This window comes from Dendropsophus ebraccatus, chromosome 11 (assembly GCF_027789765.1).
Source record: "Dendropsophus ebraccatus isolate aDenEbr1 chromosome 11, aDenEbr1.pat, whole genome shotgun sequence".
NCBI classification, from domain to species: Eukaryota; Metazoa; Chordata; class Amphibia; order Anura; family Hylidae; genus Dendropsophus; species Dendropsophus ebraccatus.
The window spans coordinates 16,818,047-16,890,135 of record NC_091464.1 but is presented as its reverse complement, the minus strand read 5'-3'; the positions used below and the strand labels follow the sequence as shown (position 1 = coordinate 16,890,135).

Here is a 72,089-nt window from a genome sequence, read left to right as displayed (position 1 = left end):
ACCGCACTAAAGGGGGGGGGGGGGGGTATTTATCAAGACGAGCGTTCTCGTACTCTGATCTGAAATTAGGCCAAGCCCTCTTTTCCCGGCTGAATTTACTAAAAGGCACACGCGTCTTAGTGAATCCGGCCAGCCAGACGCCTGAACCTGCGCCCAGCATACCAAATCTACAAATGCTTCTAGATTCCTCCCCGCCTTGCCGCGCCCACCCCATCGTTCGAGCGGGGAATACAGCAGCCATACGCCAAGGAGAAGGGGCGAACCTGCGCCTTCCCCCTGGCAAACACCCCTGCCGGACCCTTCATAAATGTCACCCAATGTATTTATTTGGTCATTTGATGGTAATTTTTTTTAGATGGCCCTCATATCGTGCCCAGATATTTGCCATTTGAAATAATGGACGTTATTTGGGGCGTTAAATGACATCTGTCCAAAAAAATGGCCGTCAAACAACCAAATAAATGTATTGTATGTATTTGTTATCGCTCCCTGCCATTTCCCTCACTTCCCATTTGGATCTTTCTTTCAGCCCTCTGCTCAGCTTCGTTGTGGTCCATGTCCTCACATTGAAACATTCAAGTTTGCCCGAAGAAGAACATCTAGTCCTGGGCTCCAGAACTCCTTCATTCCTTTCAGTCGGTGGTCATCAGGGACCTTCTTAGAGGCTAGCGACCTAGGAATTTCGCGCAGTGACGCCCATCTTGCCTCGCGGCGGGCTCTGGTGAAAACCTGGGGCTCCTTAGACTCCACTCCATGAAGAAGGTACATCAGCACTCCTTAGTGATCAAGGGGATCCACCTTCTCATGCCTGGACCATCAATTAGGGCCCGTTCACACTATGGAATCGGCTCTGAAATTCTGCTTGGAATCCCCGCCCGTGAACTCTGCGCCGCATTCCGCCTGCTATCTCTTTACATGGGGGGCCTTGCGCGCCTCCACTCTCCACTCAAAGAATTGACATGTCAATTCTTTGAGCGGAGAGGCGTTGAGAGCAGAGGCACGCGAGGCATCCAATTGAGAGAGTATGTACGGAAATCATGCAGATAACTTGCCACGGACTCTGTCGCTCGCCCCTCGCACACCCGCTTTTCTCTCCCCCCGTCCCATAGACTCCATTCTATGGTCAGGCAGATTCCGTTGCCCACCCAAAGAATTAACAGGTCCGCGGGCAAAGGGTTCCGAGCCGAATTTCCACACTGATTCCATATTGTGAACAGGCCATTACAGTTGTATCGTCATGGCTTAAAAGTGAGATAATAAATAAAATATGTTATTTAAAAATAATAATTTTTTTTAACATATCAGATTTCCTAAAAGTCTAATAAGTGAGTACAGCAGGTAGATTGAGTAGTTGGTGGTCACCACTTGATCTCCATTTCCAGTGCCAAGGTGGCGGCCCACGTGTGGGGTAATTTCCTGTCGGAATGAATGAGGATTATGGAAACTTTTAAACCTAAGTGAACAAGGTTTTGCTGTTTGTGATACGGTTTCCACCTTGGTCTGGATGACTGTATCCACTGGTATTGTTGACAATTATTTCATATTCCTGACCGCTTGCAGCTGTGGTTTAGCTTTTTGAGCAGTGATTTCTTGCCAGCTAAACACTCAGGAGATTAGGCTACAGACTGCACCTGTCAATGGACTTTGAAAGCAGAATTCTGTCCTTAGGGGGGTAAAGCAAATCAGATCTTGGTGAACTCAAAATCCTGTTTGATAACATTAACTCTAGTGAATAGAATGAGAACGGACTAATTCCTTTTTCTACTTACAGTTCAATTAACTGTCTTAAAGGGGAAGTCTGGCGAAATTTTTTATTAAAGTATTGTAATGCCCCCCCCACCCCATAAGTTATACAAATCATCAATATACACTTATTACGGGAAATGCTTATAAAGTGCTTTTTTCCCTGCACTTACTACTGCATCAAGGCTTCACTTCCTGGGTAACATGGTGATGTCACTTCCTGGATAACATGGTAATGTCACTTTCTAGATAACATGGTGATGTCACTTCCTGGATAACATGGTGATGTCACTTCCTAAATAATATGGTGATGTCACTTCCTGGATAACATGGTAAGGTCACTTCCTGGATAACATGGTGATGTCACTTCCTGGATAACATGGTGCTGTGGCTGCTGGAGAGGATGATGGCAGGGGGACACTGAGGGACACAGGGCACTGGAGGGACACTGAGCATCCCCCTGCCATCATCCTCTTCAGCAGCCACAGCCCGCACAGCTCTGGGAGTCGGGTCGTGACATCACCATATTATTCAGGAAGTGAAGCCTTGATGCAGTAGTAAGTGCACTTTATAAGCATTTCCCATAATAAGTGTATATTGGTATAACTTTTGGGGGGCAATACAATACTTTAATAAAATATTTTGCCGGACTTCTCCTTTAAAAAGATGTTCTCAATCCGAAAACTTATTAACCATCCACTGGGCCAAGAGGAAGCGTGCACGTCTGCACGTGAAACAGGCTACTGCCTGTCCACTCACTCGACTGCGTCCTGTGTTCCTGTGATGTTGATTCAATAAAGTGAATAAGCGTTATGGATGGGTGAGTGCCTCATCTTTACCTCCTATATGAAGATGTTCCAGTTTTGCTTTTTCTGTCGATGAATGAGCACCACCACAACCTATGGACTAGCCGCAGTTCACACTCTAGCATGTAATTGTGATCAGTAATGCCGAGGAGAGATTTCTTGCTGGAGATTTTTTATCCACAGGATAAAGTTGGGTTCAAACTACATATTTCCAATCAGTTATTTTCATCCATTCTTCAAAAATGGATGAAAAAACAGATGCAAAGACGGATGCATTTGTGTGAATACCTTTTGATATGTTTTTCCATTGATTTCCTTTATAAAAAAAAAAGCATCCAGTTTTTAACGTACACAAAAACATAGACAACCAAAATTTTGTGTACGTAAAAAAAAACTGATTTTTTTTATATAATGGAAGTAAATTGGAAAACGGATCAAAATGGAAATGTATCCGTTTTACCATCTGTTTTTTGTAAAAAAAACATGTAAAAAATTACGGATTGCAAAAACATAGTTTAAACCCCCAGGAATAAAAGGTACAGATGAGTGAGAACGCTCTATCGAGTATAGTATTCGTGTCAGTATTGGGCTACTAGAAAGTACTCGAGAGTACTGAGTGCTACTAAAAAAAAGCTTCTATCTGTCTGCTGATTGGCTGAGCAAACTCTGTTCAGCCAATCAGCAGTGGTGTCTCACCTTAACCACTGATTGGCTGAGTGGCAGTAGTGAAGACAGGTAGAAGATCGGAGAGGTAAGTATAATTCATCTGCTGAGCGGGGACACCTGTTAAATCCTCGAGTCTCCCATTGTTGTCAGTGGGGATTGTTACTTAAGTTGAGCAGTCGAGCACTGGAGAATACTTGACTTGAGTAATGAGTACTAAAGTATTTTGGTGCTTGCTCATCTGTAATACAAGCTGATGGGCCGGGGTCTGACTACTGGGACCCTCAGCAATCATAAGAACAGAGGGAAACTGCATCCCCAATGAATGGAGCACACCATGTGTGCACAGTGAGCAATTTTCAAAATGATTAGTGGTGGTCCCAGTGGTCTGAGCTCTAACAATCAGTTATCTCTACCTGGGGATAATCCATAAACCAGTATATTACTTTTAGATGCATATACAGGTGCAGTTGGGCTATTTGCAGCCCATTACAACTAGAATCCATAAGGATAAGTTGTGTGATGTCAGAGACTACTCAGTTGTAATAGCCATGCCCACACGGATTTCAACACCAGCCTCTGTCCATGGGAGTATGAAAGAGGTTGACAGTAATTTTGTGCACGTATTATTTATGGTCTGAACACTGCTCTATTCCTTTCCTTCCAGTGTTAATTGGATTCTACCATAGGTGTAATTGACAAATCCCTTCATCAGTCTCACTCCTTCCTACTAATTTATGATCTGTGTGGTCTGGATGTCAGAGGACTCGTCCAATCACACCCTGGGCCGGGATTGTGACATCACATAGGAATAACCCTTCATTCTCTGACTCTTCATTTTCCTGCTGACCTGCTTCTGTATTTGCTATCTTCGGTTTTGACCTATATCCGCCGCCTAACTATTCCTTATTGTGTTTGCTTGCCTTGTCTTGTCCCTGTGTGCACTGTTGTGTAAGGAGGGGCTGTCGATCCGTTGTCGCTGACCGTCTAGGGTAAGGCCGAGGAGTAAGCAAGGATCTGATCTCTTTAGTTGTACGCTCCTGACCAGTAAAACAGCTAGGTATATCAAAAGAAAATCCAATATTTTTGTCTTCTGATTCCCAGTTTATTAGTACATTAAACTGCCCATGATTGACATTACAATAGTCCATTATACAACAAAAACATATAACAAAAATGACAGTAATGAAGTGTTATGTTGTCCTCCTATTTGTCCTTGACAGTGATGCGGTTTCTCTCTCATAGCATTAACAGGCATTTGTCTTTCCATTACACCACGGTCAAGGTCAGGGCCGTCTTAACAAAATGATGGGCCCCTGGGCATAGCTGTGAACTGGGCCCCCCGACCCAAGATCAAGTCCCCGCATCCCCCCTACCCCCAACCTTGTGCTGTGCAGCCCCATGTGGGTGTATATTGTACTGTATAGTTCTGTATGGGTGTATATTGTACTGTATTGTTCTGTTTGGGTGTATATTGTACTGTATGGTTCTGTATGGGTGTGTATTCTACTGTATGGTTCTGTATGGGTGTATACTGTTCTGTATGGCTCTGTATGGGTGTACTGTATGGTTCTGTATGGGTGTGTATTGTACTGTATGGTTCTGTATGGGTGTGTATTGTACTGTATGGTTCTGTATGGGTGTACTGTATATTGTACTGTATGGCTCTGTATGGGTGTACTGTATATTGTACTGTATGGTTCTGTATGGGTGTGTATTGTACTGTATGGTTCTGTATGGGTGTATACTGTATATTGTACTGTATGGTTCTGTATGGGTGTACTGTATATTGTACTGTATGGCTCTGTATGGGTGTACTGTATATTGTACTGTATGGTTCTGTATGGGTGTGTATTGTACTGTATGGTTCTGTATGGGTGTACTGTATATTGTACTGTATGGTTCTGTATGGGTGTACTGTATATTGTACTGTATGGTTCTTTGTGGGTGTGTATTGTACTGTATGATTCTGTATGGGTGTATATTGTACTGTATGGTTCTGTATATTGTACTGTATGGTTCTGTATGGGTGTATATTGTACTGTATGGATGCATATTGTACTGTATGGGTGTATATTGTACTGTATGGCTCTGTATGGGTTTATATTGTACTGTATGGTTCTGTATGGGTGTACTGTATATTGTACTGTATGGTTCTGTATGGGTGTATATTGTACTGTATGGTTCTGTATGGGTTTATATTGTACTGTATGGTTCTGTATGGGTGTACTGTATATTGTACTGTATGGTTCTGTATGGGTGTATATTGTACTGTATGGTTCTGTATGGGTTTATATTGTACTGTATGGTTCTGTATGGGTGTATATTGTACTGTATGGTTCTGTATGGGTGTATATTGTACTGTATGGTTCTGTATGGGTGTATATTGTACTGTATGGCTCTGTATGGGTGTATATTGTATTGTATGAGTGTATATTGTACTGTATGGTTCTGTATGGGTGTGCATCGTTCTGTATGGATGCATATTGTTCTGTATGTGTGTATCCTTCTGTCTGGAGCAGTTTTGCAGCATCTGTGGGGGGGTGGGGGGGGGGTCATTCCTCTCCTTCAATGCTCAGGCCATACCGGTGCAAACCTGGCAGCTGCTGTGAGGCCCCGCACATAACCATCCCAAGGCCTGCTGGGGGCAGGAAGTCCCAGGCCAGGAGGAACATGGGACCAGTCCACAGGGGGCGGGGCTTAACGGAGGGGGGAGCTTCAGCCGCCCACATCACAGACCGGCCCTGCAGCTTATTTATGTGAGGAGAGGAGAGCGCTGGGGCAGTGCGCAGCGTCAGTGCGGCCCTGTAATGTACTGGGGAGAGGGGGGCACAGGGTGGCTTATCAGCTTCCCTTCCTTTCTGCAGGGTAGGCGGCTGCCACTGGGGCCCCCCATGAGTCATAGGCCCCCGGGCAGCCGCCTACCCTGCCCAATGGGAAAGACGGCCCTGGTCAAGGTCACTTCACAATAGCTGAGTGGCCGATCTGTTGGAAAAAGACATTGATATCCTTTTATTATCTTAAAAATTGTATACTAATAGAATATACAGTGGTAGTTCGGTTTGAGAGTAACAAAATTGTAACTTGGATTAAGAGCATTGCTTTGATTTAGGAACTCCCTGTACTGGGTGGAAGGGCGAGTGTGTGTGTGTGTGTGTGTGTGGGGGGGGGGGGGGGCATGGTCTGCATAGCGGGAACTGCAGCCCTGTAATCGGGAAGTCTCAATCATATTCCAAATTATAGCAGATCTGGGGCTTACATCAGGGGACAGGACTGTGGAGATGATCTCTTCATAGCTGTAACCCCTCTCTCCCCAGACAGAGAAAGCTGCATGTATGTGCCCACATTTGCCCTGCTCATTCCTCCCTGCAGTCTCTGTCAGTCCTTGTGTTTCCCATCCTCTCCATTCCTGCTACAATGTGCCTGCACTTATACTCCGCTATACATACTGCTGCTATAATGTGCCTGCACTTACACTCAGCCATTCACACTGCTGTATAGAAAAAAACTCTGTCACTGTCCTCCTGTACATCTCTGTGATTCTCACTTCCTAATTGGTCCATGCTGAACACACCCCCTTCCCTATTGCAGCCCTGCTTCCCTATTCTAGCCTGTTGTACTACACCACTGCATTATGGGGATCTGCAGTTCCATCCTGTATCTACAAACTGCTGCTGTATTTTCAGTTGTATGTACTTACTATACATTATATACCACATGCTGATACTATACTGTATAGTGACTTATATAACATATTCTGCTGTTTCTGAATGTTTGTTTCATCTGTTTTACAATGTTATTGTACTATGTTATTCAAATAAAAAAAATCATTATTTGGGGGGTTTAGAACCAACTGTCTGCATTTCAATGATTTTTTTATAGGAAAATTTGCTTTGGTATAAGAGTGGATTTGGTTTACAAGCACAGTCCCGGAAAGAATTATGCTTGTAATTTAAAGTGTCACTGTCATGAATTTTTTTTTTTTGCAGAAATCAATAGTCCAGGCGATTTTAAGAAACTTTGTTATTAGGTTTATTAGCTGAAAAATGCATTTTTATCATGAAAAAGCAGTTTGAAGCTCTCCCCCCTGTCTTCATTGTTCTCCTATGGAGAGAGCTAAATAAAAGACCAAAACAGGACAACAAAGAGTTAATCTACAAACACCTCACGTTATCTCTTCTGACCATCACCAGTGACCTGTCTGAGCTCAGATTACAGCTGTCACCCAGCTCTGTGCCTGTAATCCTCTGTTATCTGCTTTCTGCTGTCGGCTAACTCCCTCCTCTTTCTATAGACCAGACTAGGTACGTCTGATGCAAGTCACAATTTCCTGATTTTTTGCAGTGGATGGAAAAGAGGAGGGAGGGGGGGGGGGGGCTGGGAAAAGGCTTTTTAAATGCAGATAATGGCATATTTGGCTAATAAACCCAATTACAAAGTTTCTTAAAATCGCCTGGACTATTGATTTCTGCAAAAAAAATAAAAATAATAAAATTAAAAAAAGAGACAGTGACTCTTTAAGGCACCACTGCATATATCTATCTATCTATCTATCTATCTATCTATCTATCTATCTATCTATCTATATATATATATATATATATATATATAACCAGACGCTTGTGGGTCCCAACAAGAAACCAAAATATGACCTGTCATTTATAGTACTAAGCTCTAGGGAGCCAATTCAGCCCCCCCCCTTCTTCCCCATTGTGACCCCAACTATGATGGTACACTGAGTGCCAATACCCATACTGTATTCTTCCATACATACAGTAGTAAGAACATGTGGCATTAAAGGGGTTTTCAGATTAAAACTTATACAGCATATGGGACAAGTAAGAGATCGTGGGGGGGGGGGGAATTTGACCTCCGTACCGCCTTGCGATCTGCACATGATTTCCCGGCTTCTTTGTTTTTGACCTGCAGCTCCACTGTTCTTGGCTTTCTCTTCGGCAGCTCCATAGAGTATGATGGAGCTTGGCACTGACCTGCGGGGGGCATGGGATAGGAGACAAGTAAGTTTAATGTACATGTAGAGTCAGTTTCCTCTTCTTTTGGAATCTAGTAGAGATGCCTATGGCTCCATCTACCTTCTTCAAATGCCGATCGTTTGAGTTCAAACTTTTGGCAGGTTTACTCATTCCTAGTAAAATGGGTGATAAATGTTTTTCTCTTGAGGTCCCAGCACTGGAAGCCCCCACCAATTACTAAAATTGGGGTTCACAACTCACTCTTTCTTACTGTTTTAAAGAAGCAAGAAGGGTGAGACTGAGTTATTGATGGAAACAAGTACAGTGCACACATCAGCCCCTAGCTCAACTACAGCTTCATTTAAATCCCCCCTTACAGTGGCCGTGCATAGAGGACAGGAGGAATAGAGCGCTCCATTGTAGTTATTGGGGGTCTCAGCATTGGGGTCCCTAGTAGAGATGAGCAAACCTCAACCTGACTGTGCAGCATTTCATTAGCGGTGGCTTCAGAACCTGGACACAGCCTTATAGGGTCCGACCGTTCAGGTTGATAATCATTCCATGTAATAAAACACGTTAAAAGGAAACGATCAGCTGACATGCCTGATGTTGGCTGCTTGTGGTCTTTCAACAAGTTGAAAAATCAGCGATAGTCTGCAGCGTGTCGCGTAATAGGAGCAGCGGCAGCAGACTGCCATTGACTTCAATGAGCTGTTCACACACTGTTGAAATTGCGTTAATGGCCGTCAGCAAATAGTTGCTGTTACTTTAAAGCAACGGCCGTTATTTGCCATTAAATGACGGCCATCCACTCCATTTCAACAGTGTGTGAACATAGCCTTTCTGTGTTTTCAATCCACTCCTGGTTTTGGTTGCAAAATACTGAGCAAAAATACTGTGTGTGAACATAACCTTAGGGTAGCTTCACACGTACCATAGCGTAGCGGATTTGATGGTGCGGATCCGCAGCAGATTTCATCTAAATAACTGCCTCTGATCCTGTATGTGTGAACGCACCCTTAAAGTGCCTTGACTGTCATATTGCCTGTTGTAGTGCACCGCCGGCCTGCATGTGTTCAGACATAAACCATTGCCCATGTATCGTGAATAAAAGAGCACAAACCCCTCTTCTTCCTCTCCTCTTCTCCGCCCACCACTCGCTGCTGTTTTGACTTTGATAAATAACCTTCTAGGATTTTCATTGCCACCAGTAATTCTTCCTGTTGCAGCTGTCCCGCAGATCAGCAGCTGTTGTCTGTCAAAAGTTTAAAGGAAATATTTGTGTTGGGCACATGCCGCTGCTTTGTAGGCCGATAATTTGATTTCATTTAGAATTGGTTTTATTTGACTTTATTTTTTTAAATGAAAGGAAGTTATCTCAGCTTTATATGGTTAATACCCATTTAATCAATCATGGCAGTCACATGTAGAGGTCACATACAGCTGTGCCTGCTGCGTATTTGTTTACAGCAGATACTATAGGAAATGATGTCACACAATGTTTATATAGTAGAAGGGTATCTGTGATACTTAAAGGTACAAAATATGGATTATATGTAGCGCATGAATTATTGATAGTATACTTCAGTCCTAGGCTATGTAGCTTTAAAGGGGTACACTAGTTAAAAAATAAAAAATAAAAAAATAAAAAAAAAATATATATATATAGATAGATAGATAGATAGATAGATAGATATTGGTGCCTTGGGTTACGAGCATAATTCGTTCCGGAACTGTGCTTGTAATCCAAACCCACTCTTATACCAAAGCAAAATTTCCCATAAGAAATCAGTGATATGCAGACAATTGGTTCCACAGAATAATGATTTTTTTATTCTGAATAACATGGAAAACAGATGAAACAATGATAAACAGCAGAATCTGTGATATAATCAGTTACTGTACAGTATAGCAACCAGCATGTGGTATATAATGTATAGTAACTGCATAAACCTGATAACACAGCCACAGTTTGTAGATACAGGATAGAGCTGCAGATCCCCATAATGCAGTAGTGTAGTACAACAGGCTAGAATAGAGAAGCACGACTGCTGCCAGAGGTCTGTGTGGTCACATGACAGAAATGCGGAAGGGGTGTGTGTTCAGCATGGACCAATCAGGAAGTGAGAATCACAGAACTGTGCAGGAGGACAGTGACAGTAACTTCTCTATACAGCAGTGTGAGTGGCTGAGTGTAAGTGCAGGCACATTATAGCAGCAGTGTGTATAGCTGAGTGTTAGAGTGGGCACATTATAGCAGCAGAGTGTATAACTGAGTGTAAGTGCAGGCACATTATAGCAGCAGTGTGTATAGCTGAGTGTGAGTGCAAGCCCATTATAGCAGGAAAGGAGGAGATAGGAAACACAGGGGCGGACAGAGACTGCAGGGAGCATGAAGAAATGAGCAGGACAGATGTGGGCACATACATGCAGCACTCTCTGTCCGGGGAGAGAGGGGTTACAGCTATGGAGAGATTACCCCCACAGTCCTGTCCCCTGATGTAAGCCCCAACCTGAAGTGGATCGGCCATGATTTGGAAGGTGAGGGAGACTTTCTGGGCCAGAGTACAGGGCTGTAGACCCCGCTATACAGACCATGCCCCTCCCCCATTCCCCCTCCCACCCAGTACAGGGAGCTCTTAAACCAAAGCAATGCTCTTAAACCAAGTCACAATTTCGAAAAACTGTGAGCTGTTCTTGTAAAATGCTCTTAATCCAAGTTACTCTTAAACCAAGGTACCACTGTATATATATTCATATCAACTGGTGTCAGAAAGTTATATAGATTTGTAATTCACTTCTATTATAAAATATTGTCTTCCGATACTTATAAGCTGCTGTATGTTCTGCAGGAAGTGGTGTATTCTCTCCAGTCTGACACTGCTTTCTACTGCCACCTCTGTCCATGTCAGGAACTGTCCAAAGCAGTAGCAAATCCCCATAGAAAACCTCTCCTGCTCTGGACAGTTCCTGACATGGACAGAGGTGGCAGCAGAGAGAACTGTGTCAGACTGGAAAGAATACACCACTTCCTGCGGGATATACAGCAGCTGATAAGTACTGTAAGACTTCAGGTTTTTAAATAGAAGTAAATTGCAAATCTATTCTATTCTAACCTCCATTGATTTGTAAGAACTTTTTTTTCCTCTTGAAGACGTTTAAATCTGTCCCATGGTAACCTGGTCCTGAGCTGTTTTTACTTACAGCGTTGTCCAGATTCTAGTACTAGTCTCTGATGGTGACAGAGACATCAAAAGTTTTTATCCGTAGGGTTAGGACAATCTGGGAGAAGCTCTCTGCTGTCTCCATGCTGCTGAACAGGAGATCCAGAGAAAGTCTATGGGCCTGTCTTTCCTTTAGTAAGCACTACAGTGGGGAGACATCACTGAGCTAAGTGCTTCTCCTGGATCATGGTAATACCAGCTAGTACACCGGAGCAAAATACTCTGCTACTTTTTAAAAATATCATACCTTGTGTGGGACATGACATAATAAGTCTCTGGTGTTTCCCTATTCTCTACAGCATCACAAACGTCTAATCTCACATCATCTGCTGAGAAATAATTGAAGCGTTACTGTCATTTTCAGACATGTGTGAAGTTACTGATCACACCTGGTCTCACTCCAGAGACCAGCCACAATCCTGAGATACAGCAGCACGTGTCTCTCCTTGGCTTTCAATTAGATATGATTCGCTTCTTTACAGTCTATGGAGGAAATAAGTCAAATGTTTGCTGGCTGGCGAGTGGAGTGCACTGTCACACACTCCCTCCTGGCTGTATCTCAGGATCACAGTGGGTCTCAGGGGAGAGACCCGGTGTGATCAGAAATGTTTGACATGTCGTATGACAGCAATACTTTAAAAAGATTTTCCCACCTGGGGTGGTTATGCACCATCGTGAGGATGAGACATGAGAGGATTTATATAGACCAGCATTTCACCTACCAGTCTTACATAGTCACGGTTGTTTCAAACAACTTCCCTCCATTTGAAAGCCTAACATTTTTGTATTGTAAATCACTTCATTTACCCTTTACTTCAGAGAAAGGCCCAAAACTCTCGGCCACTAGGTGTCTCACTTCCTAAAACTGTTGTTCACTTTCTGTTGCTAGGGGAATTCTGTCTCTAGCAGCAGAGAAACTAACATAGAACATAGGAAGAGGGATGACTGGTACTTAGCTAAATTGTGCGGGTGCAGTTGAAGCCTGTTTGCCTCCCCCCAGTGTACAAGACCTTCAAAATTGGTTCATTTAAAACACACTCATACTAATATTTGTATCATAATAAACATTAAAATGACTTAATCACATGTAAAAAATGTGCCCAAAAGTCTTTTATACCTAATGGGGGCACATACCATATTTTTCGCTTTATAAGAAGCACCTGACTATAAGAAGCACCACTGGTCTAGACAACTGAAAACAGGAAAAAAAATATTCATGCTAATTAAATTTCCATGGTGGCCCAAGGTAGTGAAGGGGTAAAAGTTTATTGAAATGACAGGGCCACCTTAACACTCTATATGACAGTACATTATATCCACACATACACAGCTCTACTGCATGCACAATACACACCCAGGTCTGCTACATCACAATACACACCCAGCTCTGCTACAGCAAAATACACACTGGGCTCTGCTACAGCAAAATACACACAGAGCTCACCGCATGCACAATGTACACAGCTAGCTCTGCTACATCATACACACCCAGCTCTGCTACATTACAATACACACTCAGCTCTTCTACATCACAATACACACCGAGCTCTGCTACAGCAAAATACACACAAAGCTCAACAGCATGCACAATGTACCCACCTAGCTCTACTACATCATACACACCTAGCTCTGCTACATCACAATACACACCGAGCTCAGCAGCATGCACAATATACCCACCTAGCTCTACTACATCATACACACCTAGCTCTGCTACATCACAATACACACCGAGCTCAGCAGCATGCACAATGTACCCACCTAGCTCTGCTACATCATACACACCTAGCTCTGCTACATCACATTATATTACCCTGAGCTCAGCAGCATGCACAATGTACCCACCTAGCTCTGCTACATCATACACACCTAGCTCTGCTACATGAAAATACATACACACACACAGCTTGGCAACATGCACAATGTACACACAGTTCTGCTACATCTCACACTCAACTTTGCTATATAAACATTCCCACAGTGCTATATCAATCTAAAGACACACAACTTCGCTACATACATACAAACACACACACACACACACACACACACACACACACACACACACAAATTTTAAAGGGTTTGTCCAGAGAAAATCTTTTTCTTTCAAATCAACTATTGTCAGAAAGTTATATAGATTTGTAATTTACTTCTATTAAAAATTCTCAAGTCTTCCCATACTTATTAGTTGCTGTATGTCCTGCAGGAAATCTTTTATTTTCAGTCTGACACAGTGCTCTCTGCTGACATCTCTGGCCGAGACAGGAACTGTCCAGAGCAGGAGAAGTTTTCTATGGGGATTCATAGAAAACAAAGGGGTTTCTACAGTATCTGTAATACACACTTCTCATTATCATGCAAGTCATGAAGTCAATGCACACAAAAGCCGTTGTTCACACAGTGTATTGAACAACACTGTAGTTTTTTTCGAGTGCCAAACAACGTCCTTGTGTGAACATAGCCTTAAAGTGGTTGTGCGTTTTTTTTTTTTTATTAAATCTAGCAGCACATGGCAAAAAAAAAAAGGCAGTGCAGCACTACCCCTTTAAATCTAGTAAAACAAAACATGAGTTACAAAAAAGTAGTGTAAAAATATAAAGAAAAATAAAAAAAAAATATATAAAATAGAAATCGTACCAAATGTATTTATTGTCTCGGTTTGATAACTGAGCATGATACTTTTTTTTTTCTTTTTTTTAAATAATCCTATTCATTCTCTTCTAAGCTCGGATACAGTGTGTGTAGATTACATAATGCTGCACCAAGTTTATTCTAAAAAAATTTAAGTCAAAATCCTTTTGACCATTTGTCCACCTGTGGCTGTCTGTGGGGATCAGAATGCTGCTGCCTGTTGTCACTTTCATTGTGATTGATGGGCACTTGTGCAGGACGTACAAAGGAGACATTGTAGTCCTATGGCAACATGTTGTCATCATTCACAGCTCGGCCTCTTCCAGAGCCTCCAGGCTGTGTCCAAGAGATCAAATACTACTGTACAAGCTACATGAAAAGTATTCTGATATAGAGGGGTTTCTGAAAATGTAAAAAGAATTAAATGTAATAATAATATTAAAAATGAGGATAAACTTCTAGTGCTCACCTCTGGCACCCCCACCACAATTTGCCATTTATAGGTTTTATGCCTAATAACACACACACAATGCCACAATGTTTTTTCTTGTCTGTTTATAATTTTTTTAAATGGCGTCGGTCATTTTGCGGTTTGGCAATGACGGCTGTTGGTACACGATTCTTGTTCAGGTGGACTGATTGCCCTCTGTCTTTTTTTTTTTTTTAAAGTTCATTGAATTTAACAGTAAAAACGGTGAAAGGATGGTGAAAAAAGGAAAAACTTTGTGTAAAAAAGAATGTTTCATTGAAGTTACTGCCGTAATAACGGACGCCTTTTTTTTTTTCCCCCTTAGTGTCAACCTAGCCGTATACACACACACAAACACACACACATACAGACACATACACATACACGGAATCCGGCTATGTTTCTCTAATCCTGGACACCTCCTTTAAGTGTTTACGTTAAACATATTCTTTAGGAATTTTTGGTGCTGCTTTTCCTTATTTTCTTTTTTTCGATTCATGTGATAGAAGACAACAATCAGCCGACATGAACGATGTTGGATGATCGTTGTCTTTCAACATGTTGAAACATCAACGATCTAGATCAGTGCTTCTCAATTCCAGTCCTCAGGCCTCACCAACAGGTCATGTTTTCAGGATTTCCTTAGTATTTAACAGGTGATATCATTATACTCAGTGCATCAGGTATTATCACAGGTATCTTTGTATGGGAAATCCTCAAAACATGACCTGTTGGTGAGGCCCGAGGACTGGAATTGAGAAGCACTGATCTAGATAGCAGTTATTAGCAGCTGCCGCTATCTTCTATGGGCTGCTTGGACAATCTAGCGATCACCCGGGCAGCCCCCCCCCCCCCCTCCCCTGCACTTACCCATTCGCTGTCGGCGCATGTAATAGCGGGGAATGAGGAGCAAGTAAGTACTGACCTGACAGGTCGGTGCTCACTTGCTCTTTCTAATTGCCAGTGTAATAGGGGCTTAAATTGTCGCTGTCATAATTTTTAAAGTCTAAATCAACAGTAGATGTAATATAAAGCAAGTTTGCAATAAACATTCATTATTTTTGTTGTAGTTATCATGCTGTGAAACAAAGCTGAACTTACATGAAATCCAGGTCCAGTCTCCTGGATGCAGCTATATAACAGCTATACTTACTGTATCCAGGTCCAATCTCCTGGATGCAGCTATATAACAGCTATACTTACTTGTATCCAGGTCCAGTCTCCTGAAGGTTGCTATATAACAGCTGTACTTATTGTATCCAGGTCCAGTCTCCTGAAGGCAGCTATATAACAACTATACTTACTGTATCCAGGTCCAGTCTCCTGAAGGCTGCTATATAACAGTTATACTTAGTGTATCCAGGTCCAGTCTCCTGAAGGCTGCTATATAACAGCTATTCTTACTGTATCTAGGTTCAGTCTCCTGAAGGCAGCTATATAACAGCTATACTTACTGTATCCAGGTCCAGTCTCCTGAAGGCAGCTATATAACAGCTATACTTACTGTATCCAGGTCCAGTCTCCTGAAGGCAGCTATATAACAGCTATTCTTACTGTATCCAGTTCCAGTCTCCTGAAGGTAGCTATAAAACAGCTATACTTACTGTATCCAGGTCCAGTCTCCTAAAGGCTGCTATATAACAGCTATACTTACTGTATCCAGGTCCAGTCTCCTAAGGCAGCTATATAACAGCTATAATTACTGTATCCAGGTCCAGTGTCCTGAAGGCAGCTATATAACAGCTATACTTACTGTATCCAGGTCCAGTCTCCTGAAGGCTACTATATAACAGCTATACTTACTGTATCCAGTCTCCTGAAGGCAGCTATATAACAGCTATACTTACTGTATCCAGGTCCAGACTCCTGAAGGCTACTATATAACAGCTATACTTACTGTATCCAGGTCCAGTCTTCTGAAGGCAGCTGTATAACAGCTATACTTACTTGTATCCAGGTCCAGTCTCCTGAAGGCTGCTATATGACAGCTATACTTACTGTATCCAGGTCCAGTCTCCTGAAGGCAGCTATATAACAGCTATACTTACTGTATTCAGGTCCAGTCTCCTGAAGGCAGCTATATAACAGCTATACTTACTGTATCCAGGTCCAGTCTCCTGAAGGCAGCTATATAACAGCTATACTTACTGTATCCAGGTCCAGTCTCCTGTAAGCAGCTATATAACAGCTGTACTTACTGTATCCAGGTCCAGTCTCCTGAATCACGGTTCAGTGTGTCCATCAATCACATGACTGCCTTCTCTCTGTGAGCGCTCAGATGGCCTGGGATACACAAGACTTCCTGTTTTCTGACTGTTTCCTCTTTTTGGAGAAAAAACTGTCAGAAAAAAGGAAGTGCTGTGTTTTCAATGATAACTAAAAAAAAAATAATGAATGTATATAGCAAATTTGTTTCATATCACATCTACTGTTGACTGTTGAATTAGATTTTCAAAGTTATAACGACAGTGACACTTTAAGTCTGCACTTCCTGTTCTGTAGAGATCACATTCTCTTTATCAATACAGGCAGGATTACAGTGAGTGGTGTATGGGGCTGTATTAGGGATATTTTTTTCCTGCGGTGATACGTTATTTTATTGGTAATATTTTGGTTTAGATAAGACTTTTTGATCAGTTTTCATTCATTTTGTTTATGATTTTAATTTGTTTTCCATTTATGCCATTTACTAGAGATGAGCGAACTTACAGTAACAGTTCGAGGTCACGTACAGCCTACGTCTGTATCCATGTTTTCCAGGCAGCTGCCACCTCTGTCCATGTCAGGAACTGTCCAGAGCAGGAGAAAATCCCCATAGAAAACCTCTCCTACTCTCCAGACTGGGAAGAATATTCCACTTCCTGCAGGACATACAGCAGCTGATGAGTACTGGAAGACTGGAGTTTTTTTTTTTTTTATATTCACTCACAAACAGCTGAAAGAACAGCCCAGCTAGCAGTCAGGGGGATTGGTACTTCAGCTCGGATACGACAGATAGGGATTATAGGCTATTCTATCATCAGATGCCAGGAACCAGCATGTGGTGTAACCAGTGAATAAATGACTGGGAGGACTGGGGACGAGCCAGCTGTTGTGGTCTATGTGATTGTAAAAACATAAATGATCCACAGTCCCTGGCACCTGGTTAAGACACATAGGAAATGGTTGGGTATACCTACTCTGCTGACTACTGGCTGCTGCCCATCGCTAGTACATTCAGAGACCGGCTAAGGGTGCGTTTCCTATGTTTAGAATGGAAAAAAATATGTTTGGAGGAGGATGGGATGGAGGAGGATGGGACGGAAGAACAACATCATATTAGCATTCTCATAGAGAAATCAATCAGATATCTTATTTATTCTATGTAAATCACCATACAAAAGACAAGCAGAATGATGCAGCATTTCAGAGGTCACTAAGCCTTGGTTACCAGAGCGGAGATCATAGAACAGTTGTGGTGTCCCACCACGGGTGTTGCTATTGGCTACACCCTTCGCAAAAGCCTGTACTTATAAGTGTAAGTGGTAATGCAGCAGTACCAAAGTTTTACCACTAGATGTCATTTTTACAAGTATTTATGTCCAGATATTGCACAGCTGTAGGAACTAAAGAATTATTGTTTTCTTATGTACCACATGGATCCGTACACCAATGAGAGCTCAGCGGCATGGCGGTCACCACACAATGAAACAACAAAAGTAACCTGGCATATCTGGGTACCTGGACGTCTCCACCAACTGATACATTTGGCAAATTTGGTTGATCCACATCTCAAAGGAAGACTATTATCATATTCATGCTGCCTGAATCATAAGCCATCGGGGTGATCCTTGCCCACTTCTCGCTGCCCCGCCTGCCTTGATTGATAGAACTTATCCTGCCCCCTAACACAGGGAGAAATCTATTCATCAAGGTTATTAGGCAAAGAAGAAGCCACCAGGGACACTGACATGACCAGGGACAGGGCCAGCTTCAGCACACGGCTTACCCAGGCAGGTGCCAAGGCCCACAGGGGCCCATGGAGGGAGAGGGGCCTGGTGTTCTAATGTTCAGCCTGATCATTGTAGTGCAGGTTGAGTGGGATGAACATCAGAAGACACAGGAGACAAAGCAGGACCTTCACAGACAGAGTAAGGGTGAAGGACCTGATCACATGACCCAAAGGTCCTCAACCTTACAGTGTGGAGAGCAGCCTGACAGAGAGGAAGAAAACGGAGCTGTAAGTGCTGTGTGTCAGTCAGTCAGTCAGTGTGTGTCACTCAGTCAGTGCCCGTGTCAATAATGTGTGTTTGTGTATGTTAGTGGTGTCTCAAGTGACAGTGTGGATGATGGGTACATAGTCAATGGATGATGGGCCCGCTGAGGCTCTGTCACTCAGGGACCAGGCACCAGGGACTGCTCTAGTTCTAGGGACTAGGGACCACACTAGGAAAGAGGAAGCCACCAGAGATCGCTCACATGACGGTAGTTTTATAGGGAACCTGTGAGGAAGCATGAAATAGGTACAGTCTCCCTTAAAGGGGCACTGTCATGAAATCCACTGCGCATGTGTACAGCTGCTGAGTAGCAGAGAATCCTGGGGGTGCTCGTATTATATGGTCAGCTCTCCTGTCACACACCTCTATAAGGACACAGTGACATTATACTGACTGAATTGTTACATAACGAGTGTTGTCTCCTGGTAAGCTGCAGAGCTGATAATAGAATTAGTAAAAGGTAATAATATAATAAGTCTAAGGTAATTGCCCTCAGCTGATATACAACATGCATAATGGACAGCTGTCTTTCCTTGTGTGAGCGGTAAAGGACAGGGACTTCCTGTGTTTGGTCTATTTTTTTTTCGGAACAGAGAAAGACCAAGTATGAGAATGGAGGGAGCAAGGACCGCAGTTTGGCCGAATGTATAACACTGATTTAAACATAGAAAAGTAAAAAAAGAAACTAAATAAATAAACTGTGTGATCACAACCCCTGTTGATTTCTTGCGAATTTTTTGCGACAGGTAAACTTTAATATAACCATTTACCAGAGAAAAAATAGTCTTAAAAGTATCTAGAAACTGGACTTTGACTATAGGCAGGTGGCACCATTTTGCTTCATTGATAGGTTTCTTCATATACACAAATAATTTCATGTCTTCATAAAATAATAATCTCATATCTTTTCCTATTCCTGTAATAACACCATGTGGGCCCTGTCAGCCCACGGGAAGGGGGAAAACAAGAAAACAATTCTATGGATTCTGCAACAAAAACACTTTTCGAATAAAGAAACCTTTTGGTTTCTTGTGTTAAATTGTCAGACGTAATTACGGGTAAGTCAAGTATCTGAAGAACATGAGAGTGATGCGTGAAAACAAAACCTGCTGTGCTTGTGAAATAAGAACAGTATACATGCAGTTTCGGAGCATATAATGTGTATACAAAAGAACTACGTACCGTATAGGCAGCCAAGGCAGCTACTATGGGATCCCCGGAAAGAAGCGGCCCATCACAGGTTCATGCAGAATTATAATAGCGGATAATAACCTGCACAGGAATATGGTCTCCAATAGTGGGGAATGTACTATGGGATAATGGGATGGGACTTGAGGACCTGTCGATATAAAATACTAGAAAATGTACCCGGCGCTGCCCGGGTATAAAGTGTCGGTGTGTTAATTAGATTTGCTCCAAGAGTGCTCAGGAGGCCAATCTATACCCTTGTTTTTTTTGTTTAAGGGGAAATCGCCAGGAGCCTTATATACCCCTATATACCTGACAGTTCTGCACTGTTTATGTAAATTGTAGCTTATTGGTTATATACAACATTGGTAGAGTAATACTGAGCCTGGTTATATACAACATTGGTAGAGTTATACTGAGCCTGGTTATATACAACATTGGCAGTGTTATACAGAGCCTGGTTATATACAACATTGGCAGTGTTATACAGAGCTTGGTTATATACAACATTGGCAGTGTTATATACAGCCTGGTTATATACAACATTGGCAGTGTTATATACAGCCTGGTTATATACAACATTGGCAGTTTTATATACAGCCTGGTTATGTACAACATTGGCAGTGTTATTGGCAGGTACATAGACATAAAGATTTTTACCTGATACAACTCTGGAGCAGCAGCATACAATTGTCCATGCGGAAAACATGCAGAATACAGATTTATGCCACCACCTGCAGTGATCAGGCTTGGGCCTTGTTTATTGCCATTGCAAATGATGCTTAACAGGAAACTGCAATCATCTAAAAGGTATTGTTTCATCTGAGTTAATCAGTGGAATTAGTGTATACCTGTAGTGTATAGTTGGGGGGGGGGCTATATACCTGCAGTGTATAGTTGGTGGAGGACCTGTATACCTGAAGTATATAGTTTGTAAAAGTGCTGTATACCTGTAGTTTATAGTTTGAGGGTCGTGGATACCTGTAGTTTACAGTTTGGGGAACTGTATACCTGTAGTGTAGAGTTTTGAGGTCCTGTATACCTGTATTGTATAGTTGTGCGGTCCTGTGTACCTTTAGTGTATAGTTTGGGGGTCCTGTATACCTGTAGTATATAGTATGTAGTATATAGTTGGTAAAGGTGCTGTATACCTGTATACATGTAGTGTATTTTGGGGGGGTCCTGTATATCTGCAGTGTAAAGTTGGGGGGGCTGTAAACCTGTACTGTATAGTTTGAGGTCCTGTATACCTATAGTATATAGTTGGTGGAGGATCTGTATACCTGTAGTGTATAGTTTGAGGGTCCTGTATACCTGTAAAATATAGTTGCTGGAGGTCCTGTATACCTGAAGTGTATAGTTTGGGGGTTCTGTATACCTGTAGAATAGAGTTGGTGGAGGTGCTGTATACCTGTAGTATGTAGTTGGTGGAGGTCCTGTATACCTGTAGTGTATAGTTTTGGAGTACTGTATACCTGTAGTATATAGTTTGGGGGTCCTGTAAACCTGTAGTATAGAGTTGGTGGAGGTCCTGTATACCTGTAGTATATAGTTGGTGGAGGTCCTGTATACCTGTAGTGTATAGTTTGGGGGCCTGTATACCTGTAGTATATAGTTAGTGGAGGTGCTGTATACCTGTAGTGTAGAGTTTTGGGGTCCTGTATACCTGTAGTGTATAGTTTTGGGGCCCTGTATACCTGTAGTATATAGTTGGTGGAGGTCCTCTATACCTGTAGTGTTCTGTATACTCATACCTCCCAAGTGTTCCTCTTTTGGAGGGACAGTCCCTACTTTTGACCCAGGTCCCTCTGTCCCTCTTTGTCCATTACATGTCCCTCGTTTTGACCTAGGAATTAGATTTGCATTAATAAACCTTCAATGTTGCTCTAGTAAGTGTCTGGTTTTATATTGCATATTATTCTATCATATGGTGCAAGCTGGATCCTAAAAATTGTTATACATGAATCATGTGACATTATGGCCGCTGTCACACATGCAGACTCATTGAGTTCTATGGCCCCATACACACATCTGTAGGTGTTTCTGATCCATTTGGGGACATGATTCATGCTACAACAAAACAATGAAGCCATTGTGCGTCTGTGTCACCTATATAACAGGGGGTCCCTGCAAATGCCGACAGTAACTGAAACACATTTGTAATTCTGTAATTACAGACAGTGTTCCTGATGTGTGAATGGGACCTAAGGATGCAGTCACACATACTAGATCTGCTGCAGATTTGCAGATATCGATGTAACCAAATGCATCAATCTGCTGCAGATCCTGTATGTGTAAATGTATCCTTAAATTAACCCTTAGAGGAGCCGGCCAATTTCAATTTTTGGTCCTTTTAAGGCCATAGCACTTGCATTTTTCCCCCTAGAAACCCACATGAGCCCTTATTTTTTTGCGTCACTAATTGTACTTTGCAATGACAGGCTGAATTTTTGCATAAAGTACACTGCAAAACCAGAAACAAATTCAAAGTGTGGTGAAATTGGGGGTTTTTCATTTTTATGCCGTTCACCCTGGGGTAAAAGTGACCTGTTATATATGTTCCTCAAGTCGTTACGATTACAACAATATGTAACATGTATAACTTTTATTGTATCTGATGGCCTGTAAAAAATTCAAACCATTGTTAACAAATATATGTTCCTAAAAACCACTCCGTTCCCAGGCTTATAGCGCTTTTATCCTTTGGTCTATGGGGCTGTGTCAGGTGTACTTTCTATCAGTACCTTGATTGCGCAAATGTGACTTTTTGATCGTCTTTTATTAAAATTTTTCTGGATTTGATGCAACCACAAATGCGCAATTTTTGGGCGCTTACGCCATTTTCCCTGCGAGATCGGGAATGGGATAGATTAATAGTTCGGGGGATTACGCACCCGGCGATACCAAACATGTTGTTTATTTATTTATTTGTTTATTTTTATTTATAACATGGGAAAAGGGTGGTGATTCTGACTTTTATTAGGGGAGGGGGCTTTTTACTAATAAGAACACTTTTATTTGTACTTTTATACTTATACTAGAAGCCCCCCTGGGGTTAGGGTTATTCCCCCTGGGGTTAGGGTTATTCCCCCTGGGGTTAGGGTTATTCCCCCTGGGGGACTTCTAGTATAAGTGCTCTGATCTCTCATTGAGATCTGTGCTGCATCTGTGCAGCCGGAAGCAATCGAGTGCTGAGCCGGAATCAGCGCCATTGAGGCGCTGACCCCGGACGGGGTAAGATGTGTGGATCGCGATCCACCCCACTAGACACCAGGGATCGGCTGCATCAAGTAATTGGATGCATCTGTCAACTTTGACAGCTGCATCTGATTACTCTATTAGCGGGCAAGGCGATAGGACCGTGCCCGCTAATAGCCGCGGTCCCAGGCTACGAGCGGCACCCAGGACCGCGGGGGTTCAGAGCGTGGCCACCGCGCGGCCCCGCTCTGAACGCGTGGAGGCGGCCCTGGTTAAAAAGAAATGCCTGTAAATTTTTCCAAGCATGAACCACAACTGTCCATCTTTGGCCATCTAAAATGTTGGGAGGTATGTATACCTGTAGTGTATAGTTTTGGGCTCCTGTATACCTGTAGTTTCCTGCATTCCTTTACTGTATAGTTGGAGTAGGGGGTCTACCAGTTATTTCTGTAGATGTTGTGAGGCAGCCGCCCTAGTAACCACAGCTCCCTGTGAAAATGAAAGTAGTAATCCTATTGGTTGCTAAGGCCTCCAACTGCCATTTCCTCTAGGAAGCTGCAGCTAATTATATCACCTGTGTGTGCAGTGTGGAGATTTTCCCATTCATTTCTATGGGGCACCGCTCTTCCCCCTCCCCCTCCCCTCCCCTCCCCTCCTGTACATCTGGCGGGGACTGGACCTTCGCTCTAACCTTCCCGGGCACCCAATGTATCTGTGGGCCAAATTTGTGATCAAACAGTTCAGGCTTTAGAAGTCTATGCGGGACAGACAGACAGACTTTCATTTTCATGATATAGATCACCTAGAAGTAGTCTAATTTTATCTTTGTTCTGGAGCACCTATATTCCCTATATACTGCATGCCAGCGGTTGGCCTCCAATGGTGGTTTACTGGTTAGTTGGTTAATGCAAGTCATACTAAGGGTCTTATTACACAGGCCAATGGCGGCCTGATCAATATTGTAAACAAGCGCCCATCTTTTTACTGGGCCTATTACATGGCCTGATAATCCTATAGCAAGGGCTGCACGGTACTCGTTAGTGATGTCCAAGCAGCCCTTGCCCAAACGGTAAATACAGTACTTCACCTGTCGTCAGCCGTTGGCTACGCATCGCTATTGCACGTAGCGATGCCTAGTTGGCAGGCAATGATTTTAGGTCTGGGCCTAAGAAACGATTATCTGATGATTGTTTCATCAGCTGATCATTGTCTCTATTACACTGAGTGGTAATTGGCCAAATCGGGCTGATTCGCCGGGGGCCCTAAGTCTATCTTCCCACAACGAAGCGAATTGACGGCCCGACTCTCAGTGAATTTTTATTCACCTGATTAACTTTGCTCATCTCTACCCCTGATAGTGATCATGAACATTATTCAGGGCCGCCTATCCCCGTAATATTCCCAAACTGGGCACATAGCCAAATGCTGTTGCATATCAATCATCATTGTAAAATGTCTGTATTGTAGATTGATTTTTCTCTTTATACCATCAATAATCTTTTTTTTTACTCTCCACTTAAAACATTATTCTTGGGCCAAATGAATTCTAATGTTACATCTTGGTCCCAGAATAGTTTGTTCCAGAACACAAGGTGCGGAGCTCAGGATCCCGGCCGGCATCATTGTCAATTAAATGCATTCTGCAACCGATCCAATACTTTGTTCTTCCTCTAACAAGGAAACCACAGAATGCAATTTATAAGTGTTAGCGTAAGGAAAGAACGGCTAATCTAAACACACAAGGCTATACATAACGTAGAGAAGAAAGAGTAGGTCAGCAGACTTGTGAGTATCTCATCCATCTTGAGGAATCCCTGGATTCTGGAGTATTAGTATAAGAACAGACGCCCCAGTTCAGACCCTACAAGCTAAATACGCTCTTCATAAGGCCGAGTTTTATATAAATATCTTCAAATCTGGATTATGCCTAGATAAATCTGATTTCCAACACTTTCATACCAACAAGAAAGGCCTGAGACCATTTTATCATACATACAGTCTCTATTCCACATTTTTTAAGTCCCACCCCTATAAATTGTAGAAAAAAATATATTTTACCCCCCATCAACTATCTAGAATGTTCCCAGGTACATTAACCCCTTCCCGTTAGTAACATGTATATATAAAAAAGAAATTGTGGCACTCACCCCAAAATGCAGTTTAAAAAGCCTTTATTGCAGAGCGGCTCAGTGAAGACGCTGATAAGTGACAGGGCTACAGCCGTTTCACGCGCATGCGCAGAGAGCCCCTGAGGGCCCTGAGGAAGCGCGCTGCGCATGTGCGTGAAACGGCTGTAGCCCAGTCACTTTTCAGCGTCTTCACCGAGCCACTCTGCAATAAAGGCTTTTTAAACTGCATTTTAGGGTGAGGGCCACAATTTATTTTTTGCAATTATTACGGACACTTGTACTGGTTGTTGAGCAACACCCCCCGGCAGTACGGAGGTCATCCTATAGCGGTTGATGTGGACACTGGTTGCCAAATTAAGTGGTGCCGGGAGTTGTTTTCCTCTTGATTGGACATGAACATGTATATATACGTTCCTACTGCACATACTGTACCCTGTGCAGTAGGAACGTACATGTACGTTCAGAGGCGGATTATAATCCAGGCTCCAGGGGGTCCAGGGAGATTGCCCCCATTATAATTACGTAGCTGCTGCCCGCCGGACTGCCCTGGTGTGTGTGGCTACTTGCTCTGCCGCAGCCACCGCTATTTTGCTCTTATCGGGTGCACTGAGGCTACGTACGGCCTCAGCGCACCACCACTCATAGATGCACCATCCTGGCCCGCCCACATGTCCATCACCGCCGGCCCTGCGCTCTCCCCCTGGGTTCCCGCTCGAGTGACGCAGGCCAGTCACTCGCTGAAGAAGCATAGGAGGCGGACAGACGTCTGCTGCAAGACAGGCTTAGCCAACCATGTGGTAAACAGGGGGGACATGTGGAAAACGGGGTGCCTGGGAGGGGAACATGTGTGTGGAGAACAGGGGGAGGGGGGCCATGTGTGTGGAAAACAGGGGGAGGGGGGACATGTGTGTGGAAAACAGGGGGAGGGGGGACATGCTACAGAGGGGGGTATATGTGCATAGAGCCTGCTCTCAGGCGGGCTCTATGCATAGATAGCATACAGTAGATCAGTACATGCAATCTAATGATTGCATTTTTAAAGTGAAACAAAGTGTGAAAAAAAGGTGTAATAAAAAAGTTTTTAAAAGTATAAAAAAAACCTTATAAACCCCCGTTCCAAATAAAAGTTTAAATTGCCCATTATAAAAATAAAAATAATAAATAATAATTATAAATAATAATAAATTATAATATAATAATAAATAATAAAAAGCGCTCATTGCGCAAAAAAAAGACACCCAAACCAGCCCTGTAGGTAAAAAAAATAAAAGCGCTATGGCTAATGATGAGCGAATAGTGAAATATTCGATATTCGTACGAATATCTCCCGAATATTTGATCGAATATTTGATCCCATTAAAGTCAATGGGAACAAGTATTCGATTATTGAAAAACATCTATTCGACCACTTGGAGGTAGAAACGGGAAGCTGGGGGATTTGAACGCTTATCAAATATTTTTCGAATATTCTGCGAACTATTCGATAATATTCGATAGATCGAATACCTTACTATTCGAGCGAATATCTATTTAATCGAACAGTATTTGCTCATCACTAGCTATGGCTCTTAGAAGGCGGGGAGGAACATTGCATTAATTTGACCCGGACATCTAGGCATCAGGGGGCTCGGTCTTGAAGGGGTTAAACAGGTGTTGGAGAGGTTGCAGAGAAAAAGGGTCTTTATTCCATATCTTATGGTCATATCCTATGCTGCAACCATATTGGCAGGTATACAGATCCCTTGTAGAAGAAGTCATTCTCTCCCATATGGAGTGGTCTCCACAATTGGTTCTATTCCTTGGTGTAGACCAAATACCTCTGAAACCCAGGGCACTCTTATGTCAACTATTTATCATAGGGAAATTGGCTGTTACCAAACACTGGAAATCACATTTATTACCCCCACTATACGAATTAATATAAATATTAATTAATAAATATGGTCAACACCACTTATGTTTATGAACAAACCATAGCTAGAGCTTTAGGCAATAAATGGTCTCTATGGGCCTCGTCTACTTACTGTTCCATTCCATTATAGAGGAGTGGTGGGCCTCGGGCCAGAAACATGCCATATATATTCTTAGATTGGCAGTCGACACTATGCACATGTTGCCTATATTACGAGCATGGCTGGCTCTTCATCGGCACATATAATATTGCTTGGTGTTGACTGTTCACATATTCCTAATAAATCTTAGCAAGTTGTCAGGAGCCGGACATCTTCCAGCATTGCCCCTTGCCGAAGGCGTCCCTGGCAACTGGCCCAGCTGGGTGCGGGGATCGCGCCAATGGCGTCTCTAGCTATCAGACGGCCAGGTTGCTAGGGGCGCTCTGGCGTCTTGGTTTCTAGCCACAACTTCACCGCCTCCGGCCGAGCGGCACATGTGTGAGACATTGTCAATCACTGACTGGCGTCTTACACTGCCAGTCAGCCTATGGTTTTGGTCTGGGATTGGGACTCCAGGCCCCATAAATATCCTACCATGTCTACCCGCAATAGAGCCTCATACCGTGAGTTTCCTCTTAACCTAGCAATTGTTCCTGACTTGTATTCCTGGTTCCCTGACTTTCTGGCTTTTGACTGTTTGACAACCCCCTTGGATTACGTTTTTGTACTGCACAGACCGCTAGTTGTCGATCCGGACCTCTGACCTTGTTTATTTGTGTTTGTTTGTCTTGTCTGTGTTCAGTGTCACACATGCATAGGGCTCGGGACTGTCAACCACTTCTCAGCTACCGCCTAGGGCAGTCAAGGCAATTAGGCAGGGACAGCGGGGCGGGTATCAGTGGCAGGGCACCACCTGTCCAGTTTTGTCCAGTTCCCTATTCCTAACACAGGTAGACTTCCTGTTAACAGCGATTCAAAAGCGAGAATTTTGTTTGTTTTTTGCCGGTTCGTTTTACTCCTACTGTTGTGGTTGACTGAGATATACCATGTTTTGCTGATACCATTACAACTATTAATCCCTCTATACTGATTATTTGCACGTTCTGCCTGTTGTATTGGATGGATTACCTGTCTATTTACGAAAAAAATTAATAAAATATATTGAAGCAGAAAAGACTCCCCAGCACCTAAACACCTGAAACGGGACCCAAAAAATTGGTGGTCTCCTATGTGATAAAATAAAGGATAAATGTTTTTAGGAGCTGGAGAGTCTTGACTCCTCTTTTCCTATACAGAACATAGATAAACCCTATAAATATATGAGTTTTGTTGGTTACTTACCGGAAGCGGATCCCATGTTACACTGTGTCGGTTTCCCTTTTATTCCACCATCAATTATTCATGAAGTGAAGTGCATGTATTTGGAGAAAACATTTCTGCACTGCCGTGGTAGCGGATGTAATGCTAGAACTCGCAGCTTTCCCTTGGCGTAGGTTCAACACATTTTAAAGGACTTAATATTTGTGACCGGAATGTATTGTGTAGAGAAAGCGGAATTAGTCTGCCCAGCCTGTGCGATCGGATTCTTTCCACTAACCAAACCCTTGCTCGGTATTTCGTCAAATGCCCTTCAATAGTTTTACAAATTCTTGCTATTAAAGATATTCGGAAAGGACTATATTAAAAGGGCCGAACCCTCATAGTTGGCCTTTTCACTTTCTGACCACGTCACAGTATTAGGTCAGCTGGGATCTATGTGGACTATTTCTACTATGTCTATAAATGATTGTGGTATTTCTTTTTGGACCATTGCTATAATTCTTTTGCTGCTTGAGGTTGTGCCGCACCAGCATTGCTGGATCCTATATTTTTCCGTTAAATGTTATTTTGTGAATTTTTTTTTTATTTCTATTTATTAAGCAATGACACAGATCCTTCCATGCGTACATCTCAGAAGCCCATCGACATAGAATATTTGGCCAATAGACTCCTCTCATCAGTTAAAGGGGTGCTCCAGAGGAAATTTTTATTTTCCAATCAGATTTGTAAATTACTTCTATTTAAAAAAAAATTAATTTAAGTCTTTCAGTACTTATCAGCTGCTGTATGACCTGCAGAAAGTGGTATATTCTTTCCAGTTTGACACAGTGCTCTCTGCTGCCACCTCTGTCCATGTCAGGAACTGTCCAGAGAAGTAGCAAATCCCTACAGAAAACCTCTCCTGCTCTGGACAGTTCCTGACATGAACAGAGGTGGCAGCAGAGAGCACTCTGTCAGACTGGAGAGAATACATCACTTCCTGCAGGGCATACAGCAGCTGATAAGTACTCAAATTATTGATTTATATATATTAAGGAATATATGCCACTTCACTTTTTGAATTAATTCCTGGCTTTGGCTTCAAAAATGCATAAAAAAAACTGAACACATTGGAACACATTCTTATAAGTAATCGATAATGTTCTTTTTATTTAATAGTATAATATGTCTCTATTGCCAGATGTTAGCATAGGTAGCAGCCAACTTGTTCATTGTTCTGCCAAGAGAAAGACACAACCAAGGCGGACACGTGCCACTGTGATAGGCAGCCATGGACTTCTACACTGATGCGTTTCTCTCTCAGTGCCTCCATTTTATGGCTCTTAACTGGTGGTTATGGTTATGGCGGCCTCTATGTACAGCAACAGCATGTCAGTCTCCTTTGACTGCTTATCGGCCTATAAAAAGGTGTCTCATTACCAAGATGCCATACAAGAAACATCTCATGATGGGTAAAACCAGTCCGCTGTCTCAAGACCTTCGCAAACTTGTTGCAAAACATACTGATGGCATTGGTTACAGAAGAATTTCTAAATTAAAGAAGGTTCCAATGAGCACTGTTGGGTCCATAACTCTGAATCGGAAGGAACATAATTTCAACATAAACCAGGAGTGAAAGGAATTATCAGAAGAGCTGTGCAAGAGTCAAGGGCCACCTGCGGAGAGCTACAGAAAGACCTGGAACCAGCAGGTACGATAGTTTCAGAGAAAATGACAAGTAACGCACTCAACCCCCATGACCTGTATGGACGATCACCAAACAAGACTCCATTGCTGGACAAAAAAACACAATCAAGAACATTTGAAGTTTGCTCAACAACATTTAGACAAGCCTGAGAAATACTGGGAGAATATAGTCTGGTCAGATGTAGAGATGATCGAACATCGCTGATGTTCAGGTTCGTACAAACCCGAACCATCGGCATTTGACTCCCGATGCCTTCCCATTCCGTGGGGAAGGTGGAGACTAACCGAGTACCGCCTCGAAAATAGGGATACAACCTAGGTAATAGGCTGTATCCCCGTTTTCCAGGTGGTACTCGGGCTATCTCCACCTTTCCCATGGAACGGGAAGGCAGTGGGAGTCAAATGCCGATGGTTCGGGTTCATACAAACCTGAACCTCAGCCCTGTTCAATCATCTCTAGTCAGATGAGGCCAAAATGGAACTCTCTGGTTGCCGTAATACACACCATGCGCACTGAAGGTGACTGAAAACACCAAGAGTGAAGTTTGGAGATGGGGACATCATAGTGTGGGGCTATTATTTAGCGTACGGCACTGGCAAACCTCTTGTAATTGAAGGAAAGATGAAAGGACAGATGTGCATGAGACATTCCTGATAATATCTGCTGCCATCCAGGACGGTGAAGATGAAACCTCGACGGACATTTCAGCAAGACAACAATCCCAAACACACAGACAAGGCAAAGCTCAACTGGTTTCAGAGAAAGATAATAAAGCTGCTAGAATGGCCGAGCTGACCACCAGACCAAAGGAAAATCTATGAAATGAACTGAAGCTCAGAATTCATAAAAGGAGCCACCAAACCTGCAGGATTTGTAGATTGTTCGTGCTGAAGAATGGGCAAAAATCCCACCTGACCAATGCCGGCCATCTCCATACAGTAGACGTCATCACTAACAAAGGCTTTTATAGAAAGTATCAAATATATTTCAGTAAGTGTCTTCAATATTTTTCCCCTGTGTTATTTCTCATTATTATACATAACTTAAAGGAGAAGTCCAGCCATAACCATTTTTTTTTAACAAGTGTCGGGGAAGATAAAAAAAATAATGTGCGCTTACCTCCCCCGGCTCCAGCGCTGGTGGCCACCTACCACCACTCTGGTTTCCGGGTTCCTGGCTGCTTTCTGGTCTAACCGGGGAAACAGGTCATGACATGTGAGGTCTGCTCAACCTGTCTGTGGCCGTGGCGGCCCCTCACTACAGCCACCGACTGGCTGAGTGGACCTCACACGCCACGACCCGGGAACCTGGGGGGATCTGGGGACCGGTGTGGTGCTATGTAGGCACCAGCAATGGAGCGGGGGAAGTAAGGGCATGTCATTTCTTTCTTCCCCCTCCCAAGGGGGTCTGGCCGGACTCCTCCTTTAAGATATGCTTTGGTTTCTCTCCCTGTGTGTTTCATGTCAATGGCGCCTTATAAAATATATTTACTTAGAAAATTGTTGACGTATTTAATACTTGTACATGTTTCTGTGGTATCATATGTGCTGCGTTCTCTTCTTCTCTTCCTGAACACTTTGGAGACCACATCCAGCTGGATACAGTTTGCTCACTCAGTGACTCCGGCAGATTAACTATCTCTTAGTCACTTGAAAACCGCTGCTGATTGATCCCAGTGAAAGTCGCTCCTTCCTGCCGGCAATAAATGAGAAGTGTTTGTATTATTTGTCCTAGCCTGATGTATACCTGCTGTCATTGTGTACATGGAGACATCGAGGCAGCGAGCACTGATCTCAGTGACAGCCATATATTTCTTCCCTATGGAACACGACATAAATAAACCAACAGGCTGTCTATATGAACCATATTTCTCACCTTTTCTCTGCTCTTATTTCATACATTAGCTCCATTAGTTGGAGAAGATTACAAGATACCAGCTGATCCTTCCTTCAGTGAGGCCGGATTCACACTGCATTTTTGAAATTTGCTTTTATGACTCATTTTTTGCAAGTTTTTGTGTAAGCTTAAAAAAGGAAGAGTTTTGAACTGTTCTTTTTTTATATAATGGAAGTCAATGGAATAACGGATCAAAAGGGATGAAAACAAATGCATCTGTTTTTTTCATCTGTTTTTTGCATAAAACGGATAGAGAAAAAAACCCCATAGCCTAACAGTTATTTTTTTTGCAGTGGTGGAGTCCCCTGCTAGATGTAAATACTGTAGGTGATAAATACTGGTGATAAATATTTAAAGGGAAAACCCTTTAAATATACATTGGTTCTGAAGGATACCAAACAGAATGATAAAAACAGTTTTTCACTTTTAGGCTATGTTCACACACTGTAAGAGACTGACCGTTCCGTGACCCGATCTCTGAAAAGATCATCCTGGCCGGTATTGCAGTACCGGCCGGATGATCTGTAGGGCCGCAGAGTTCTGATGCGGGCGCATCCGTGCGCACCCACATCAGGACTCCACACTGCACACTATGGAGCAAGCGGCCGGAGCTGCACGCTCCATAGTGCGCACTGACATAGTTTTCTGTGGCCGCTATTCACTGAATAGCGGCCGCAGAAACCTAAACTGACATATCAGTTTTCTACGGCGCCACAAGAGATCCCCGCTGGAGCGTATACTATGTGTTGTTGTTGTTGCAACAATGGGCGTACTTTTACAAAAATATACGTTGTGTAAACATGGCCTTAGGGTACATAGTTATATAGTTAATACGGTTGAAAAAAGACACATGTCCATCAAGTTCAACCAAGGAGGGGACGGATACAGGGAAGGGGGAGGGGTGATAGGTTCTATACATATGCATTTATATTATTTTGCTCTAAGCCGATTTTGAAGCCCTCTACTGTTTTTGCTGTGACCAGATCCTGTGGTAGACTGTTCCACAGATTCACAGTTCTCATGGTAAAGAAGACTTGTCGCCTCCGAAGATTGAACCTTTTTTTCTCCAGGCGGAGACAGTGCCCTCTTGTTTCTCCAGGCGGAGGCAGCGCCCTCTTGTCCTTTGAGGGGGTTTTACCTGGAACATCTTTTCCCCATATTTCTTGTAGGGGCCATTTATATATTTAAATAAGTTAATCATATCTCCCCTTAAACGTCTCTTCTCCAGACTAAACAAATGTAATTCTTTTAATCTCTCCTCATAACTAAGATGCTCCATTCCCCTTATTAGTTTAGTTGCCCGTCTTTGTACCCTCTCCAGCTCTAGAACATCCTTTTTATGAATCGGGTTCCAAAACTGGACAGCATACTCCAGATGGGGCCGCACCAAGGCTTTATAGAGCGGTAATATTATATCCCTGTCCCGAGAGTCCATGCCTGTTATATACAGTACATGACAATATCCTGCTGGCCTTAGAAGCAGCTGACTGACATTGTGTGCTGTTCTGTAGTCTATTATCTACAAGTACACCCAGATCCTTCTCTATCAGTGACTCTCCCAGAGTAACTCCCCCCAGGACATATGATGCATGCGGGTTATTAGTACCCAGGTGCATAACTTTACATTTATCCACATTGAACCTCATTTGCCAAGTGGACGCCCAAACACTCAGTGTGTCTAAGTCATCCTGTAACATCTGCACATCCTCCATAGACTGTACTGTACTACAAAGCTTGGTGTCATCTGCAAAGATAGAAACATTGCTGTTAATTCCATTCTTAATATCATTAATAAACAAGTTAAACAGAAGAGGGCCCAGTACTGACCCTTGGGGTACACCACTTATTACCGGGGACCATTCGGAGTAGGAATCATTGACCACCACTCTCTGGGTACGATTATTAAGCCAGTTTTCAATCCAGTTACACATTAAATTTTCCAAACCGATAGACTTTAACTTACCCATCAGACGTCCATGAGGAACTGTGTCAAACGCTTTTGCAAAATCCAGGTACATGATATCCACAGCCGCGCCGCCATCCAGGCTTCTACTTACCTCTTCATAGAAACATATTAGGTTGGTTTGACAGCTTCTGTCCTTAGTAAAACCATGCTGGTTATCACTTATAATACTATTAGCCACTACATATTCCTGGATGTAGTCCCTTATAAGCCCCTCAAATAGTTTCCCCACAATGGACGTTAAGCTTACGGGTCTATAGTTACCTGGGGAAGTTCGAGAGCCCTTTTTGAAGATCGGCACTACATTTGCCTTACGCCAGTCCCTCGGCACAATACCAGTAAGCAAAGAATCACTGAATATTTCATACAAGGGTAGAGAAATTACAGAACTGAGTTCCCTAAGAACTCTGGGGTGTAATCCATCAGGCCCTGGAGCTTTGGTTACATTGAGTTTGTTTAATTTATCTTGGACCATATCTATAGTAAACCAGTTCAGTACATTACATGTGTTAGCAGCACTGGCCCCACCCACCTCAGTACTGGCCCCACCCACCACAGCTCCATCCTCTTCTTTTGTATATACAGAGCTGAAGAACCCATTAAGTAACTCAGCTTTCTCATGATCCCCAGTTATTAATTCCCCGTCACCATTATTTAGGGGTCCTACATGCTCTGTCCTTGTTTTTTTTTGCATTAATATATTTGGAGAATTTTTGGGGTTTCTTTTGCTATCTATGGCTACCTGCCTTTCATTGTGAATTTTTGCTGCTTTTATTACATTTTTACAGGTTTTGTTGACTTCTTTGTAATGTTTAAATGCTACAGCTGACCCCTCTGATATATATTTTTTGAATGCCCCTTTTTTCTCATTTATAGCCCTTCTAACCTCGGTTGTAAGCCATGTGGGATTGGATTATAACCGTTTATATTTGTTACCCATAGGAATATATTTGGTAGTACAGTTATTTAATGTGGATTTGAAGATTTCCCATTTATTAGCTGTATCAGTATGTGACAGCAGCCGCTCCCAGTCTATGCCCTGAAGTTCTGCCCTTAACCCAGGAAAATTGGCCCTTTTAAAATTAAGAGTTTTTGCCCTCCCAACATGTTTTTCTTTTCTACACTTTAAGCTAAAAGTCACTATATTGTGGTCACTATTACCCAGGTGTTCATGGACAGTGACATCCCCAACCAGCTCAGCGTTGTTAGAAATAACCAGATCCAACAAGGCATCACTTCTAGTTGGCTCCTCCACAAACTGGCCCAGAAAATTATCCTGCAGGAGGTTAAGAAATTCCCTCCCCTTTGTGGTTTTAGCTGAACCGTGACCCCAATCTATATCTGGGTAGTTGAGGTCCCCCATTACCACTACTGTCCCCTCCCGGGCAGCCCGCTCTATTTGTCTATTCAACTGGCCATCTACCTCCTCAGTAATGTTGGGGGGTCTATAGATTACACCAAGAATAATTTTTTCACTCTTTACCTCCTTCTGTAGTTCTACCCACAATGCTTCCACATCATCACAGTCATCGCCCACTATTGCATCTTTTACACTCACTTTAATATCATTTCTGACATACAGACATACTCCTTCTCCCCTTCTGCCCACCCGGTCCCTTCTGAACAACGTAAATCCCTGAATATTGACAGCCCAGTCATGTGAGGAGTCCAGCCATGTCTCAGTCACACCAACCACATCAATGGACTTCTCCAGAACCAAGGCCTCCAGCTCCCCCATCTTGCTGGCTAGACTTCTGGCATTAGTAACCATACACTTTATATTACCATTGAGTTTCACTGCTTCATTATAAGAAATGGGATTTATTACTGTGCTGTGGCTACAATCATCCTCACTGTTCATCCGCAACATATGGATCTCCCTATCCACTGGTCTTATCCTCCCCCCACAGGACCATTTTCCTCCCTCCTCAATGATCTGTCCCCTCTCTAACCTATCCGCCACTACATTACATACTACATTGTCCTCCCTCCACATCCCTAGTTTAAAAACCTCTCCACCCCTTCTAGGATTCTCTCCCCCAGCACAGCGGACCCCCTTCCATTAAGGTGCAAATTATCTGCGGAAAACAGTTTGTACCCCAATGAAAATTCAGCCCAGTGCTCTAAAAACCCAATGCAATACTTGGTAATGTCATTGCCCATGGAACTGGATTCTCTCAGCAGATTTTCATTCCGCCATGAGAACGTAGCCACAAGCTTACTAACCCAGCAGCTGCCAGGCGCTACACAAGCTAATACTTTACTTCTCCCCGGTCACTGGCGTCTCGCTCAGCCAATCAGTGGCTGTGACGAGACATTGCACTGTTTGGCTGAGTGGGATGGAGGCGGGAGGGTAGGTAATGTATAAGCCAATCAGTGACTCGGCAATCGCTCAGATGGGCTGTGACGTTGCAGCTGGAAGAGCCAGGGACATAACATACCCAGTTTCCATCCGAAGATGGCAGTCCTCAGCAGGATCCAGAAGCGGCATTATGGAGGCACAGGGACTGGTAAGTATACATTGTTTATTAAGTTCCCACACCCCGCTGCCTGCAGTTTTTGAATTTTATGAGACCCTCATTTTACGGAAAAATTAGTCTTCCACTCTAAAACGCGCCAATACTCTCTTGTTAGCTTATTGAATCTTTTGTGCGCCAATAAAATCACTCTCATGGGCCATACGTCTACCTAAACAGGGAATGTGCAGCTAATAACAATGAATTTTATTGGGCAGCATGAATGATCTAGTAATGGTTTGTGTTGCTTGGTTGTGTTATTGATTGTACCTTGTAAAGCGAGATTGGAGCTTGTTATCATAGCTCTCTCCACCCATATAAAAGGGTCCTAAGAATTTAAAATGAACCAGATCTCAATCTGTTCGACAAGTTTGATCCATGGAGGCTGCACCTTGTAGCTTACAAAACATATAGGGGGAGATTTATCAAACATGGTGTAAAGTGAAACTGGCTCAGTTGCCTCTAGCAACCAATCAGATTCCACTTTTCATTTTCCAAAGAGTCTGTGAGGAATGAAAAGTGGAATCTGGTTGCTGGTGGCAACTGAGCCAGTTTCACTTTACACCATGGTTGATAAATCTCCCCCACAGGTTCTGCTGCTATTGTCTTAAAGTGACTCTGTACCCACAATCTGCCCCCCAAACCACTTGTACCTTCGGATAGCTGCTTTTAATCCAAGATCTGTCCTGGGGTCCGTTCGGCAGGTAATGCAGTTATTGTCCTAAAAAACAACTTTAAACTTGCCGCTGTGTGTCAAACTGGCGTGGCCTAGAGTGTCTGTGCCCTAGGCCTGTAATGCCTCTCCATCCCTCCTCCCAGCCCTCTACACCATTAGGAATGCCCCAGGCAGGATTTCTTCTAATCATCACTGCACATGTGCTGGTTCATCAAAAGGCTCATGTGCAGTGTTCAGACAAGTTATGAGTAGGAGAATCCTTCGAGGGTCATTCCTAACGATGGGGAGGGCGGAGAGGAGGGAGAGGCGGTGCATACCTAAGGCACAGACACTCTAGGCCACCCCAATTTGACACAGGGCTGCAAGTTTAAAGTTGTTTTTAGGACAATAACTGCATCACCTGCCGAACGGACCCCAGGACAGATCTTGGATTAAAAGCAGCTATCTGACAATACAAGCCGTTCTGGGGTCAGTTTGTGGTTACAGAGTCACTTTAATAGCACAGGATAGCTTTAGAGGTCTTATGATTGGGGAATCTTGCCTTGATGAGAGCTATTGTGGTTGCACACAAAGTGCCGACACAGTATTAGGCAGGTGGTGTTAATGTTATGGCTGATCAGGGTAAACTTACAAGGCTTACAATAGATAGATGGACATTAAACTTCAGGAATGACTCATATAAAGTGTTAGCTATGTGCTGCCATAATGGTCGTACATAGGAGGCTTAAAGAATCACTCAAAGTCTTCTTTAAATATTTACGGCTTTTAAGTTTTAATTATTTCCTCATACTCTGAATGCCAGCTGATTCATAGGCTTGGTCTGCAGCAGATGCCACCCACATAGGAGGGTAGGTCAGGAAAAGTTTTCCGGATCTAACTCATTGCTTATCTGACAAGTTTGTGAATAATTTCCTCCACTCAGAATCAAAATATAGATTGCGTCCCCTCAAAAATGTCCCATCCTAAGCTAGCTATGTAAACCAATAATTTACAGGGAACTTCCATGAGGATGACCCGGAGTCATTGCTGTGATTAGTGTTGAGCGAGCACTTAAATGCTCAAGTGCTTGTTACTCGGGTCAGGTATTTTCAATGAGTGAGTAAAGAACCCCAATGAATTCTATGGGAGACTGGTGATATTGTCCCCTGCCGAGATAAGGAGTTCTCAGCTTAAGCTTATATTCTGGACATTACCGTATTTACGGTAATACCCCAGGGGCATTACCATATTTACGGTAATGCCCCTGTAATGCTGTAGGCCCTGCCCCCTCCATGACATAATCACCACCTCAGAGTCATAGGCCCTGGCCCCTCTGTGACAGCCGTATCAGTGGGGCGGGGCCTAGGCCTCTAAGTCGGCCCATTCCAATGACACCACAGAGGGGGCAGGGCCTATGCATTGAAGACATCACAGAGGGGGCGGGGTATACAGGGATATAAGGCACGACGGGCCATGAAGCTCCGCTCATACAGCATTGTTCACAAACAATAACATGCATTTTTGAGGGGAGAGACCACCAAGAAATCCTTTATACGGTAAGATAGGAAACGTCCAGCAAGTAAGCTTAAGAATGGTGCTGAAAACTTCTTATATGGAAAGAGGGGGGACAATATCACTTTAACCAGGTTGGCAGAGTGGAGGGTGTCTAGTTGAACTTTTTTTTATCCGAACACCCATGTGCGATCAAGCCCAGACATAGAGCTTGATCAAGCCCCCGATGCACTATGCTCAACTGAGCATGCTCACTCAACACCAGGTGTAATATTTGTTGCCTAGAGACTATTATCACACGGGTCAAATACTAAAAAGCCCCCCCCCCTCTCGCAGCTCACCACGGCCACCCCTTTTACTTACTGTCAGTGCATTTAATAGCGCGGGTAGTGAGCGAGGAACGACGAGCAAGTGAGCGCTGACCTGACAGGTGGGCGCTCACTTGCTCCTCTGAATCGGCACATGTATTAGGGGCTTTAAATCGGAATGATTGTTGTCCTGCAGTTCCTAGGCTCTAATCCAACCAAGAGCGACATTTGTATGGGGTTTTATGCTGTCCCTGTGCTTGCATGGGTTTTCACCGAATGCGTATGTTTCCTCCCACACAACAAAAACATACTAGTAGCGTCTAGCGTCTAATAAAATGTCCCGTGTATGTGTGTGTGTCTGAGATAAAGACCGTTTTATTACCAGCCTCCTTCAGACACTGAATGATGACCGTTCTCTCTGTGTTGTATGAGTAACAGGAAATATATCTGAGAGGCCGCCTTAAAGGGGTTGTCCGGCGAAATTTTTTCTTCTTTCATATCAACTGGTGTCAGAAAGTTTCATAGATTTGTAATTTACTTCTATTTAAAAATCTCAAGTCTTCCCATACTTATGTCCTACAGGAAGTGTTGTTTATTTACATTCAGAAACAGTGCTCTCTGCTGACATCTCTGGCGGAGTCAGGAACTGTCCAGAGCAGCAGCAGATCCCCATAGAAAACCTCTCCTGCTCAGGACAGTTCCTGACTCCGCCAGAGATGTCAGTAGAGAGCACTGTTTTTGAATGATGGCTCAGCCATCACCCCGGTCACTGACTGGCAGAGGGGGCAATTGCTCAGCCGGGTCATGATGTTGCAGCTGGAAGAGGTGGGTACGTGACGTACCTGGATTGCAATCCGCAATCTGCCAAATATTTGTCAGTAATGCATCCATGCTGCATCTGTAATCTGTATTTTTTGTGAATCAGCAAAAAAGGTGAAGGTGATAGTTAAAGTGATAATGGTTTAACGTTATTACTAGAGATGAGAGAACTTTTCAAAAGTTCAGTTTGGCGGGTTTGCCAAACGTTAATGTAAAGTTCAGGTTTGTGTCGGACCGAACTTTAAGCAACCACATTAAAACAGCCAAATAACTGCAGGTTTTTAGCTGTACATGTCTGCGCTCCCTCAGGGTCCTTCTTCTCCAATCCTGTCCTGGCATCTTTTACGGTAAAGGCCGGTTCAGCCAATCACAGGCTGCAGTGCTCTCCTGTCCTAATCAGCCTGTGATTGGCTGTCAAGGCGTGAACAGCCTGCTTAGCCAATCACAGGCTGCAGTGCAGCCCCATCCTAGTTAGCCTGTGATTGAGCAGGCCTTCACCACAGAAGACGCAGAGACAGGACGAGAGAGACATCGGGGGACCACGGACAGGTAAAAATATGTTTATTTTTGTTTTTTTACATGAGCGCTGCGAACTTGCCGAACCCTTTCCGAACTTTGGGGAAAGTTAAATTCGGTAACTAACCAAATTTTCTACAGAGTTCGAAACGATCGGCATCCGATTTAAATCAACGGGCCCTAAATTTGTCCGTAATTACGGACTAAACTATGGAACGTATGAATGTAGCCTTACTCTCTCATTCATAACAACCTAATAAAGCTAGTGACAATAGTTCTCAGTTTCTTCATTGCTCTGCACAATATGTGATACAAAGATAAATGTTTCCCATGGCGGGGAAGAGTAATGGCTGCTATGTAATCGGTAAATAATATCCGATCAGGTGACAGGTAGACAGCACTAATCGCTCACAGATCAACTAGCACATTTACATAAAGGAAATCTAGACTCTCCACAGCCCCACCATAGGGGATGCATTGTGTATGGTAATCTTATGTAGATGCTATGTATCTGCACCGACCACACATCCTATAAACCTACAGAAATGATTTGCATGTTAACCAGGAGACGCTCCGAGAGGCCAGGAAGACGTTAATAAAATTTTAGCTTTCCACCTTCTTGATTATCACAGTGTTTTATTGAAGCGTTAGCATTTTCCATGCATTTTAGATTAGCTTTATATTCAGCAAATATCAGTAATCAGATCCGGTATTGATAATTACATCCAGCAAACATACAGATATTACTGCCGGATCTGTGATGATTCATGTTGGCAGACAATGCAGGGTATTTTCTAAAGTCCTAAGCTTACCAGCTACAAAGAATATGTCCACAAGTTATTTGTAAAACACTTACTTAAAGGACAAGTGCCATGAAAAACTTTTTCCCAGTAATTGAAGCACATTACAAAGTTATATAACTCTGTAATATGCTTCAATCACCTATCTGCCTCCCTTCCCTGTCTTTTCCCCCCTCCACCCCCCACCAGGAAGTGTCCTGACTCACACAGACCTGATTACTGTCGTCACCGTCACCAAGCTCTTCTCTCAGCTCCTTCTCCTGTTACACTAGCCCCCCCCTCCCCTGCCTTGTCAGGTGACAGGCTTGCTCAGCTCCCATTGGCTGAACAACTGCAAGCCATCACTTGTCACATCTCACTTGCTTATCTTCCCTCTGACTGACTCCGGCACATAGGCAGCCCCCCCCCTCCCCTCATACCCTCTCTCCTGCTGCCCTGGACTCAGTGAAGGAGTCATGTCACTAGAGAAGATAAGCTGAGCAAGCAGAGTCACCTGACAAGGAGGGGGAGGGGGAGGCTGGTGTAACAGGAGCTAGAGCAGCCCTCCTGCTGATGACTCATCCTCACAAGAAGGAGCTGCCTGGTGACGGTGACGACAGTAATCAGGTCTGTGTGAGTCAGGACACTTCCCGGTGGGGGGTGGAGGGGGGAAAAGACAGGGAAGGGAGGCAAATAGGTGATTGAAGCACATTACAGAGTTATATAACTTTGTATTGTGCTTCAATTACTGGGAAAAAGTTTTTCATGGCACTTGTCCTTTAAGAGGGAAGTCGGGTGAATTTTTATTAAAGTATTGTTTTGGCCTCCAAAAGTTTGTATAACTTCTGTAATCACCAATACACACTTATTACAGGAAATGCTTTAAAGTGCTTTTTTCCCCTGCACTTACTACTGCATAAAGGCTTCACTTCCTGGATAACATGGTGATGTCACTTCTTGGATAACAAGGTGATGTCACTTCCTGGATAACATGGTGATGTCACTTCCTGGATAACATGGTGATGTCACTTCCTGGATAACATGGTGATGTCACTTCCTGGATAAAATGATGATGTCATGATCCGACTCCCAGAGCTGTGCAGGCTGTGGTTGCTGGAGAGGATGGTGGCAGGGGGACACTGAGGGACACAGGACACTGGAGGGACACTAAGCATCCCTCTGCCATCATATTCTCCAGCAGCCACAGCGTGCACAGCTCTGGGAGTCGGGTCGTGACATCACCATGTTATCCAAGAAAGCATATTATAATATTAATTGCACACCATGCTTTACTAACGTTCTAATTGCACTCAATAGTGTGTGCAGATATAATACTACTATCATGTTATCCAGGAAGTGACATAACCATGTTATCCAGGAAGTGACATCACCATGTTATCCAGGAAGTGACATAACCATGTTATCCAGGAAGTGACATCACCATGTTATCCAGGAAGTGACATCACCATGTTATCCAGGAGGTGAAGCCTTGATGCAGTAGTAAGTGCAGAGAAAAAAAGCACTTTATAAGCATTTCCTGTAATAACTGTATATTGGTGATTTGTATTACTTTTGGGGGGCAATACAATACTTTAATTAAAAAATGTCACCGACTTCTCCTTTAATTTTTAAAATTTTAATTAGAAAACATCCGATCTAACCTCACAAACAATACATAAGACAAACCAACATTATTGAGAATGGGAATAAAAGGAAGGAAGTGTGAAACAATCATGGACGTTCTGTAACATCTAAACTGTCCTCAGCAGTTTGTGAGGATAGATAGATAGATAGATAGATAGATGGATGATAGATAGGAGATAGATAGAAGACAGATAGACAGATCAGTGGCGTAGCGACCGTGGTCGCAGCAGTCGCCACCACGACCGGGCCGCTACCAATGGGGGTCCTGTGAGGCCCCCCCTTGCCACCACACTGCCCCCCTCCCTCTTGTGACCGCAAGCAGTGTTTTGCTTGTGGTCACAAGAGGCTGGTCCCCCGGCTTACGCGTGGCTCTCGGATCCCCGACTCGGTCCCATCCCTGGCAGCACACATCAGTGACCTCTGTGTGCGCCGGGGAAGTACTTCCGGTGCAGGGAGCATCTAAACCAAGCCACCCTGAGCCGGAAGTAACATCCCCAGCGCACACAGAACTCACTGGTGTGTGTGCTGCCGGGGAGCCGGGAGCCACGTGTCAGCCGGGGAGGGGACTGAGCCTGCAGAAGAGAAACACGGCGGGGGACAGTTGCAGGTGAGTGTTTTTTTGTTTTTTTTTCTCATCTGCTTTGCACAGGGGGGCATTATCTATAAGGGGGATATATGGGGGGGCCATCTATAAGGGGGATAACATGGCGGGGGCCATCTATAAGGGGGATACATGGGGGGGCATTTATAAGTGGAATACACGGGGGGGCATCTATAAGGGGGATACATGGGGGGCCATCTATAAGGGGGATACATGGGGGGCCATCTATAAGGGGGATACGGGGGACATCTATAAGGGGGATACATGGGGGGCCATCTATAAAGGGGATACATGGGGGCCATCTATAAGGGGGATATATGGTGGGCCATCTAAAAGGGGGATAACATGGGGGCCATCTATAAGGGGGGATACATGGGGGGCAGCTATAAGGGGGATACATGGGGGGGCATCTATAAGGGGGATACATGGGGGCATCTATAAGGGCGATACATGGGGGGCATTTATAAGGTGGATACATGGGGGGCCATCTATAAAGGAGATAACATGGGGGGCCATCTATAAGGGGGATAAATGGGGGGGCATCTATAAGGGGGATAACAGTAGGGGCATCTATAAAACGAATAACATGGGGCCATCTATAAGGGGGATAACATGGGGGGTTGAGGAAGGGGGGGCCCAAATTGACCTCTTGTACCAGGGCCCAAGAGACATTAGCTATGCCCCTGAGATAGATAGATAGATAGATAGATAGATAGATAGATAGATAGATAGATAGATAGATAGATAGATAGATTTTCTTGTAATAGCTGAAAATCTTGACAGAAACCATTCAGAATAAAATGGGTAAACAAAATATGCTACAATTAAAAAGTGTCGTCCCAGGAAGCTTTGTCTCTCCAGATATTTTCGGAAAATACTGTACTGAGTGCAAGGAGACAAGTGTCCCAAATTGCCCCCATTTCCTCTACACTTTTTTTTATACTTTATATATTAGATCGCACTGGGTAAAGTCGTGACTATCCAAATGTTATATCCAAAAGTTCTGATGTTCCAAACACTGGAATTAAAAAAGTTATCCTCTCCTTCTCCCTCTCTCTCTCTCTCTCTCTCTCTCTCTCTCTCTCTCTCTGTCTCTCTCTCCTAGCAATTAGTATAATTACCAAATATATATGCAAAAATTCTATCCTAAATTCTCTATAGAAAGGGAATGTCATTTTTTTTTCTTCCACCAGAATCCACTAGGGAGAATCCTGTCCATCCAGACGTAAAAAAAAAAAAGTTTTGATGTCAGGCAACAGCTAAAAAGTGGATCAAATTTCGGGACCGTTTTCTATATTTATCTCTGTGATTTAATGCTGGGCAGAGGGTTTAAATGGCATCAAACAGTTGGTGTGAAGGGGAGAAGTGCAGTTGCTGCGGACTTGTTGAGGAGTCACACACATCTTTACAGTCCTGAACTATGGAACTCTTTGAAACCAGTCCTTATTTTTTTCCAGACCAAAGATTTTACGACAATGAAAATTATTTTTCCGCACGGCTCCCAACATACGATCAATCTGGATTTCAAGAGCGTGGATCAATAGGACTTTGCACTGAAGGGGTTTTACTGCAAGATTCGGGAATTGAAGAAAAGGTCTCCCCTCATTCCACAATAAGCCAGCAAGAGCATTGTCCAGGTCAGTGCCTACCATGGGCCTGCAAGATGTGCAAGCGTAAGACTGTGTCGTTGGATAGAAGACGAGCGGCAACCCTGAGAGAGAAGCGCAGGCTAAAGAAGGTCAACGAAGCCTTTGAAGCCTTAAAAAGAAGCACTTTGTTAAACCCTAACCAGAGGCTCCCCAAAGTGGAGATCCTGAGAAGCGCCATTCAGTATATTGAACGACTACAAGCTCTGTTGGCTTCTCTTAACCAGCAAGAAAGGGACCAAAGAGATTTACTCTACATCAGTAATGGATCACAGAGAGGAGTAAGTAACTTCATAAATATAAAAAATATAAAAATATAAAAAATATAGAAAATGTAATATAAAAATATTAATATAATAATAATAATAATAATAATAATAATAATAATAATAATAATAATAATGCAATAATAATAATATAAAAATATTATCTATCTCCTATCTATTATCTATCTATCTATCTATCTCCTATCTATTATCTATCTATCTATCTATCTATCTATCTATCTATCTATCTATCTATCTATCTATATTCTTACTATAATTATCTATCATTATTTCCCAGATCTATCCATCTATCATGTATTTGCCAGGATTATAGACATGATGTGTCTTAATGACATCTTTATGATTTTTTTCCTCCTGTTTTACATGGGACTGCCTAATGCTTTCTCTTAGCTTGACATGTTGAATAGCAGGTCTATCTGACAGAGATTGATGGGTCAAGTTGCTTCTTCATAATGACCTTGACCAAAACAATTGATGTCTTTAGAATAACAAAGCCATCTATTCTGTCTGACATGACAATCCCTTATATATGCCTCCAGCATTATGCATGAGTGTAGAGATTACATACAGGAAGCAGGAGGAATGGAAAAGTCGCCTTTTGTTTATTTGTTTATTTTTGTAATTATTTATTTATTTGATTTATTATTTATGTTTATTATTGGTTATAAGAAGAATAAGATGTTTGTTTATAAAGAGAGAGAGAGAGAGAGAGAGAGAGGGGAGAAACATAGGTACATGACAGATCAATAGATAAATAAATCGATAGATAGATGGATAGATCAATAGATAGATAGATAGATAGATAGATAGATAGGAGATAGATAGATAGATAGATAGATAGATAGATAGGAGCTAGATAGATAGATAGATAGATAGATAGATAGATAGATAGATAGATAGTAGAAAATAAGCCGCACATCCAATTCCAATGTGGCAGGTGCTCAAGGAATTAGGTCCTCAGCCCAAGGATTCCGCAAGTAGAAGAAGGAGAATCCACAGCACACCAGCTCATTTAGTAAAAAAGGTGTAATTTATTCCAAAAAACGGTGAACAAACAGATGCAATCTTTCAATAGCCTCTCGCTATCTTTCTCAAGCTTCTCTGCTTGAGAAACATAACGAGAGGCTATCGAAACATTGCATCTGTTTTTTCACCTTTTTTTTGGAATAAATAACACCTTTTTTACTAAATGAGCTGGTGTGCTGTGGATTCTCCTTCTTCTATATCAATAGATAGATAGATAAATGGATAGATAGATAGATAGATAGATAGATAGATAGATAGATAGATAGATAGATAAATGGATAGATAGGAGATAGATAGATAGATAGATAGATAGATAGATAGATAGATAGATAGATAGATAGGAGATAGATAGATAGATAGATAGGAGATAGATAGATAGATAGATAGATAGATAGATAGATAGATAGGAGATAGATAGATAGATAGATAGATAGGAGATAGATAGATAAATAGATAGATAGATAGATAGATAGAAGATGGATAGATAGATAGATAGATAGATAGATAGATAGATAGATAGATAGATAAATAGATAGATAGATAAATAGGAGATAGATAAATGGATAGATAGATAGATAGATAGATAGATAGATAGATAGATAGGAGATAGATAGATAGATAGAAGATGGATAGATAGATAGGAGATAGATAGATAGATAGATAGATAGATAGATAGATAGATAGATGGATAGATGGATAGATAGATAGGAGATAGATAGATAGATAGATAGATGGATAGATAGATAGGAGATAGATAGATAGATAGATAGATAGATAGATAGAAAGATAGGCGATAGATAGATAGATAGATAGATAGATAGATAGAAGGTAGATAGATAGATAGATAGATAGATAGATAGATAGATAAAAAGATAGATAAAAAGATAGATAATAAATAGATAGATAATAGATAGAAGACATGACATACACAAAAATGCCCCAGTTTGTTTTCTTTCTAGACAACACTTGAACTCCTTACATATGTCAATGCCAATATGGTGTTAAGGATGACCCCCTAACCTCCTGGGCTAATAAAGGTCACATGGTGGAGGAGCCGGTGATCATGGTGTGCGGGGCAGGGTCAGGAGCAGCAGGCCTCAGGAGACCACAGCTCATCGTCATGCCTCCTTAGGGTTCCCCACACAGTCCTGTCAGTCATCTCTCTAGTAACACCTGCCCTGCTATGTAAGTAATGCAGAGCTAAACAAACTGCTAAACAAATGGCTATTAAATTTAATGGAGTAATGCTAGAAAACATCTGTTCCTGAAGAGACGGCCATACGTTTGTATCCCTTCTTTTTCATGGTACCTGACTGATCTTGTCCACATGATGTTTGTATATCCCAGCCTTCAGATAGTAGGCCGCAGTTCTTGCGCAGGACTCCAGACCACAGACTTTGGATATGTTCAATCGTTTCAATGAAATCTATTTCACATACGTTTATGGCGTTGTTCCATCCTGCAGCATACACATAGATTTCGCCAAACTCCATTCAGATGATTGAGACAGCCACTAAAAGTTTTAAAACAAGTCTATCTCATGTGATCACCCGCTTAAAGGGTTCGTCCACATTACATGCCATACCAGTCACTTAATAAAAAAAACAAAAAAACTATCACACGTCCTACAGACATTTAACTTTTGATCAGTGATGTCTGGGTGTGCTAACCTCTATCAGTCGTTAGATAGGGCCAGGAGAAGCGCTCAGCTAAGCCCTTCCCTCCCTGACTTCTATTTCACTGCAGGAGACAGTCTTCATTGTAAATCTAAGGAAACCATATTAATCTTATGATTTTATGGAAGAATTAATATGGATAGAAGAACTAAGCTGCAGGAGGTGTTACTAAAGGCATGGCCATGTTTGTACCACAGCGTAGCGGGACAATAAATCTTTTCCTATATAGCTTCCTTGTAGTGAGTGACAGTAACAGGCTGTGTGTGTGTGTGTGCGTGTGGCACAGTGATTCATACGCCTTGTGTATTCAGCCAGTGTAGCTGCGGTCTCCATCTTCTTACGGTATCGGTTTACCTATACATGTGTGTCCAGTCACTCACTCACATTATCCTTTCACTTATGACGGCTGGGACTCGTGCGTTCCTAACATGGAGGCTTGTAGTAACTATGTCTACATGATCTTCCTTCTATTCATATTCATTGGATTGAAGCAGTGGTCATATCTATAGAAAGTTCTTTGCAATTGAAATATTAAGGACAGACCGTTTGCCGTACATGCAAATAATACATTATTATTTATCAAAGATATTACATTACTGAGAATGATTACAGACTGGATGGCTTACCACTAGGAGAGATATACTATATCTATACTGTGACTTTTGTTCACAGTTTAGTTAACAGTGCATTTGAAGGTATAGCATTACAGTATGTTCACACATGGCAGATTTAAAGGGGTATTCCACTCAAACATAACTTTTCATTGTTGCTGCCCATGGTCAGACTAACAATTCATTCCATATTTGATATTGTCTATTTAGTCTCCTTCCCCCAGTTCAGAGCTTTCTGGTGAAGACACAAAAATCTGTGTGTGAACTTCTCTCTCTCTCGCTGATGAACTCACTGTGATAAATCCTCCTGGCATCACAAAGAAGTTACAAAGTTGCAGATAAAGTCTGCCAGGGATTTGTTTACATCAGAAGAGAGGAGAGGTGGGGGAGGTGGGGGAGACGGAGAGAAAAAAACTGATTTTTGTGTCTTTGGCAGAAAGCAGCAGCTCAGAACTGTGGGAAGGAGACTGAATAGATAACAACAAGTATGGAATGAACTGTTAGTCTAACCATGGGCAGCAACATATGAAATTGAATACTCCTTTAATGGACATGTATGGAGCAGATCTTTAGGTGCAGGAATTTGTATAGCACTGGGAGATACAGAAACTAGTAGGGGATAAGAGAAGCGCAGTCATAGGAATGCTGTGAAAGATGATTTACAGGGAATCTGTCTGCACTCAGACCCAACCCTCTCCGATTTTGCTAATACATTTCTGTTGCAAACTTGTCTCCTCCTGACATGCTGCTTTTTCCTTCCCATTGCTGTCAGCTTGTTGTCTAGGTAACCGGCCACCACTCTGCCCTAAAAGCAATGGTCTGGCTAGTGTATATACATATAGATAGATAGGGGGAGATTTATCAAGCATGGTGTATGGTGAAACTGGCTCAGTCAGTTGCCCCTAGCAACCAATCAGATTCCACTTTTCATTCCTCACAGACTCTTTGGAACATGAAAGGTGGAATCTAATTGGTTGCTAGGGGCAACTGAGAGAGTGTCACTTTACACCATGTTTGATAAATCTCCCCCATAGGGTATACATATTAGTATTATATATTATACAGTATATATGCACTATATCTCTATACATTTACTATATATATATATATATATATATATATATATATATATATATATATATACACATACACACACACACACACACACGGTGGAAGGTGAATCTGTAAAACTGGCTCAGTTGCCCCTAGCAACCAATCAGATTCCACCTTTAATTTTCCAAAGAGTCTGTGAGGAATGAAAGGTGGAATCTGATTGGTTGCTAGGGGCAACTGAGCCAGTTCTACTTTACACCATGTTTGATAAATCTCCCTCTTCATAACCCTATTACACTTACTGTTGGATCAAAAGTGCCGATACATGTCACCATGGTAATGGGCCTTGGTGAAGTAAGAGCCATTAGACAAGTGGGCCAGTTCCATTAGGTAGTTGGCTGCTGGGTAACAGTAGTATGTCTTTAACCCCTTAGTGACCGCCATGCTGCCTTTTCACGGCGGCCACTAATGGGCTTTATTCCGATGCGTACGCCTTTTAACGGCGGGCGCATCGGAATAAATTACCGCCCGGCGGCGGCTGCAGGACGGGGGATCAGCGGTCAGTGTGACCGCTGACACCCTCCTGTAACTGCCCGGAGCGGAGGATTCTCCGCTCCGGGCAGTTTAACCTGTTAAATGCCGCTGTCAAACCATGACAGCGGCATCTAACGGGTCCCGGTGGATCCCGGACGGCGCCGTGGTTCACTTACATGATCGCGATGTCCCGCGGCGCCGTCCGGGGTCCCGATGTCTCCATGGTGATTCCGGGGTCCTAATGAAGGTCCCCGGGGTCACCATGGAGATGCCTCATGCTGACAGGGGTGGCCGCGGCTATTGCCTGTCAGCATGAGGCATGATACAATACATTGCAGTACATCAGGTACTGCAATGTATTGTATCAGTGATCTAAGTATTTTACACTAGTGTACAGTAATGTACACTAGTGTAAAAGTAAAAAAAAGTGAAAAAAAGTGTGCACCAAACACAACACAGCCCCCCCCCAGCCCCCCCCAATAATAAAGATGCATTACATTCCCCATACACTATAAAACATTACATAAAAGTGATCAAAAACACAAATCCTATACATATTTGGTATCGTTACGTCCGTAACGACCCAATCTATAAAACTATATCAATAATTATATTGCACGACACACGCTGTAAAAAAAAAATAAAAAAAACAGTACTAGAATAGCTGTATTTTATCAATCCACTTTAGAAAATACGTCATAAAAGAGATCAAAAAGTCATATACATATAAAACTTGGTATCAATAGAAACTACAGATCTTCCCGCAAAAAATAAGCCCAAAACCAGCTCTGTCGCGCAAAAGATGAGAACGCTATGGATCTTGCAATGCAGGGACAGTTTTTGTGGGTTTTGGCTAGGAAGATAGTTTCTATTGCGCCAAAGCGGTAATAGTTAAAAAAAACTATACAAATGTGGTATCGCCGGTAATGCCCGCAGCCTCCTCCTCTCAGCTATCGGAGGTCGCTGAGGGGTTGGGGGAGAGTGTGGGGTCAGTCCCGGCCAGTCCCCTCACCGGTGATCGCCGTTATTATCAGTATAAAGGCGGCTACCGGTAACGGGCATTGCCAGCGCAGCTGAACGCTTTCATCTCTTCTCACCGTGAATCCACAGTGAGAGGAGATGAAAACATGTCCCCCCCATCCCCAGAATTAACCCTAGTGACCTGGCCACTGACCCTCCCCTCCCTGGGCGGCCATCTGATCCAAGATGGCCGCCGTCATCACTGTGAACAGACTCTGTTCACAGTGATGGATTCCTAAAAATGATCCAAGCTTCATTCTTTCCACCACAGGAGGTGGCGGAGAGCATGGGGCAATGATCGGTGCCCACCCGATGTGGTCCTAGTACAAGTGATCAGCGGTATATACTATATACCACTGATCGCTTGTTCCAAATGGTGCCGGCACTTTTTTACGCCTGTCACCAAAGTCAAGTGCCCTGGATTACCCGTAACCACCCTGGATTACTTGTAACCACCCCAGATTACCTGTAACCACCCCAGATTACCCATCACCACCCCAGATTATCCGTAACCACCCCAGATTACCCGTAACCACCCCAGATTACCCGTAACCACCCCAGATTGCCCGTAACCACCCCAGATTGCCCATAACCACCCCAGATTGCCCGTAACCACCCCAGATTGCCCATAACCACCCCAGATTGCCCGTAACCACCCCAGATTGCCTGTAACCACCCTAGATTGCCTGTAACCTCCCCAGATTGTCTGTAACCTCCCCAGATTGTCCGTATCCACCCCAGATTGCCCGTATCCACCCCAGACAGCCCATAACCATCCCAGACAGCCCATAACCACCCCAGATTGCCTGTCACCACCCCAGAATGCCCGTAATCTCCACAGATTGCCCGTAATCTCCACAGATTGCCCGTATCCCCACCCATAGCCCATAACCATTCCAGACAGCCCGTAACCACCCCAGATTGCCACAGACTGCCTGTAACTACCCCAAATTGCCTGTAACCACCACAGATTGCTCGCAACCACCCCAGATTTCCCGTCACCACCCCAGATTTTCCGTCACCACCCCAGATTGCCAGTTGCATCCCCAGATAGTCAGTGAACACCACCAGATTGCCCGTCACCTCCCCAGATAGCCAGTAACCACCCCTAGATAGCCAGTAAACACCCCAAGATTGCCCATAACCACCCCATACAGCCAGTAACCACCCCAGATTGCCCGTAACCACCCCAGATTGCCTGTGACCACCCCAGATTGACCGTAACCACCCCAGATTGACCGTAACCACCCCAGATTGACCGTAACCACCCCAGATTGGCACAGACTGCTCGTAACCACCCCAGATTGCCCATAACCCCACCAGATTGCCTGCTGCCACCTCAGATAGCCAGTAAACACCCTGAGATTGTCTATTACCACCCCAGATAACCAGTAAACCCCCACATATTGCCTGTAACTAAAATGACACTCCTTCTCTTCTGAGCCCTGCTGTGTGCCCATACAGTGGTTTATGCCCACATATGGGGTACCATTGTACTCAGGAGAACCTCCATTACAAGTTTTGGGGTGCTTTTTCTCCCTTGTTCCTAGTGAAATTGAGAAATTTCAAACTAAACAAACATGTTATTGAAAAAATTCATTTTTTTCGATTTTTACGGTCTAGTTTTGAATACTTTCCTCCAACAACTGTGGGGTCAAAATGGTCACCACACCCCAAGATAAATTCCTTGAGGGGTGTACTTTCCAAAATGGGGTGATTTTGGGGGGGAGGGTTCTATTCTGTAGACATTACAGGGGCACTGCAAACGCACCTGGCGCTCAGAAACTTCTTCAGGAAAATCATGCACTGAAAATGCTTGGCGCTCCCTCCCTACTGAGCCCTGCTGTGTGCCCACACAGTGGTTTATGCCCACATATGGGGTACTGTTCTACTCAGGAGTACCTGCCTTACATATATTGGGGTGAGTTTTCTCCCCTGTTTCTCGTAAAATTGAGAAATTTCAAACTAAACAAACATGTTATTGGAAAAATTCTATTTTTTCATTTTTACTGTCTTCTTTTGAATACTTTCCTCTAATACCTGTGGGGTCAAAATGGTCACCACACCCCAAGATGTATTCTTTGATGGGTGTACTTTCCAAAATGGGGTGACTTTTGGGGGGGTTCTATTCTGCTGACACTACAGGGGCTCTGCAAACGCACCTGGTGCTCAGAAATTTCTTCAGCAAAATCTGAACTGGAAATGCTAATTGGAGCTCCTTCCCTTCTGAGCCCCGCTGTGTGCCCACACAGTGGTTTATGCCCACATATGGGGTATCGTTCTACTCAGGAGTACCTGCCTTACATATATTGGGGTGAGTTTTCTCCCCTGTTCCTCGTGAAATTGAGAAATTTCAAACTAAACAAACATATTATTGGAAAAATTCTATTTTTTCATTTTTACTGTCTTCTTTTGAATACTTTCCTCTAATACCTGTGGGGTCAAAATGGTCACCACACCCCAAGATGTATTCTTTGATGGGTGTACTTTCCAAAATGGGGTGACTTTTGGGGGGGTTCTATTCTGCTGACACTACAGGGGCTCTGCAAACGCACCTGGCGCTCAGAAATTTCTTCAGCAAAATCTGAACTGGAAATGCTAATAGGTGCTCCCTTCCTTCTGAGGCCTGCTGTGTGCCCATACAGTGGTTTACGCCCACATATGGGGTACCGTTCTACTCAGGAGAACCTGCATTACAAAATTTGGGGTGCATTTTCTCTCATGTTTATTATGAAAATGAGATACTTTAATCTTAACAAATATATTATTGGAAAATTTCTATTTTCCATTTTTTTCCGGCCTAATTGTGAATACTTTCCTCCAGCCCCTGTAGGGTTAAAATGCTCATTATACCCCTAGATTAATTCTTTAAGGTGTCTAGTTTCCAAAATGGGGTCACTTATGGGGGTTTCCAGTATACAAGCCTCCTAAATCAACTTAAAAAAGAACTGGTCCCTAAAGAAATCAGTTTTGGAAATTTCATGAAAATTTGATAATTTGCTGATACATTTCTAAGCCCCATAACAGCCTAAAAAAGTTAAATATGTTTACGAAATGAAGCCAGAATAAAGAGGACATATTGATAATGTGACTTACTAACTAATTTTTGTCATGTGCCTTTTTTTTTTAGAAGCAAAGAATTTCAAAGTTCGTAAAGTGCAAAATTTTCAAATTTTTCATTATATTTTGATGTTTTTCACAAAAAACACACAAGACAGTGACCAAATTTTGCCACTAACATAAAGTACCATATGTTACGAAAAAACAATCTCAGAATCGCTAGCATACGTTAAAGCATCACTGAGCTATAAGCGCATAAAGTGAGACAGGTCAGATTTTGAAAAATGAGCCTGGTCATTAAGGCCCAAACAGGCTTGGTCCCTAAGGGGTTAAGCAACAGACCATCCGGGAGGGCTTTTACTGGGGGTGGGTAATGTGTTGGGTGGGGGCAGTCACTGGAGGAAGCCAGCGTCTGCCATACAGCTAAGGTGATAGTGAGGTAAACTACCACTGTATAGGAAGTGCTCAGAGCAGCAGGAGTTCCTTTGTTGGTTTTGCTGCACCTGTACCTGTTGTGCCTTAATAAACATACAGAAGGACCTGTTTGCACCAAAGGCCCGCCCGCTGAGTTTGACAAACTTGCAGTGGGATGACAATCCGAGAAATCTGCTGCGCATCCTGTATGTGTGAACGCACCCTAAAGAAAACTGCAAGCACAAATATGTAAAGTGTGAACTAGGTCACACAGCAGCTACCACCACCACCACCACGTATCTTGTGTCCTCAAATCCATGCTGATATATTATACCCATGGTAATGCAGTGTAACAAATGCAGCCTCATGAGCGGGAGTAAGTCAGGACATATCTAAGAACGTACGACATTCGTGTTTTTATATTTTATCGTTGAACATTAATTGGGATTTTAGAACTTTGCACGTAACATTACTTACAAGGATTTGTACGATTGTCATGGTTTACCTTTATTTTACGCTGTGTGAACATAGCCAAAAAAAATCAGAGTGGGGGGAACACCTTAACATTTCTTCATAGAGTTTTCTTGTGCAAAATGCAGTGGGTAGATGATAGCTGGATAGGGAGATACAAAAAACTAAAGAGACAATTGTTTTTATTTCATATTGCTGATTGGCCGTGTGATAGGGGCTTCAGTTATATTTTTCATCCAATTTGATAAAATGATAAAATGCCAGAGATAGAAGTCTCAATAGTAACGTCGTAAAAGAATCTCAAGACTTCTAATAATTAAAAAAAATATATATATATATTTATATATAAACAAATAATGCTAAAATGTACTAATACACACTATCTTGGGGAGAAAAGCCACAAACCTTTTTTGACGACTAACTATTAATGATAAACGATCTTAAACGGCCGCTACGGACAACAACCTGAAATCGTTCACCCAATTACATGGAACGATGATCGTTATTTATGGTCGTTCTTGCGGTCCTATAGTCGTCGCTATTGCGTACGTTTCACCTATGACTTCTAATTCCACCTAACGATGTGCAAACGATTTGCGAACGTTTAAATAATAAAAATAGGTCCAGATCCTATTAAACGATCAACAATTTCTCGTTAGTTGTTTAATCGTTGCCTACTTTTACACTAAACGATTATCGTTCAAATCCGAAGGATCTAACGATTTTTCTGAACGATTATCACCCCGTGCAATAGGGCCCTCAGGTTCAGATCTAAATCAACGCTCAACGACACACAAACGATTTTTCAATTGTTGCTTCAATTACACAGAACGATTATCTTTTAAATTCGAACGATATAACAATTTTTTCGCATGATAATCGTCTCTTGTAATAGGGCCCTAAGGAAAGCCTGAGAGCATTTTGCTACCGTTTTCTTAGTTACTTTATTAGGCTATGTTCACACAACGTCTTCTTTTTTTTTTTTTTTTTTTTGCTGTTTTGCAGCTGTTTTTGTGGACTGTCATTTTAGCCCCGAAATGCAGCTGTTTATGCAAATCATGCCTTTGCTTTTGATGCCTGTCATTTGCTTAAAACGGCCACTTTTACGCACCAAAATTCGCTCACCTCTATCCTGCACCACATCAACCATTTAAAGTAGCTGTCACAGAAGAGTCTTTGGGCCCCCTTAAAGGAGAAGTCCGGCGAAAATTTTTATTAAAGTATTGTATTGCCCCCCAAAAGTTATACAAATCAACAAAATACACTTATTACTGGAAATTATTAATAATAATAATTTTTATTTATATAGCGCTAACAGATTCCGCAGCACTTTACAATTCTGGGGGTACATACATAGACAAAAAATTGACATTACAGAGATACATATAATTATCCATACATCAGGAGTGAGGTCCCTGCTCGCATGCATCAGCTTACACACTATCAGGAGGGGAAATGCTTATAAAGTGCTTTTTTCTCTGCACTTACTACTGCATCAAGGCTTTACTTACATGGATAACATGGTGATGTCACTTCCTGGATAACATGGTGATGTCACTTCCTGGATAACATGGTGATGTCACTTCCTGGATAACATGGTGATGTCACGACCCGACTCCCAGAGCTGTGCGGGCTGTGGCTGCTGGAGAGAATGATGGCAGAGGGACACTGAGGGGCACAGGGCACTGGAGGGACACTGAGCATCCCTCTGCCATCATCCTCTCCAGCAGCCACAGCCCACACAGCTCTGGGAGTCGGGTCGTGACATCACCATGTTATCCAGGTAGTGACATCACCATGTTATCTCGTAAGTGAAGCCTTGATGCAGTAGTAGGTGCAGGGAAAAAAAAAACTTTATAAGCATATTCCGTAATAAGTGTATATTGGTGATTTGTATAACTTTTGGGGGCCAATACAACACTTTAATAAAAATTTTCGCCAGACTTCTCCTTTAAGGCCCTATTACATGAAGAGATTGTCGATCACGATAATCTCTATGTGTAATAAAAGGCAATGATCAGTCCAAATGCACAATGTCGGCTGATCGTTGTCTTTTAACCTCTTTCAACATGTTGAAAGACCATAGCAACGATCTGCTGCCATTGTTCCATGTAATAAGATCAGCGGCAGCAGACTGCCACTATCTCCTACGGACTCTCCTCGTCCAAGGAGCCTCCCCCAAACTTACCCGCTCTCTATCGGTGTATGTAATAGGGGAACAAGGAGCTAGCGTGTAATAGGGGCTTTAGGGCCCTAGTATGACTGAGCTAACAACCAACTGCAAAAACAACAGTGTATGAATAGTCACATAGTAATGTTTCATGTTTTTCTTTCATTCTTTTAGGTATCAAGCGAATGTGGCTCAAGTTCCTCTTCTTGCAGCCCAGAATGGAACGAGTCGGATTTCAGCAGTAGTCAAAGTGGTGAGTGTTTTTTTTTTTACAAGAATACAAGTGACTTGATATATGACTCCATCATTTTCACCTGGAATCAGAAAAACACATTATTTTTATTATTATTATTATTATTATTATTATTATTATTATTATTATTATTTGAGACTATAAATCTCTATTCATCGGGTCATGTAAAATAACAAATATTGTTCTTTTATAGTTTTCCTACTATTCAAAAGTATTAATTTAAATAAACATTGTGACAGTATTATGTATATAATATAGCGGTCTTATAGACAGTGTGACAGTATTATAGTCAATTAGTATACAGTATAGTAGTATTACAGTGTGACGGCCTTAAAGTAAATGCTATAAAGTCCAACAAGTGTTACATAGAATTATTATATGTGACGCAGCTTGGGATAGGGACTTGTTTCCATTAACTTTAATAGGTCATCTTTCATATGGAGACGGCCCACATTATCTTACATTGTCACTGGCCGTGTAAAGTCTATGTCCTATACAGTTACTGTCAATAAATAATTAGTAGTAAACAAGACAAACATCAGTAAAACTGCTCAGCTATAGCCCCCTGTCATTCTCCTCACTTTATGACGCTACTTAACACTATGAAAACGTATAGGTTGCTATCCTCCACATGACCAGTTTATGTAACCAATAAACCTGATTTATGACTGATACCACACATGTAGAATTAAATACTGACTACAGCATCAGGTTTAGTAAATAAAATGATAAAACAAATAGTACACATATAATACTTCCTTCTTTCTTAGAAAAGAACGGACGCTGATTGCAATGAAATCAGCGTTCGTTCTTTTCTGCAGCGGCGGCATGCCATTGAATTAAGTGGAGTGCTGCCCGCCGTGTTCTGACAGCGTTATTTAAACATCCATTCTTTAGAACGGGCGTTAAAATAATAAACATGCATATTATACAATAGCATATACAATAGCTGTTCACACAATGGAAACGGCCGACGGCCACCCAACGGTGCCCAGCGGTATGTTATGCTGCGGTCAGAGTTATACATAGTGTGAACAAGGCCTATAACAACTTTCATTGTCAGAATAAGGCTATGTTCACAAGTAAAAAAGAAAAACAAAAAAAAACGTCCGTTATTGCCACGATTTTATTGACTTCAATGCAATGTATTTAAGTCAATGGAATGACGGATGTCCAATGCACACAGTGTATAAAATAACGGACGTCTGCCCGAACGTCAAAATAATGATCATGACAATTATTTTCGGACGTCTTTTGAAAAACACTGGACGTTAATTTTTAGTTCACACAGTTCACATGAACAAAGGCCAATCAGTCCACCCAAACTAGAATATTGTACCAACAGCCGTCATTGCACTGACGGGCGGCCAGACCTCGAAATGACGGACGTAATTTTAAACGGAGAGAAAAAAAACCCATTGTCATCTGACTGCCTACCTCCATACAAAGAAACCCAGCGTGTACTGCCCCCCCCTGTCTGTCTCTCCGTGTCTGTCAGTTCCAAGAACCATAAAGAGAATTCGGCAGCACTCACTGTGTCTTTATAGCAGCTTAGCAGGTGCCCGGGCCTGTACATCTGTTATCCTCCAATAAATATATCCCACAAGATACAGTGAGTGCTGCCGAATTTTCTTTATGGTTCTTTGAAGTTGTTTCCTTTACATCATAATAATGCACCGGCCGGTGACCCGAATCCCATGCAGAATGACTATGTCTGGCAGTGACGGCTTTCTTTGTACCTTGTTTCACCATTTTGCCTGGCCCCCAAGCTGGTGTAGTAAATCATATACCAGGTAATACATAGTGCTGGCTTTTAAAGGGGTTATCTTTTTCTTTCAAATCAACTGGTTTCAGAAAGTTATATAAATTTGTAATTTACTTCTGTTTTACAAATATCCAGTCTTTCAGTACTTATCAGCTGCTGTATGTCCTGCGGGAAGTGGTATATTCTGTCGATGACAGGAACTGTCCAAAGCAGGAGAAGTTTTCTATGGGGATTTGCTGCTGCTCTGGACAGTTCCTGACATGGACAGAGGTGGCAGCAGAGAGCACTGTGTCAGACTGGAAAGAATACACCACTTCCTGCAGGACATACAGCAGCTGATAAGTATGGGAAGACTTGACATTTTTAAATAAAGAAAATTACAAATCTATATAACTTTCTGAGATCAGTTGATTTGAAAGAAATAGAATAAAGCTATCTCTAATAGGTTGCATTTAAAGTCCATGGAGGTCCTCTTCTCTTCTAATAGAATTGCTTCTAGAAAATACTTCCATACAGTCATCCTGGCTCTGTGATAGGGTTGCTGCGGCCCTCTGTGTAGCCCCATACAGGTTCTCTTCTGCATCACGGAGCTCTGCATCTTGAGTCACATCTCTTAGGGGGAAACCACATGATGCCTTGCGGTTACATTGCGGATGGCTGCATCCATTAGCTAATTCTGCAATACTGCTGTTAACCTGCATTTCTTAATAATTGTCAGTTGTTGCTATTTAGGGCTTATTTAGATCCACTTGTATGGAACGTGCTCATTAGTTTAATGTGCTGTTTTTGTGTCTGCTTGAATGGCGCCTCCGTATGCAACTGCAATGCAACCTAATTGTGTGGTTCCATCCTTAAAGGGAATGTGTCACCTAGAGTTTCTTCTACTGATTAGAATCAGATACTAAAAAGATGCTCTTTTATTCTAATCTGTTTCTATTTTCTGACATTAATTTTTATTATTTTACCTTTTGTACATTGTTATGGAGGCTGCCTTGCATCTTGCCTGAGCTGTTTTTAACAGCATTTAGTGACATGCTTTACGGCAAGCCTCATGGACATAGACAACTATAGACAGACTCTGCCCCCTTGAGATGAATGTGAAACATTATTGAGCGCACTCTGTGACCTGTGAACAGGGGTGGATTAACTTTACCATAGGCCCGAGGCTGTTCACCAAGCCTGGGCCCCACCCGACTGTAACTATGGTAGAACTAGCGTTGTGTTCATAGTACAGGAAAAATAATATAATGATGCCTTGATTTGTGGTAAAAAATCAGTGATTTTCTGCAAATCATGGCAGAAATGTAACCAGGAGACAATACACCACTGAAAGTATAAGTCTTTTTGGGTGGCCATGGGCCCCTCAGGAGCTCAGGGCCCCAGGCTACCACCCTAAAAGGACCTATTATAATCCGCTACTGCCTGTAAAGAGGTCATTCCGCAGAGAGCTGCTATTGTCTCCCCTATCTACTGGTGTCAAATGACGCTGCAATGCTGTACAGATCACTTTACAGCAGCCGCCTCCTCTTATCACCACAGACACAACAGGAAGTCTCAGCTTAGTTTTGGCCCCAGCAGTGAAAACAAAAACTACAAATTTTAGGATTATTTTACAATATAGACAGAAAAATTGAAAACTTGAAAAAAAACTTCAATTTTTTTTTTAAAAATATGTTTCATGTAAAAATTATATTTAAACAGTAGGTCAATTTCTGAAGACACATTCCCTTTAAGGAAATTAAGAGCATGTTAGAAGAATCTAGAGAAGAATGTAGAGAAGATGGTGAGCTGCATCCGCTCCCAAATCTCTCCAATGCGCGGTCAGACTTGAAGCACAGGTATCGATAAATCCAGAACAGTCACAAAGCGATACAATGTTTACTAGTTTCGCCGTACAGGCTTGTTTACAACATCTGAATCTAACCTGCTGTTATGTTTCAATAGGGCAGGGGACATTAAAGGGGTATTCCAGCCAGGAGCCCTTTTTCACAATGCCCGGTGAGGGGGTGGAGGAAAACAATAACGTCCTCTTACCTACCCGGCTCCAGTCTTGACATCTGCATTTGTCTGCTCTGGTCAGACTAGGAAGAGTCCAGAAACCGGGGGACCAGAGTGTCTGAATGCAGATGCCAGTGCTGGATCCAGGAGGTATTGTTTTCATCCACTCCCTAGCCAGGCATTGTGGGAAAAAAGTGGTTATGGCTGGAATGCTCCTTTATAAGGAAGATAGTATTTTTTTTTTACCTTCATCCTCAGTGCCATTTTCTACAATCTTCTATTTTAGTAATATTTTAATTAGAGGGTTTAATTAATTGGAGGCGGGCCTGCAGACCTTGGTGCCCTGGAGGCGGGCCTGCAGCCCTTGGTGCACCAATCCGCCCAATTGCTTATCCCTCTTCATGAATATTTATTTGGCGCTCACCAGTGATGAGGGGCCAGAGTGACTTTTCTCAGAGGCAGGTGGTTACTTTCCCTTTAAGTAAATTCTGAACAAATGCCTGGAAATAAACTTCCCAATGAACCGATCCTCCATTGAGAATCTGGCCCGGTCTCAGAACGTTTATAGTAAACACAAGTACTCTCTAATAATAAAAATACATAAAAAATAAAGAAGAGAAATAAAAAAAACAAAAAAAACATCACAACTCTCGCAGGTTAAATAATCAATCTGTAGGTAAATCCACGCGGTATGATGTATGCACAGCACATCTGAATGGATTTGCATGAGAACAGAGTGTAAATGAATTGTTTTCCCAGCAAAGGTTGGATATGTGTACTTTATGTTAATGGTTTAAATAAGAACAAAAATCCCTCCAGGCGCCGAGCTTCTGCATTACAAATGATATGCACTGCTCAGAAAATCACATGCCCCCAATAAATGCTTTGTCAAGGTCAAACTTGTAGTAATGTGCACTAATACAAAGAGCCAGCCAAAGCACAACAGAGTAATAAAGAGTCCACTCTGTGCGAGAACTCTAACCTGATTCTAAGGACATCATTTCCAAAGCCATTTCTGATGGAAAAGGAGCTGGTAACGTGTGTTTTTTTATAGCAGCTTTACATTTTATACCTTCTATACCAGTTAAAACATATCTAAAAAAAACAGCAAAAAACATGCTATATGAGTTTTTATTAGAGATGAGCAAAGCAGCCGGAAATTCGTTTTGCGACCTTCATGAATTGTGGGTCAAATTCGTTAAGATCAATCAAATGGGTCAGTTGAATTTAATAGTAAAGACAATGAAGGGACGGCAAAAAACAAAAAACAAAAAAACGTGTGAACGACAAAAAAAAAGTCCATTGTTTGTAAAAAAAGTCTGCGAATAATTGTCATGATGATTATTTTGATGTCAGTGCAAACAACATCCATTATTTAATACACCGTGTGTATTGGGTGGCCGTGAGTCCGCCCAAATGTGACAATGTAAAATGTGACAATAACTAACATTTTATACTGATTTTAAAGCGACTCTGCACCCACAATCTGACCCCCCGCCCAAACCACTTGTACCATCGGATAGCTGCTTTTATTCCAAGATCTGTCCTGGGGTCCGTTCAGCAGGTGATTCAGTTATTGTCCTAAAAAACAACTTTTAAACTTGCAGCCCTGTGTCATATTGGTGTGACCTAGAATATCTGTGAAAATCCAAATAACGGAAATACAGGTGCCGTTACACCATAGTAGCGTAAGGTCCAGTGGTCAAGACAAACTAGAAAAATCACCGGCGTATGGGGACCACTTAGGACTAACTAATACTTAACTTTTAATAATTCATTAAAAATTGTAGCAAAAAGGTCCACACTAACAACAAAAAGACATACACTAATGTGCTCTATATACAGTGAGGTAACCTACAGGGCAAATGTAGACATAGGGGAGATATCCCACGTTCCCAAAGGGATGCTAATACTTAGGGACTAATGGCCCGGTGTCAAAACACCTAGGATACAATTAAAGAGTCAGGGAAAAAAGGAGAGGAGAGTAGTGGTGCGCCCTGCTCTCTGCCCTAATAACCTCTTGCCCTGCCTTTTGGGGAACCCACCTCCTTAACAGGGTGGCCCCAACCACGGTGACAGTCCCTTCCTTATTGCACGTGCCCAGTAGGAAACAAGAAGCATAGAAGACAGAAAAGAGTGAAAAAACGGTGTATACTCAAAACCACCTTAAAAACAACCAGCAAGAAATATCATATTATATACACAGTACCTATTATATATAAGCTGTGCTTGTTCCTACACAGCGCCTATATCAAAAGCTGTGTTCGTTCCGACGCGTTTCAGCCATCCCAATTGTGGATGGATTCATCAGGGAACACATATAGCACTCCAAAAGGATGTGCTTAAACCAATTCCTGCTGTGAGGGATATCCTTTCATCATAACAAATACATGGACCTCTTAGGAATGGTACAACACAATATAGTGGTAAATGATTCGTACTCAATATGGTGACAGCAATTAAGGAGATAACAAAGGAGAACAAAAGAATAACCCCAAATAAATAAACGGATGAATATAGCAAATAGTTGTACTTAGCTATACAGATGGACTGAAGTTGTGCTGCCTGCGAAGGTCCATGTTCACCCCACGATGAGAGGGTGACACTGAATCAGAGGCAGGCCAGGCTTATATACCAGTGATAGTGGTATTACTTCCGGGTAAAGGCTAGTGTGTTGGTGCGGTCATGTGACCTAGAATATCTGTGCCCTAACTCTGTACCTATTCGTCCCTCCTCCCCGCCCTCTTCATCATTAGGAATGCCACTGGAACATTTTCTCCTGTCTGAACACTGCACAGGTGCCTTAACAATCCAGGAATAGGAGACAATCTGCCTGGAGCATTCCTAATGATGAGGAGGGCGGGGAGGAAGGACAGAAAGGTTGTGCCAGCTTAATACATACACAATCTAGGCCACGGGCGTTTGGCACGGGCCGCAAGTTTAAAAGTTGTTTTTTTAGGACAATAACTGCATCACCTGCCGAACGGACCCCAGGACAGATCTTGGACCGAGGGTACAAGCGGTTTGGGGGGGTCAGATTGTGGGTACAGAGTCGCTTCAAGCTAAAAGAGGGGACACATTTTCTAATTTTTTAAACTTACAGTGAAGGGATTTACAGCTTTGAACAGCTCTTTCTGTTTTAGGCTAAGGGTACTATTACACGGAACGATAATCGGCCGATTCGGCCAATTATCGTTCCGTGTACTAAAGACAACGATCAGCAGATCCGTGTACTAAAGACAACGATCAGCAGATGATCGTTGTCATCGGCTGATCGTTGATATAAGTTCAGACCTATAATCTTCTTTGCTAATCGTCAGCTTAGCAAATCGCTGACGATTAGCAAAGAAGAATACATACCTAATCCATGGTCCAGGGTTCCTCTTCCTCAGAGCTTCTTACCGGGTCCCGTGCGCTCCGGCTTCTCAGCGGCCTGTGTCAGCTGACAGGCCCCTCGGCCAATCACAGGCCGGAACCGCAGCCAGTGATTGGCCGAGCGGCCTGTCAGCAGAGAACAGCCGCTGTGAAGCTGAAGTGCGCGGACCCGGGGAGAAGTTAAGAAGAAGAGGAACCCTGGACCATGGATTAGGTATCTATACAGTTTAAACAAAGGCTGCAAGGACATCGGTAACGATGTCCCTGCAGCCCTTGTTTAACGATTATCGGGCCCTGTAATAGGCCAAGTAAACGAGCAACGATCTAGCAGATCGCTGCTCGTTTACAGGTATTATCGGGCCCCCATCGGCCCCTGTAATACCACCCTTAGTCTCTAAATTCAGGCTTAGTGGTAAGATTGAAAACTGCAAGGATTATTTTAGAATATAGACAGTGAAATGGAAAATTAAAAAAAATTTTTTTTTATAATTTTTTAACATATAAACTTGATTTAAATAAAAATATTTTCTGATGATACATTCCCTTTAAGGTTATGTTCACATTAGTAATGGCTGTAGTTTAGTGTTAAATGACAGCCGTTCACCAAAGAACGTCCGTCATTACTGTAGTGTCAACATAGCCTAACTGTAACACGTCCTTGTAGTTACACCTAAAAACAATATTCTCCTTTATTAGTTGAAATAATTTTCAGGGTTTTTTTTCCTCTTGCAGATCATCTTTTAAGCGACGACTCCTCTGAGCAGCGCGACATGACCTCTTTGTCTTCCATCGTTGACAGCATCACATCTGGAGAAGTGTCTATGAACTATCCGGAGCAGCATATTGGGAATTAGACACATACTTTGTTGTTGAGCTTCATGAAAGTTATCACCAGATCAGAAGTCTGTGGATTTCATTTCTTATTCTACTATTATATATATATAAAAAAAAAACAATGTATAAGAAACAAAAACACAGATTAAATTAATTTAGATTTGTGGGTACAATGACTGAATCGGGGGAGGGGGGGCTTCTACAAAAACAGAATGCATTTATTACTTTATAGCTACTTGAAGGAGAAGTCCCGGGATTTCGAAAATCTGCCAGCCAGGTGCGGGCGGAATTGATGAGGACAAGGGACTTTCCTCTCCCGTGCCTGCGGTGTGCGGCAGGACCCCTGCCAGGATCTCCAGTGTGTACATGTCATGATACGGCTGATGGACTGGCCGCTCAGCCAGTCAGTGACTGGGGCGGGACGTGGCTCCAGCCTATGATTGGCTAAGTGGCCAGTCCATCAGCCAGGACAGTCATATTCCCCCAAGTCAAGACGTCATCAAAACTTGGTGGAAAATACCTTGTGGTGGGGTCGGTTCCACCGCTCACCGCAGGCACGGGGAAAGGTAAGTGCCTACTCTTGATCAAATACCCCCCTGCCGATCGCTAGATTTTCAAAATCTGTGGACTTCTCCTTTAACATGTCCGACTCGTAACTCCACCTGCAAACTACTGTATAAGGCCACGACCACACAATGTCTTTTTTTGTCCGTTATTTGTGGAATAACGGCCATTGTTTTGAATTAATACCCATTATTTGAGTGCAAAATGGTCGTCCAAAAAAACGGCCGGAAAAAAGACGTGTGGTCATAGCCTAATAATGATTAAAAGTAGAATGTTGGTCCTTTGGGCAGGGAACATTACTGTTACACATACATTTCGAGGTAGCTTGCACTTGCTCCTGAGGGATATGTTGGAGTTTTTTGTCTAGATTTAACACTGGAACATAACCTCCAGAAATAAATCTATGATCTGTAGTGTGCACTGACTCCGTCACTGGGGAGCGATCAGATCTGGCCTAATAAGGTTCTAGATTTATGTTTGGCATTTCCCATAGGAGCATATTCCAATATGACGATAGACTATTATCAGTTAAACATATTTAAAAATAATTTCCATATCTTATCCAGGTATATGGTTTGTACTCCAAATATATGTAGTTTGTATGGTGCTAGAAATCTCTAGAATGATGTAAATTTACAGTGGATATAAGAAAACGGAAAAAAAAGGTCTGTTATTTTTCCTCAGAAAAAGCGCCACTCTTCTGCAATGGTTGTGTCTGGTATTGCAGCTGACATTGAATAAGATTGCGCTGTATTAGAATAGACAAGTTAATGGGGGGGGGGCAGACCTTTTCTCTAATTAATCCCTAAAAATAGAGGGTTTGAAAGCACTTGTGAGATTCAGATTATGACTTTTAGGATATGTTCACACACAAAGTTTTTCGAGGGGGAAAAAAAACTGCCGTATTTTGAACATTACAACTAAAAATAATGTTCATGATCATTATTTATGGCCGTAATTATCACAGTCCGTATTTACGTCTTAAAGATGTTGTGTGTACATAGTCTTAAAGGGGTACGCTGGAGAAAAGCTTTTTTTTTCAAGTTAACTGGTTTCAGAAATTTATATAGATTTGTTATTTACTTCTATTTTAAAATCTCCAGTCTTCCAGTACTTATCAGCTGCTGTATGTCCTGCAGGAAGTGGTGTATTTTTTCTAGTCTGACACAGTGCTCTCTGCTGCCACCTCTGTCCATGTCAGGAACTGTCCAGAATAGGAGAGGTTTTCTATGGGGATTTTCTGCTGCTCTGGACAGTTCCTGACATGGACAGAGGTGGCAGCAGAGAGCAACGTGCCAGACTGAAAAGAATACACCACTTCATGCAGGACATACAGCAGAAATTACAAATCTATACTTTCTGAAACCAGTTGATCTGAAATAAAAAGATTTTTGTCAGAGTACCCCTTTAAGGTTACATGCTTTTCATGGAGAAAAAATACTTTTATATGTTTTAAAAAAAAAAACTTTTTGTGCTTTCTAAAAGCTCCCAAGCATGTTGGTTGGACATGTTTGTTGTATATGAATTCAAATAGACGATTGTTTTACGACTGATTTATCCCTTTTTGGGTCATATTTAAAGAACCGGCCTCTAACGCTGCCGACACAAGGCAAATTATTTAATTAAATTATTAAATTAAAATATAATTACGCCTAATTAATTTAAAATAAAAAGAGAACATTTAATTTAATTTAAACGTCAATCCAGGTTATATTTATTAATAATATAGAGAACCTGCCAAGGTACAGCTTGTGATTTGGACACATTGAGAACAATACTTCTGATGAATTCCATCTTTTAGTATAAGAATGTTTTGTAATATATATTTTCGTAGTCGTTTTTATTAAAGGGCGTGCTGTTCCGCAGAAATATACAATTTTTTTTATGTTCGGTGGGGCCAATTTTTTTTATTGATTTTTATGTGGTTTGACCAATTTAAATGTAACATGATTTTTTTTTTTTTTTTTTTTTTTTTTAGTAAAATGTGTGGGTTTGCCATCTTTTTATTTTTGCTAACTTATTTGTATGTTTTTTTAAAATAAAGATTTTGTTTGAATATATTATGTGCTGTGGGTATTTATTATGCAAGATGTTTGAATTACTTTTTTTAACCCCTTACTTGATGCCCGGATGCCGAGTCAAATTAAAGCAGTGTTCTTCCCTGCCTTCTAAGAACCATAGAGCTTTTATTATTCCAAAGTCAATGTATAGAAAAAGAGGGTCGGCACTACCAAAGCTCCTATTGCAATTATGGCCTCACCAGCTGCGTGCATGTAGCTGTGCTCTTGGTATAATCATCACCTGGGGTGGTGCAACAATCGGACAGAGCTAGACAGCTATTCAGACAATACTTGGTATAGAGAAAAGAGTCCAAGTGCACTCACCATTGCGGTTAAAAGGACTTCCTTTATTCGGTTCCTGTGCTCATCATTACATGGTGCAGGTACTGGGGGAGAGGGATGGCAACACCTTCCACTGGGGATCAGCTTTTATTATTCCACCTACAGGGCTGGTTGGGGGTTATTTTTTGCGCTATAATTAGAGATGAGCCAACCGGATTCGGGTTCGAGTCGATCCGAACCCGAACGTTCGGTATTTGATTAGCGGTGGCTGCTGAACTTGGATAAAGCCCTAAGGGTGTCTGGAAACCATGGATACAGCCAATGACTATATCCATGATTTCCACATAGCCTTAGGGCTTTATCCAACTTCAGCAGCCACCGCTAATCAAATGCCGAACGTTCGGGTTCGGATGGACTTGAGCATGCTCCAGGTTCGCTCATCTCTAGCTATAATATCTACTTTTTATTGGTATCATATTGGTGTAAGAAATGTTTTGGGTTTTTTTTGCTTTTCATTTACGCTGTTCACCATGCGGGAACAATATTGTTATATTTTGATAGATCAGACAATTCCGCATGCTACGATATGTAATATATTTTTAATTTTTATGTTTGTTTTTTTATATTTTCATTTGTATATTGGAAAAGGGGGTAATGTAAGTCTTTGTTGGGGCATTTTTATTAGTTTTTTTATGTTTTAAAACTTTTTTTTACTTTATTTTGTTTACACATTTTATATTGCTTATAAAAGTTCCTTAGGGGACTTGTATATACAATGCTCTGATTGCATATACTGATGAATGCTTTGCCATAGCATAGCATTCATCAGTACTATCAGACTCTATGAACAGATCCAACAGGACGGAGGTAAGTGGCTTACCCCCGTCTGCCGGTACAAGTGATCACCATGCTGCGGGGGTCCTGATCAGTCAGTGACAGGTCCTTGTCCTGTCACTACCTTAAATGCAGTGATCGCTATGCATTGCGGCATTTAAGGGGGTTAGTGACAGACAGCTGCGGGACCACGACTGCCTATCATTAGCTCCGGCCACACTGATGTGTGCGGCATCTCGCATTGGAACAGTCCCACAAACATTTGAAGCCCCGGATATGTGCCCCAGTCCAGATATGTGTATATATACAGATTGTGGACGTGAAGGGGTTAAGAATACTTATGCTTTTTTTTAATATCTTTTTGGTAATATGTTTACACATTGTAGACAATAAAATACTTCAGTGCTCAATGATCTCATAATTAAATTTTACACTTCAGGTAAAACCAGTCATTACATCACTAGCAGAATGCCTTCTGGCTGTTGCTATACATAGAGGTGTTCCCAGTGAACACACTCCTCTTCAAGATTTTGCACTTGCAAAGTGATAAAGCAATGTATTTTTACAATATGTTAAAGAAAAAAAATCTATGTGTACAATTTTTTTCTTCTTTTACCACAATTGGCGTTCAGATAAAATAAAAACTGGCAAATTTCTATGCCCCCATTATTTGGTGCAGAATGGCGTCCACCCCACGCCCCCACACCCCCAAAAAGATGTGGTCGTAAGGTGTGGTCGTAAACTAGAAGTGGATCTGACATCATTGGCTTTGGTAAACCCTTGTCATGTCGCAATCTGACATCATTGGCTTTGGTAAACCCTTGTCATGTCACAACTCTCGCAACTGAGTTAGACCTTGACGCAAAAGGGGTCTCCCTGGTATTTCTCTATCTGTGCCCCAATACTTGCAACCAAGTGGGACTTTAGGGGCTACGTATCAGGGTGGTTCGCTAATCTCTCCACTGGGAGGCACCCCTCGGCATAAGGTTTCCTTCCCTGGAGGGATATCTGACTATTCCCTTGTTTTGAGACTCGCAACTGAGGCTCTACGGTTCCTTTTTTTGCATTTTCATATGTTCACACCAACTTCTTTTTTTTGGCCATTTTACTTTTTTTGGATGGCCATCATTTTGGCACCAAATCTACTGTAATTTGCATAAAACTGACGTGTTTTGGCGTCAAAATAACGGCTGTCCAAAAAAATGGCCAAAAAAAGATGTTGTGTGGACACAGCCCTACACTGCCTCCTGAATGACTGGGAGCAGGGGCGTAGCTAATGTCTCCTGGGCCCTGGTGCGAGAGGCCAACTTGGGCCCCCCCCCCCTCCTTTCACGACCAAGTGATGCTATTGTTGTGTGTGTTTGTGTATATATATATATATATATATATATATATATACACACAGTGGTGCCTTGGATTATGAGCATAATTCGTTCCAGGACCGTGCTTGTAATCCAAATCCACTCTTAAACCAAAGCAAATTTTCCTATAAGAAATCATGTAAATGCAGACAATTGGTTCCGCACCCCAAATATATTTATTATTCTGTACTGTACAGTAATGGAGAGGATGGGAAACACAAGGGCTGACAGAGACTGCAGGGAGCATGAAGGAATGAGCAGTACAGATGTGGGCACATACATGCAGCACTCTGTCCGGGGAGAGAGGGGTTACAGCTATGGAGAGATTCCCCCCCCCCCCACAGTCCTGTCCCCTGATGTAAGCCCCAGCCTGAAGGGGATCTGCTATGATTTGGAAGGTGTTTAGAGTACAGTGCTGTAGACCCCGCTATGCAGGCCATGCCCCTTCTCCACTTGCGCTCCCACCCGATACAGGAAGTTCTTAAACCAAAGCAATGTTCTTAAACCAAGTCACAATTTTGAAAAACTGTGAGCTCTTAAACCAAAACGCTCTTAAACGAAGTTACTCTTAAACCAAGGTACCACTGTATGTATATATATATATATATATATATATATACACACACACACACCAAGACAGATATTACCTATTACCGCCATACTGTTACCGACCAAATCCTGTATACTGAGACCAATATTACCAGTAATACCAGTATATAGGGAGGAAACATTACCGCCACACCACAACCATCACCATCATATTGTTACTGACCAAATCCAGTACACTAAATCACCTCATCCAGTCATATAGAGGTGGCCCCAGCTCTACACAGGTTCTATACACCATATACATTACAGTGCAGATATATCAGGTGACTCACAGGAGACGTCTTTTCTGATCGGAGTTCTTTCCTTTTCATCATCTTCTCCATCCGTCCTGGGCCGTTATGAGAACTTCTCCGAGCCACGAATCCACAGAATCTGCCAGACAGACATATTAGGCTCCACACTCTGACACCATCTCCATCTCTCTACACACTGCACATCTGTACTGTCCCCTTTACACCCTCATTTAGTGGGTAGCCCTGACTCTATGTGACCTCCTAATAATATATGCCCCCCTCTGTGTATTCCCTCTCCCCCTATGTTGCCCCCCCCAAATAGATGGCCCTCTCCCTTATAGATGGCCCCCTCTACCCCCTCCCTTATAGATGGCCCCCTCTACCCCCTCCCTTATAGATGGCCCCCTCTCTCCTCACCCTCCCTTATGGATGGTCCCCTCTCCCCCCACCCTCCCTTATAGATGGTCCCCTTCCCCCCCCCTCCCTTATAGATGGTCCCCTTCCCCCCCCCCCCTCCCTTATAGATGGTCCCCTTCCCCCCCCTCCCTTATAGATGGTCCCCTTC

At 42.5% G+C, this 72,089-nt stretch overlaps 1 protein-coding gene across 2 annotated transcripts; it reads left to right on the top strand.

Annotated features, from left to right (window-relative positions):
• Positions 1-23,432: 23,432 nt before the first annotated feature.
• Positions 23,433-65,951, top strand: MYOG (myogenin). 2 transcript variants are annotated; one of them, XM_069945404.1, is made up of 4 exons: positions 23,433-23,499; positions 44,846-45,315; positions 57,531-57,609; positions 65,480-65,951. In XM_069945404.1, the coding sequence occupies exons 1-4, from the start codon at positions 23,490-23,492 to the stop codon at positions 65,599-65,601; spliced, it is 681 nt and encodes a 226-aa protein (XP_069801505.1). In that variant the 5' UTR covers positions 23,433-23,489; the 3' UTR covers positions 65,602-65,951. The 2 variants fall into 2 exon arrangements, with proteins under 2 accessions (XP_069801505.1, XP_069801504.1); XM_069945403.1 differs by lacking the exon at positions 23,433-23,499 and having other exon boundaries at positions 44,791-45,315.
• The last annotated feature ends 6,138 nt before the right edge of the window (positions 65,952-72,089 follow it).

Bases quoted from the DNA above. Each gene is read 5' to 3' on its own strand.
- MYOG (XM_069945403.1), top strand. From the start codon at position 44,809: ATGGAACTCTTTGAAACCAGTCCTTATTTTTTTCCAGACCAAAGATTT. The intron at 45,316-57,530 runs GTAAGTAACTTC...TCATTCTTTTAG, and splicing joins GTAATGGATCACAGAGAGGA to GTATCAAGCGAATGTGGCTC. The intron at 57,610-65,479 runs GTGAGTGTTTTT...TTCCTCTTGCAG, and splicing joins TTTCAGCAGTAGTCAAAGTG to ATCATCTTTTAAGCGACGAC.